The sequence below is a fragment of the Psittacula echo genome, assembly GCF_963264785.1.
Source record: "Psittacula echo genome assembly, chromosome: 3".
NCBI lineage: Eukaryota > Metazoa > Chordata > Aves > Psittaciformes > Psittacidae > Psittacula > Psittacula echo.
In genome coordinates, this window is record NC_137736.1 from 82811312 (window position 1) to 82883400 (window position 72089).

The 72089-nt window shown below is 38.6% G+C and overlaps 1 protein-coding gene across 1 annotated transcript; it reads left to right on the top strand.

Moving 5' to 3' along the window:
- Positions 1 to 4850: 4850 nt before the first annotated feature.
- EDNRB (endothelin receptor type B) lies at positions 4851 to 17926 on the top strand (the record flags this gene model as incomplete). The annotated part of the gene is made up of 7 exons (XM_080612942.1): positions 4851 to 5300; positions 13834 to 13946; positions 14106 to 14310; positions 14638 to 14787; positions 15463 to 15596; positions 16156 to 16264; positions 17795 to 17926. 7 exons carry the CDS (start codon positions 4851 to 4853, stop codon positions 17924 to 17926), a joined length of 1293 nt encoding a protein of 430 aa, XP_080469068.1.
- Positions 17927 to 72089: the final 54163 nt, after the last annotated feature.

Genomic DNA, 72089 nt, shown 5'->3' on the forward strand with positions numbered 1-72089 from the left:
AGTTTAAAGTCAGTAGGTGGTGGTGGGTTCATCCTATGCAGATGAACACTGAGGTTGTATTACATGGACACACTTGCAGAAAAGCATGGATAAGTGCATGAATGCACCTCTTTTTAAGGTCAGACATTTTGTCTGGAAATGAATTTAATCCAGACTTGAAAGGCTCAGCTGTAGCGATTTTTGTGCAAGAACATAGACAATGTATGGTCAATTATCACCCCCTTTGTAAAAGTGCAGACATTTTCCAGCAGCTGAAAAAGGTCCTATTTTTTTAAACAACTGATCTTATGTAGGCTTCCTGGGAGGTTCTGACCCAAACTCCTACTGCAACTGGAATTTGAAAATAAACTGGGTCACCTTATTCTATTGGGGTGGCATAGAAAAACATGTCTCTAATTTCTGTGAAATTCAGAAATGCTGCTCTTTCAAAACTGCAGCTACATTCCCAAACCCATTTTGGTAGCTTTTCCCTTAATGGATAGCAATTCAGTGTATTTTATGCCTCAAGTTAATTACATGCTGCTATATTATTTTTTAGAACTTAAATTTACCTTGTGATTTCCTTTGCTGATGCTGAATAGGAAGGTTGAGAGGACTAAGTTTTACTAACTGGCATATTATTTTAAATCTTCAAGTTAGATGGAAAAATAAAATTTCAGTTAGCAACCAGCCTGATGTGAAGACTTGAACTTCATTCTGTATAAAAACCTTGAACTCATATTAATGAGTATAAGAAACAGACAAATTTCTTCTTAGTACAAATTTGATTGCCTTTCATTGTTTCCCATCTTGCTGTTTTAAGATAAAGTATGAAATAATTTACAATGTAACCTACATTAAAACAAGTATCTGCACACAAACTTCATGTTTCATTTGTGATATCTACTGTTATTGTTTTATTTTAACCTTTAATGATAAAATACTTGTTCCACTATTTCAAGAATTAGGTATAAGGTAAATATGTTGCAGTTGACAGCCGACACTACAATTTATAGAAGTTGCTTAGCTTTGTAGAAGAAGACACAAGGCACAGATACACATCACACTAAAAAGAATTTAATATTTTTTGCATAAATTTAGACTAAGGGGAAAAAAATGAGGCCGATAATGTCACTCTTCTGTACCATCTGCCCAATACATAAACACATGCAGTTACAAAACTGCAATATCCTAATTTCTTGATTTCTCAAAGTACATTTACTCCTTTAAAATTGCCATTGTTAATGTTTCTGTGTTAGCTTCTAAAACGCAGAAAACTATTTTCTGACTTTAATTGAGCTGTTGCGTCTAGTGTGTGGCTTACACTGAGAGAGCTATTCTTTCTATTCATCCCAGACTTGCCCCAGTTAGTAGGCAAATTTCCACCAGACTCAATAAAAGGAAAAGCAGGTCTGATGGGGCAGATTTCCAAGGCTACTTAATTACTGAACAACATAAACAGAAAGTGAATGAAATTTGCAAAAGTACCTGCAAGCTCATGACAAAATTCCCATGGATTCAATGAGTACAACATGACTTAAAATATACAGTCCTGTGGTGTGTTTCATAAGCTTGTTAATGAAAGGGTTTTCTGGTGCTGTAATGGCGACCACTTACCATGATTTATACTACATGTAACAGAATAATCTTTAAAGTCTTCCTGTGGTTAAAGATCATTCTGGTGGTGATTGCAAGTTATTCAGTCTATTTGCTTTACTCTCCCAATTGAAAAAAAATAAAATAAAATAAAAAAGAGCATTAGCAAGCATTGATGGAAATGTTGCATCTGACTTAGAATTAAAATAATGACTGCCTGTAATTCATATAATTGTCAATAGCCTGTGGAATGGAATGCACTGAAAGTGCAGAATATAATAAAATGAGTGTCAGACAGTCTGGAGGATCTTTTAGATGGTGGCCCAGCTTTCTCTCTTTTGTACAAAAGTCAAATTTCCATAGGACAAGGGGTATTTCTGCGTTCTAGAAAAAAATATAGACTAGCAGCAGTTTGCATAATCTTATATAATGAATTCCATACAGTTCAGTAAGGAATTTATTTCATAGCATAACTAGCAGAGGTCACTTAAGGGGCACCGGTCTATTATATTTACAGATTATTTTTTCTTGTTGCAACCTAGATTAACCCTGTTAGTTGCTTCTTCATTTCAGCTACAGTTAAGTTGCCAAGATGTCCACTGCGGTCTCAGTGTTTAATATGATATTATCTTCATCCTTACATAAATTTCTGTAAAACTGTGCTTGCCTTTACTTTTTCATTAATTAAAGCAGACTTGGATCACTGCATATGCTCTTTCGAATTTCTCAAATATTTTAATCTCTGAAAAAAACCAGAGTAGAAACAAAAAGAGTGGTAAACTTAGTTAGTTACAGCCAGAAACAGCTTCAGTGCTTTGTCACACAGACCTATTTTGTGCAGTATTACAGAGTAATGTGCTACAGGTAGCAGCAGCTGCCTTGAGTTCTGTATACATTATTACTAAAAATTTCTGAAACTAAGTTGCTATTACTAAAACTTCTGAAGCTGAAGCAAGTGGCAGCAATGGCGGTGCTACCAAACAGTAGCAAACATATTTCATGGAGCTGTGCTAACAAAAATGTTAGCAAATAAATCATTGTGGTTGAAATCTATTTCTTGTTGGTCAAGAGCAGCACAGAAGCCTTTGAGGCTTAACAAGAACCTTGTAAGTAAAAAGCATGTTATGTAAAATGCTATGTTAATGTTGAAAGTTATTGCAAAGATTCTCTAATAAAAGTCAATATTGCATTTAGCAAAACATTGTTCACTTATGGATGACTGAATCTGAAATTGAGAAATGCAGAAGTGAAAACTGAACAGACTTTGGTTAAGTTCCCAGGGCTCAGAATATAATAGAGTTTATTCGATGTTCACACTTCTGTCACTGGGAGAGGAACCAGCCCCAGTGCTGCAAAAGGAATCCTGCTGCAAAGCACAGTTTGAAAAAGCCTGAACCTGAAAAGATCAGTATTCCAGCTGGAGTGCAGTCAACCTCCAGCTACCCTCACACAGTTTAGAAGTGACTCTAGTGCCTTTATTTCACAAATACTGTAATATAAAATGTGGAAGAAAAATGAGTGTGCCAGCTTAATTAGGAAAAAGATCAAGAATTTAAAATTAAAAATTAAAAAATTTTTAAAAAATAAAAAAAAAATAAAAAAATAAATTTGAAAGGGGCTTGATACGGCACTTTTAAATGAAGATGAAGATGTGAAAAGGAAGCTAACTGAGGATGAGAAGAGGCTGTCTGCTACATTAGCTCAAGAAGGTGCTAGTAGGAGATGCTGTAAAGATGAGAGACCAGCAGTTTTTGAAAGAAACATTTGGTTCTCTGTGTTTTCCTCTACAAGTATGATAATAGTTTAGGTGACTTCTGTATCGAAGCATTTATACATTCATGTTCTGAATATGATTTAGCTTCCAGCATGATTTAAAGAAAAATAATAATAATAAAAAAAAAACCACAAAGTTATGTAGGGATGCTGGAAACCAGCCTTAAATTCAGCTCTTTCTAGTTAGACATGCAATTGTTTCCAACCTTCAAAGGCTGTTCGTAGTCTCCACAAAATCCTGTACTAATCTCTTCACTCTTACGCTTCACTGAAGGGTGCAAGAACTGGAATGAGCTCGCGGAGATCAGATGCTTTGCCATGCCTGTCCGAAGTGCAGCCAGATAACCAAGCAGGATGACTGCAGCTTCAGAACAGACAAAATACTGTTACTGACATAAGAAGAATATAAAAGTACCCCAGTTTGTGGAGCGCTTTAAAGCGTTAAACACGTAGGAGTTGCACAAGCAGCATGTGTGCCACTGTGGATGTGTGAGTGCAGGTTGTTTGCAGAGCGGAATAAAAGGCGAGTGTGAACTCCTTATCCAGCTACTGGGAATGAGTGCTCGAGAGGACAACGGGGAAAAGCCCTCTTCCTCCCCCCAGCCGTCCTCTAACGATGCCAAAACCCCTTCTAACAGCCCTTTCTGATTTAAAACACTCTTTCGAAACCCGCAAAATTACTTCATTAGGTTGTCACAGCTAACTTCGTACAAGACGAGGCGGGCGGGCTGCAAAAGGTCGCAGTGCACATGGCCCGACAGGTACCGAGGCAGTGATCACTTCAGCCGAGGGGCTCCCGGCAGCGCAGAGGGGTGAGGCGGCGGGGGCCGGCAGGCGGGCGGAGGGGCTGGGCTGGGCTCCGGGGGGCGGGGGGACGGCGAGGGCGGAGGCTGCGGGTGGGGTCTGGCCGTGACTGATGGGCCAGATGCTGTTGAATGTTTTAGAAAAGAGGGGGGGCCCTGCCCCGCTGGCGCGACTTTAGCCACGGGAGTTGGTGTGAGGGTGACGGCCGCCGGGTCTTGCCACAAGCGCTCTGTCCTTCCCGGCTCCGTGTCCCGGGGTGCCTGCCCATCGCCGGAGAGCGGCGTCAGCCGGCCTCGGTGACACGAAGAGGAGCAGCCAGCCGGAGCCTGGGGCAAGGCAGCCGGCGGGGCGCGTCTCCTACGCTCAGCAGGCAGAGCCCCGGAGACGGCGGGCGGGCAGGATCGGTTCCGCTCCGCTCAGCGAGGTGAGGGGGAGAGGAGCGGGTGTCAGAGCGCGGCGGCGCCAAGCAGGTCTCCTGCTGGAGGGGACTTCTCGCCCCAGCGCTGCTCTACTGGCTGCACCGCCAGCCCCGCCGCCAGTCCCCGCCCGGTGGCAGGCAGCGCCCCGGCTCCGTCCCTGGGTGTCGGCGCCCTGCTGGGCGCGCTGTGCCCGCGGCTGACGCCTGGTGTCCTCTCTCCGCGCAGGTCGGCGCTGACGGCAGCGGTCGCCCGGCGGGGAATCAGCCGTGCCGCAGCGCCATGCCCTCTACCCGGCCGTGGCGGCTGCCCGCCCTCCTCTTACTCCTGCTCCTCGGCTGTCGCGCCGCCGCCGAGGGCGACGGGTCCGTGCGCTCGCCAGGCCCGGGCAGGCAGAACCCGACGTCCGGGACCCCTGCGGTGCGGGGCGCCGAGCCTAATGCCTCCCGCTCGGCCGCGCTGCCCAGGGGCGGGGGGCCGGCTGGCGGGCGGCCGCGTTCGGCCTCGCCCCCCATGTGCACCGGTCAGACGGAGATTAAGGAGACTTTCAAGTACATCAACACGGTGGTGTCCTGCCTTGTCTTCGTACTGGGCATCATCGGCAATTCCACGCTGCTGCGGATCATCTACAAGAACAAGTGCATGAGGAACGGCCCCAACATCCTCATCGCCAGCCTGGCTCTGGGCGACCTACTCCACATCATCATTGACATTCCTATTAACGTCTACAAGGTGAGGGGGAGCCGGGGGTGGGTCCGGGCCTGTTCTTGGTGCTTCCCGGCAGATACCGGGCACCGCAGCGGGTGCCGAGGGCAGGCGCGCCCCTTCTCTGGCTGGGAAACCTTCGGGACTTCACCTCCTGCCAAAAAGCTGATGACGGAGGGTGACAAAAAGCTGACGGAGGGTGGTGGTGTGGTCAGATGTTGTCCCAAATGGCACCCTGTCCTCTGCCCTAGTCCCAGCCCTCCCAGCGATCCGAGCTGGGAATGTGGCAGAGGTGACTTGCAGAGGGCCAGGCTCTGGAAGTCACCTGGAGACAGGTGCTGTCCCGGGGATAAAGGTGATGAATGCAATAGGTAAATGCGAGATGGATTCGTTGCTTCCCTCGTTTCTCCCGAAGAATGGAGGGGAGGGCACAGAAGACTCTTTCAGTACCGCTCAGTCCCTGCTGCTCAGCTGGGGCAGGCTTAGTCGTAATACTTCACTTGGGTCCCTACAGTCGCTGTTGGCATGGGGCCTTTATTCAGGAGCTACAAAGATCATTCAACAGAGCGATTTGCATTAGTTCTACACATCCCGCAGTTGTGAAGCGTGATGCTCTCCTGAGCTGTGAGCTCTTTCCCCCGTTCGCCAGTGATGCAGCATGGACAGCTGAGAGGGAGTGAGCCGCAACAACTGTCCTTGCACCTTCGTTACTCTGACCTTTGGCGTGGTGAGACTTGCCACAGAAGAACAACCTGTCTTGTCTACCCAGCTTGTGCAGTCCATGTTTCCTTAAGAACAGTTGAATCCAGCCTCTGGTTAGGATCAGCCCTCTTAGGAGGGATGCTGCAAATAACGAGGCACCTTCTGTCTTGAAAGTTTACAGTCTGAGTCCCCGTCAGTTACTGTTTGAAGTGAACATGAGAAGCTTCACCTGTCATCTTCTCACTTCATATGCATGTGTTTAAACTCGGGGGGTTGTTACTTTTAGCTCTGGAAAAACTATGTCGAAGGGACTGGGTTTCAATTTAGTCTTCTCTATCCCTAGTGGTTACTCTCAGAAGCTGCTGAAATGATAGAATCCTGTATCCTTATCCTTTTAAAGCATTGGAGTATTACAAAGCAGGGAACATCATAACTGTTAAATTTGCCAGCCATATAATTTGGATTACACGACAGTTTCTTCAGTTTAGAATTTCAGTATTTTCTATGCTATATATTTATCATAGTCCTTTGTGAGAAGTGTGGACTCATCTGAGAGTGGAATTTATGAAACAAAATACTTTAAACTGTTTTTAAAAAAGGTATTTTTGTAAAAAAAGGTATTGAACAAAAAGATTTTTTCATCCGTTCTTAGGAAAGTCCAACTGATTGATTCAATGACAATTGCTCAGTACAAGACTTTGCAATTTCTGTGACACTATTTCAAAATTAAATTAATCATAGCATGCAATGATATATCACCGTGATTATCTTGATTTAATGTCATCAAGTGTATCATTCTGAGTAGGTAGGTTTGAGGGGGAGGAATAAATCATCAGATTGCAAACTGATAAATATGCTACCAGTTGCAAGTCCAGGATATTTATTGTGCTATTGATAATGCTAAGAGCTAAGCAATAGCTCTCAGATGCTAAATCTGCCACGCAGGTACTCATCTTAAATAAAGATCCCATATTAAATTTGTATTATCCCTTACAATAGTGAGTGAAATATTTATTTTTTTAAAATAAGGCTTTTGAATAGATTTGAATTAGAAATAAACCAAACACCTCCCACCTTCCCCAACATTAGACATTGTGTTTATTTAATCAAAAATAAGAGTTTGCGTGTGGTTTGAGTTGATAACTTTTTATCCACTCTACATCCCATTTAATTCCACCCGCAGAGCACCGTTGTGAAAGAGAATACAGTAGTGCAATGTAAAGCTGGCTATGATCACCCAGCAGCAGGGGAAGAATAAAGGTTTGTAAATCAAGTATACTAAACAGTTGTAACTTGCAATTTCAAACATTTTAAAACTGGATGAAACAAATCTTCAAAATAGCTACCAGATCCTGAGATAGCAGCTGTGTGAAAGAGAGTGAGAGAATTCCTTATGTTAGTAAAATGCCAGCAGTTTACTCAACAACACTTGTAGAAAGTGTGAAAGTGTCTGTGAATGCTTTCCAGACAGATACACATGACAGAACACAGAATTCTCACTTGGAGCAGCATTTTGTCAGCTGTTTAAAGTGATAACTGCAAAAGATGTCCCTGTGACTATTTAAGTGAATGTGTGAGTAGCTGAAAAAAAATAACAAATGAAAATTTACATCTCTTATATTGTGGAGGTCTAAGGAAAAGCAGGTGTTAGCCAGATTGTGAGTCACATGCAATCCAATATATGATGCTAAGAAAAGTCTTGAGACAATCATTATGCAGTACAGAATGCTGTGGCAGTGTGGAGGCTTTGCAAAATTGCTACTAATTGGATGTGAAGGTGGTCCTACGCCTAGTCAACTGCTTCACTGAACAGACTTAACTAAGCATGTTTTTGTTAATTTGAGACAGTAATTAAAGGTGTGGACGTAAGTATCAGAAGGGTAGAGTAGGTGGTTGGTGAACTTTTTATGTCCTTCTCTGCACTTAGTCTTTGGAAAACAAGACAGTGGCAGCTTGTATACTTGACAGTACAGATCTCCCTTCTGGAAGGCTTATGCTCTTTTTCCCAGATCAGTAAAGTTGGTAACTCCTGCCTGTGAAACACAAAAATAACATAAGGATTGGAAATTCCAAACTTACATTAGCTCTGCATCTCATGCGTGTATGTGTAATGAGATAAGAATATAGACTTTAAAAAGCTGTAATCAAATAATATTATAACATGCTTTTTCTTCTGATATGTAGACTACATCTCTCTCACTTTGTAATATTTATCTCTATATTAAGTCCAATTTATTGTCATGTCCCAGTGGATTTTTAACAGGGGAACAATCTGTCCTTTGTACACTTTTGTGTGGCTTTCTGAACTCTATCAATTGGCTATGACACAGATGACTGAGGAAGCATATCTGCCTGGAAATACTGTCACAGCTTCCTTTATCTCAGAGCATAGTGCAGGAGCAGAGAAAAAAAAAAGAACCAGGAAAGGAACAAAACCTTGTCTTTATCCAAGCCAATGAGCAAAGGCCAAAGTAAACGGCCTTGATTTTTTCTTTTTTTCTTTTTGGTTGTTTTGTGTGTGTGTGTGTGTGTGTGTGTGTGTGTGTGTTTTGTTGTTGTTGTTGTTTTTTGATCAAGGCAATGTTTTATTTTTTTTTTCCCAGTAATGTATTTTAGGGATTACATAAAAAATACTGTTAACATAAAGCATTATTAAGCACTGGAAATACAAGAAACACTAGATCAGGGACTACATATTCCACAAAGGTGCAAACAGATCCCTTTGTTAATCCAGCTGTGCTCTAAGAAGGGCGAGATTCATATGGAAGTGTCTTTGTGATGATTTTACTAACTTGTAATTCAAGTACCTATAGGGCATGCATCATGATAAAGCCAGTCTTTGCATAAATTTCCAAGAAAGTCAAGGTGCTTATCTTCAGAAAACATTGTTACTACTCCATATGACAACTCGTGGCCACTGGTTCTTCTGATGTTAAAGGTAACAGCCATTTTATGGGGAGAAATGTATTATTTCCTTTCTGCCAACATCTGAACCATTTGAGGTCTTGCAAAGTTCATCTCAGAATTTCTTACATAAAATTTATTGATCTCTGACCATGTTAAACTAGAAGTCTGTTTTGCTTAGGATCCTTTTATGGTCAACAAGTGCAGCGTGCAGGCACTTAAGAAAGAAAGAATTGTCCGGAGGAGGAATCTGTGTAGACTTCACAGGCAATGGGGGGTAACTTTGTTCTGTAGTTAGATGGGAACAATCTATTCTGAAGTCCAATCGATGAAGTAGTGGAAATGTCAATATGTTGTTAAAAGTACACATATATAGTTTTCATGATGGATCTCCAAACTAAAACATGTCATTTGATGTCAGTGCAGATTTGTCAATCTATTTTTTTTCATTACATGTACATTTGCTGTGTATGCATTCAGTGGAAAGATGCATGTGACAAATTTCAAAACAAGTTTTCACCTTATTTGGGTTGTTCTGGTGGTTTTTTCTGTCCTGTGTTTATGCTTCCCAGTCTGTCAGCAGTATGGCTTTGTTAATGCTTATTTTTGTTGCAGTCCTATAACCGTGATTGTGAAATCACAGAATTATTGTACTTCAGCAGCACATTATGAGGTTTCAGTAATTTTCAATATGTCTGTATGGTATTGCTTTATCTTAATTAAGCACTTAAAAAAATCATAGAATCATAGAATAGTTAAGGTTGGAAAGGACCTTAAGATCATCTAGTTCCAACCCCCCTGCCATGGGCAGGGACACACCACACTAAACCATGCCACCCAAGGCCTCATCCAAAATGTTCGAAATGGAAGTTACTAATTAAAAATGCGGGTTTACGCTTCTATTGTAAACATGTAAAACATTCTCAGCTTAACTAGGAAATCTATTTTCTTGTCTAGAGTGAAGATCCCCACCCTGACATAATTATTGTTAAATATTAATAAGTTTTGTAAAGTCTGACTTATCCCTGACTATAAGCTTAATTTCCTGGGCAGATTTCCTGTTTTGAAAAATGCTTGCTCCTATGAATTACTAAAAAATATCTATCTGCATGACCTCCCCATCTCAAAAAGTATCAGGTGAAAATCTGCCAGTCATTTCACAGATACATGGAAAAAATGTTGCTTGTGTATTGGGTGTACAGTTGCACCTCTGATTTCCTGTGGAACACTGCATTCATGAAGATTGAGTCTTCTTACCCTGTGGACTAGGCTTGCTGTGAACACACAGCTAGGAGGAAATATGAATTCCTGCTCTGTTTCACATGCATTCATTGCTCCGCACTAGGACACTGATGTAAGTGCACACTTTACTACTTCTTCATGTCTGACTGCTGCAAGTCAACAGTTGTAGAATGGAGCCATGGCATCAGCCTTGTGGCTGGTGGCCACAGCAGCTGAACTATTGAAAGCAGCGTATTGTGCTCCTATGTTGGCATGTTGTGGCGGCAGATTATGAATATCTTTTTGTTCTTGCACAACCAAGAGGAAGCAGGGCAGGAATTGTAATTCACAGGTGTGTCTCTGAGTCACACCATCTCTTGGGGCTGCTTTCATAGCTGTGCAGCTTTCACATCAGTTTAGGCTTAGATCTGTGTCTGATCTGAGAAAAGTGTTGGCTATAGGAGTGCATCAGAGGTATTGCTTCTTCTAAGCATGATTTCACTTCATTCTGCGGTGTATTCCCTTTGTTCTATTTCATTTCATCTTCAGCACATCTCTGTGGCTTAGGAGTTAAAACTTCACCCACATAAAATAAATGACTATAAAACATTGGAAAAGGTCACTCGGAATACAGCCAGTGGTAAACTTCTCTTGGCATTTTACTAATGAAAATGCAACATTATTTTTCTCTTTGCTGCCACTTGGCAGTATCTCATGGCTCTAAGTCATTTGTAAAGTGGCACTCTTTGTACAGATACCCTATTATGAATTATAAGAATACCGTTTTACCCATGCAAAATTGTATTAGGCTGCATCTGTACTTCACTAGGAATAATCATGGCTCTTGCCCACAAATATGATGCTCCTGAAATACAGTGGATTTTCACAGTACTTTAAGGCAGTGTTTTAAGGAGATGGCAATACACAGAACAAACAGAAACAACAAAGAAGCATAGTTCAGCAATTAAAACATTCTGGTTTTTACCCTTTTACTTTCTTAACATTTTCAAGCTTTTGCTGCAAAGCATATCATTAGCTGCTTGCAATACCATGGTAGAGAGACTTGTGACTCATGCATTAAAATGCTCAAGTATCACAATACATCAGCTGCAAGAGATAATGGAGATGTTTTTTCCAATCCAACGCAGACAGCTGTGTGTCCATTCTGTTCCTGATTTAAGCTAGCTGAATGCAAGTAATACTTTGATGTTATGCTAAACCCAAGCTAATGCACCCTTTCTCTCAGTTGACCACATTCACTTGTGCACAGCCCTATGCTAATCCAGCCATATGGCTTCCAAACTGGAGCTGGCTCAAATCCAGTCAGCTTGGAGCACAGGTGTGACTGTCTGCACCTGAGAGATAAACATTAGTTCAGGGAAATCTCCCAACGTGTGGCTTAACTGTTGTGATTTTAGGGAAGAGAGACAAGGGAGTGTGTTGGCATGTACACCAGCTAGCTGTAGCTGAAAGTCTTCAACAGAACGTACCAAAGAAATTTGACCAAATGTCTGAATTTCAGTTCAATGAAGAAAAAAATACATTTTGATTCTGAAGTGCTTTTTTAATGAGTCATCTCTCGTTTAATATGTATACATGTACAATATACAATAGGTTCTATAAACAAGTATAAAATGTACTTGCTACCAAGTCCTTGATTTCTATAACAATTACGTGTGGTAGGCTGGAGGCTCACTTCTTGATTGATATAAATTAAATGAGTCCAGGTGTCATAAGATTATGTAAAGTGTACATTTAGAACATCTGTAATGATTCATGTAGCAATTTTAATAGTAGCTTGTTGCTATCACCCCCTTACAGCAATTCAGAAGAAGTCTTAGGGAGAGGCTTTACTGAAAATACTTTAGTTACAGATTGAGTTATTTTTCCCACATCACATAAATAAAAAGATATTGTATGGTTATTACAACCTCATCCCTTCTTCCTCTGCTTTATTACTTTCCATAAATTTCTCAAGAAACATAAATCCCTAGAATTTTTATTTCTGCTTCATTTCTGCAGAAGCATTATACTCTTTGTCTTACTTGAGTAGATCATTGAAGAAATAGAAGGTCCCATTTTGGCATAGGACTAAAGCAGATTTTGAAAGGTATTCCGGTATCTAAAAATACTGGTGGACATTTTATTGGGATTTCCAAAAGCACATTGTCATGAAGTGTACTTATGGTTCTTCGTGTTAAAATAAAATTATATATAAATTATTATCAGGGCTTTTCAAAAACTGTTGACTATGTAGTTGTTTATTTTGGGATGCATGTGTATGTGTGCTAAAGGAATTTGCTGAACAAAGTCAATGTGAGCAGGCAACTCTGTGGCTATCAATCTTCACTCATTTTGGTCCCCAGCAGAATCTCTGCAGTATGATAACCTATTTCTTCTCATAGTACATCTATATTAAATGAGATATCTGAGGAGACCCGAGCGAAGGGTAAAATTTGCAATCTCTTTTTGGGTAGTTACCATTCTTCTTTCTTCTTTTCCATATTTTAGCCTTCTAAGATGTCTGAGGAGACCTGAGCCAGGAGAAAGATTTTGCAATCATCTTTTGGATAGTTATTGTTCTTTCCTCTCCTTTTCCATTTTGTAGCCCACAATCTGCAACAGATCCAAAAGACCTCATTTGAACAAAATTGTGAAAAACAGAAATGGCCTTAGATAGTGTAAACTAATTACAGAAACTCAGAAAGTTTACTTTTATATACAATGATTGCGACTATTTCTTGGCATAACCTCTGTTCTAAAGAGTCTTCTTTTTCTGAGGAACTGGAATATTTGGCTGCTGCTGTGATGTATTTGAGCCATTATATTGAGCTCACAGCAGAGTACAAAGATTAAATGTTTCTGAAGTGAAGCTAACAGGCAAACAGTTTATAGCATCAGCTGCTAGGAACGTGCTTTCTGTGTCCAGTAAGTCATCCCCTAAATCAGCTAAAACGTATTGCTAAAATGTAAAAATGGGATGTGACAGATTTCCATTCAAGTGTATAACCTAAAGTGCAATTGAACCAATCTGAAATCATTGAGCTCTTTTATTCTGTAGCAGTTACAAGTATGCTTAATGCGCAGATAGTCCTTTCAGTATTATAATAAAGAATCATTGAAAAAACTGGTCAGTGAAGATCCTCAGTGAGTGATTAATCTGATCTATCGTTACCTTCTGCTAAATATTAATATCAAACTAGCTGTTTAGCCTTCCTTAGTATCCAGTAGGTCTCTTCCTTCGTTATGAGATGGTCAGCTAAGAACTATGGGATTCATTTCTCTCCAGCGTTGTCTGACTCCTTAGCTGATGGAGCCTAGACACCAAGCTTCAAATAAACCCCACTCCAGATGTGCAGTTGTTGGTATTGCCCCATTCTGCTCAGCCTTAAGTAATTTTCTGTATTTCTAGTAAATGGAGAGTTACTTGAACACATGAGAAAAGCACATAAACACTGGAGTGGTGAAGTTGGAAGCAAAATAAGTGGAGTTCATGGGGCTTAAGAAGTGAGGACTAAGCCTTTATGCATATCCTTACCCAACCAGGGAGTGACTGTACAGCTACTGCCTAGTTTTTAGGACACACATGTTGGAGACTCCCTTGTGAAAAGGCACTTCTTGACTAAGTTTTACATGGCAGAAAAAAAAAAACCAGTCAAGACAAAGGTCTGTGTTTCAGCTTTGGGAATTATTTTTTAAACCCAGCTTATTTCTAATTGTTTTCTTTTCACAGCTGCTTGCAGAGGACTGGCCCTTCGGTGTTGAAATGTGCAAATTAGTACCCTTCATTCAAAAGGCATCAGTGGGCATCACAGTGCTGAGTTTGTGTGCCCTCAGTATAGATAGGTGAGACCCATTTTTTCATCAAACTCTCTTAATTGCTTTTCAATATGGGCTCAAATTTGCCTTTCTACTGTGCTGATACAACATGAATAATAAGCGGGGTTGCCAGTTAAACCAGGTGGGTTTTCTCATATTTTTTGCAAATGTGTGCTGTTGCTTCAGGTACCGAGCAGTTGCTTCTTGGAGTCGCATTAAGGGAATTGGAGTGCCAAAGTGGACTGCTGTTGAAATTGTACTGATCTGGGTTTTGTCGGTGATACTGGCTGTTCCAGAAGCTATTGCATTTGACATGATTACGATGGAGTACAGAGGAAAGGATCTTAGAATCTGCCTGCTTCACCCCACACAGAAAACGTCCTTTATGATGGTAAGACACTGACATTTACAAAATCTCCAGAAGAGTTCCTTCCATCTTCTTAGCGTTGCGTGGACTGTAATTTGTGCAAGTGTAGGTGAATATAATGTTCAAATGAAATACTGACAGATTCCTGAAGTATATCGATTAAAAGAAGAGCACTCAGAAACTTTTTCTTTTTGTGGGCTTTGGGCATAGTACTTGTTCTGTTTTCTTATCTGTAACCTACACCTCATAGAGATGCTTTTCTGGACAAACTGACCAGCTAGTTACAGCATACTTTCCAAAATGCTTAGCATTCAACTCCTAACAATAGCTTTGCTTTTGTTTTCTTTGTAGTTTTACAAGCAAGCTAAAGACTGGTGGCTGTTCAGCTTTTACTTCTGTTTGCCACTGGCAATCACAGCATTTTTCTATACTCTTATGACCTGTGAGATGTTACGAAAGAAAAGTGGGATGCAAATTGCGTTAAACGACCACTTAAAACAGGTAAAAAGTTATCCCTGACAATTCTGCTGTCTGTAGAGAGGTTAACAATAATACCTTTAATGACTTTACTTTCACATCATTATTCTGTTCCTGCATGATGACTTCAAGATTATTAGTAAGAAGTTGCTTAGTAGTGGTGTTGCTCTTAGATATGTATATATATATCAGAGCCCTCAGAAACCTAAGATTTTAACTTTCAGTCACAAAACTGGTGGTTTGTGAGGTTTTTTCATGTTTGATGTTAATCCTTCAGGTTTTATAGTTTTTATTTCTTCACAATAGTGAGAGCTGGATATTTTGTAATGAAAACTGAAGCCATCCTCTAAACCTGTTAACTATTTTGAAACAATTTCATGCTGAACTATAGTGAGGTTAGCAGTATACATTAGCAGGAAAAAACCACATGCCAAAGTACAGTCCAGGTTAGTAGTGCACCAGACACAAACATATTATTACTCATACTTTTTAAAATTGGAGATACAGAGAATAAGCGCAAGACATCTAAAACAATAGAAAAGATTGAGTACACATTCCAAGAAAATAAGGTACTTGATGTTCTCCGAACTCCTGTGTTTTGATAGGGTTTTTATTTTGTTTATTGAACATTGGATATTAAAAGACAACAGCAATCAAGAAACAGAAACTATAACTATTCTGTCCAATTTTCTTTTTCAGAGACGTGAGGTGGCCAAAACTGTGTTCTGTCTGGTACTTGTTTTTGCCTTGTGTTGGCTCCCACTGCACTTAAGCAGAATATTGAAACTCACTATTTATGATCAGAAAGACCCCAACAGATGTGAACTTTTAAGGTAAGATTGCAGAAATAAAACGCCTGTGCACTGATGACATTTTACATAAGATTTTTTGGATTTCCTAATTAACTAGGTTACTCTGTGTGTCTGAAGTTTTCCCTGCTACTTCATCCAGACACTCTGGTTTTGATCCAGTAGCAAAGTCAGAAAACTATGAGGAATCCCCCTGTTTGCCCTGTCTTCCTCCTGATCCCTTTTGGGGCTGTCCTACTGTCTTGTGGCATTAAGAGGGTGGAGGGGGAATTTCTATCCCTATTTGCCTTTCAACAGAACAGCTAGGATTAATTCTGTGAAGAAAACCTTGTGAATATTTCCTCCCACAAGCTACGGTGGTTGGATCTTCTGAAATTACTTTCATGAAAATGATCTTACTGGTTAAACTTATTTATTGAGCACAACTGTTACCTCCATGAGTTAATCCTGTTGATATAAACCCCTTTACTATTACTTTAGCTAGTCTTGGTTGAGTGAAGCCAAGTCAAATTTTCATAGTTGTAAACCTCTATTAAGCCTTTTCAGAGAAAATGAGAAGTGTCTCACTTTAATTTCCACACAGCTTTTTTCTCGTGATGGACTACATTGGTATTAACATGGCTTCACTGAATTCCTGCATTAATCCAATAGCTCTGTATTTGGTGAGCAAAAGATTCCAAAACTGCTTTAAGGTAAGAAGCTGCTGAGAGCTGCTCCTCTGGTTAAAAGTGATGTCAGCAGTAAAACTCACTCCTTAGCATGCAAAAGTGTTTTAAGTGATCATTAAATTTGACTTTAAATTTTAACTGGGTTATTGTAGGTGTTCTCTCCCTGTTGAAGCTACATAGAAAGGAATTAAGGATTCATAGAGACAAAAGAGAAAGCAAAAGAGTGGAGTGTATAATAAACCCTTTTGGCACCATGCTAATCAGTGGTGCATCACTTCCTGACACCCAGCTGGCACCCAGCCACTTGTAGAGCACTGACAAAGCAGACTCAGACTGTGCTGCAGAGATTCATTTAGCCATATCCTCTGCAACCCAAAAGGGGTTTGACCTGCTGACCCCAGGTTCTCCCCATCCTGATGGAGTGCTTAAATCAGTAGGCAGTTAGGTGAGGCAGAGGGTGCAAGTATCCACCTGTCCCTTTCCAATGCCAACATTTTGAGACAGAGTTGTTTGTAGTTTTCCGTTGGTTTGCATGAACAGTCCTGGGCCCTAATTCTCCACACAAGATTTAAGGCTTTGGATCACATGTGGATTGCAGCCCATCTGTCTTTCCACCTTCGTATCCAGATTTTTTATTTTTGTGGCCCCTGATGTCTTCATACACTGTATCAGAGTTGTTAATGCTGTCTACCACAAATTCTTAGATTTTTCTTTTTGTGCCAGGCATTTAACTGTTGGCCACTGCTAGGCTTATTGCCTGGCTGTGTTGAATTCCTTACTGACTTTCCATCAGAAACCAATCAGCTCTACCTCTAGTAGCATTAGCGTATTTCCCAAATAAGTGTGACAGCACATGTTGCAGAGGCTTTATTGTCAGTCTTGTCTTCCCTGTCTACATTGCTGGCCCCCTGAAAGAGTCACTGGAGCTGGGAGCATGTAAGAGATCTCTAGCTTCCTGAGCATGGAAAGAAGTGGGTATGCCAGATCCCAGATGGACTTGCAGCACCCAAAGGCCAGTCAGTGGCATCAGCAAAAGGTCTGCAGTATATCTAGTAAATGTATAAACTGTGTGCAGGTTTTCACCATTCTCCTATTTGGTGCTCTTTGTCTCCCCTCAAAAAAAAAGAAAAAAAAAAGAAAAAAAAATCAAATAAATAGCAGCATCTTGCCTAGAAATTGTAGATTACAGAGCATACATTTTTCCCAAGAAAAATTACCAGAGAAAGGATAAGGAGTCATAATTTTCTTCTCAGATGCATTTAAGAATGCAAACTAGACTTGAAGTGGCCTGTTTGTGGCTATTATTAATATATGTAACTCAATATAACTCTTCCTGCCCTTCAGCACTCAGGTTGCTAATGGGGCATCACAATAGTGACCATTTGAGCAATGTAGAGCTTAACCTTGTTTGTTTGCTCACGTTGTAATCTGAAAATGGCAGCTTGTGCATTTGCCATTTCCTACTGTACCACTGAAGAAGGGCAGCTTTTCAGTGCGTTTGCCACATGTGCAAAACAAAATGATGTAAAATGTTTATTCCTTTTATTTTAACAGTCATGCTTATGTTGCTGGTGCCAATCCAAAGATCTGTTGTCCCTGGAGGAAAGGCAGTCCTGCCTAAAGTTCAAAGCTAATGATCACGGATATGATAATTTCCGCTCCAGTAACAAGTACAGCTCTTCATAAAACAAGCATAAAAGATATATTCTCCTACATTAATGCCGGTGCCTTTATAAGTAAAAGTGGCAGTTACTTTTAATGAGATGGTAGCGTTTAGAAAAATCTAGTTTTGTGTTTGCACGGAAAAAGAACATTAAAAGAAATTGCCCAAAATTGTGTCACATTGAAAACCACAGATATTTATAAAATCGTCATGTATGGAACATGAAGAAAAAAATGTAGAAAGAACAAGTCATTGTTAGCACTTGAATACTTCTGAATCAGCACTTCCAAATGAAACCCACTTCCTGTACATTAAACGGTCATTTGTATTCACTATAACAGTTGTAGGAACTGAAGTCACAGTAATTACTGAGCAGTATAATATAATGTTAATTGGATCAAAGCCATTATTATATATAACTTAGTGTATTCTCTTTTATAAAGCAGATTAACCACCATCACTATTGTGGGATTTTTAAAATAAAACATGAAATACATTGTAATAGAAGTTGAATGTAAAAAAAGTAGAATTTTGTCAGGGATATTTTAGAGATAGCTAATGAAAATATTAAAGGACGCAGTTAAATCACAAGTGCATTTCACTCTGATTATTGTTTTTACCTATTAGTATTAGAAGGAACCTTCTATGGCCTCTATAAATACCATTCTGTAACCACTGTGCATGTTCATTGCATTTGGCAGCACTCTGGGTATGGTCCATATCACTGTCTCCATGTTATTTGTATTTAAAGACAGTGGAGGAAAGACAAATATACCAAAAGTAAAAATTAATACTACTAGAACCATACAGATGATGGCTAGTATTGGAAATCAGCTATTTTGAACTGAAAACAAATTGATTGTATCCTGTGTAAACAGTGGGCATTCACGAGCATCATGGTTCTTTACTTGAGATACTTTTGCAACAATTTACAACTGTTTTTACAATACAAATACTGTCTTGGGGCAAAATCTTCTGAAAATAGGGGGTGTAAAAAAATGTACCCAAGGAAAACAGGGAGAATTTGAACTTCTATTTTCATTTAGATTTAAATCTTCATAAAGAAAATTATTCACAAACTGTACTTGTAGAGAGCAGTACTATGTAGTGCAGTCGTCTCTGTAGTTCTGTGTTTATGGGCTTAAGAAGATGTGTGATTAGTTTCTGCTTCTGTAAATAGTTTAGTGAAGCATAAATAATTGTAAAGTATTAAAATATGGGCAGGACCCTGCAAGAAAACAGAAAGGTAAAGATGCCTGTAGTAAACATGATGTGTGTTGCCAGGAGCAATGCATGTTTTGTACATACATGACAGGGCATTCTTTGGCTTTTCATTTCCTATTAATTTGTTACAGATGTCCCCAAAGACTTATTAACATATTTCGTGCACTGAAGCGTGAGTTTTTCAAGAAAAAATGTCATATAACATGCTTTTATAAAAGACATGTTTTCAATAGTCATGGTATTTTATTGTAATAAAAATATTTATCAAGACTCAGGAATTATTTTTTTTTTTAATTTCCAAATTTCACATGTAAGGATTTTTACTTTTTTTTTTCCCAGTCTTTATTAACTTCAGATTTTTTAATAAAGTGCCTTAAATATGCTCAGGGCGAAACCAGTTTTCATTAAAATGTTCAGTTGATGTTAACCTTAGATAGGTGTCATCTCATCTGACTTTACGTAGCTACATCTACCTTGCAGACAGCTAAAAAACAGGAGAGGTGAACCCCATTCCTGGTATTTCCCCCATCAAAAGCTAGTAAGGGTATGCTTCTATAATCATGCTGAGGACCAATGCACATGCATTTGAGCATGGGCACATATGTGTTTGTGTGTGTGAGTGTGTAGCAAGTGTATATGTTGTCTACCATTAGGTTGCTCTTGACATCTTTCTGCAACACATGCACCCTGCTATAATGCTGAACTTTTATAAATATAAATCTATTTAAAGTTTCGTTCTTTACATTTTTACCCGAACTTTCATGATAACTTACTCATGGTAAGCCATGAATATCACTTCACCTTGCCTGCATCTATTCCTGTGAAATGCATTTCATCTGTTAAGGATGGATAATCAATTAAATACTAAGTTTGATATTGATCAGTATTATTTTCATCAAGTTATAGCATTACAATATTGTACATGTATATTATTGTTATTTTTATTTAAAATATAGCTGTTGTATTGGCAACTGTGTAACATATTTTTCATTTTTTTTCCTGGACTAGTTCTTTAAGACAAGTCCTCTCAGTCAGACATTTAGGTTTTGCAAATACACTGTCCACTTTTTGGAGTTAATATATACACTTAAGTAGACTTTTGTATTTTCTGCTCTTACACAGTTCTAGCTAAGATTAAATCTCAGTACTGAACATAGGCATTTTCTAAAGTCTTCAGTACAGCTCTATTCTTCCATTCACTGAAATCGATGGATGTTTAACTATTCGATTCAGTTGGAACAGTATTAGGGCACAGCAATAGTGTTCTTTCAAACACCTAGCTGATGTGCTACCTTGGACAAGGAGTTGTTTAGAAAAGTTAGGAAAGAAAGGTAAAATCATCTCGCTGGGGTAAACCAGGCAGTCTAAGGCCCTTTAAGCCTTAAACAGGGGATCACAGGTAGCAGAACAACTGCGGAGAGGCACATGCATCTTTATAGGAATTCGATATGCTTGCCCAGAGTGGTGTGACAGAGTAAGAAGAATCATCTGTGCCAATGGCCTGAAGAGTTGACACAGCATGGCTTAAGATGAAAAAACAAACTTGTAAGTAACTATGTCACATCTCTGTGTTTTGGCCTTTATACAGCAGTTAGATTTTACTTCCCCAGCTGCTCTGTATTTTGCCTGCACACAGCTCTCTTGGACTTAAGAGAGGGTGTTTTGAACTGAGTGGACTGAACTGATACACTGGTACTGCACCTCAGAGGATCAAATGCAAAATATGATGGTCATGGAACATCTGCTATGAGCTGTGGCATTTAAGTGTCCCAGACAGCTCTTAATCAACATGTGATTGGCTTAGCAAAAGAATGTTGTATGTGCTGAAATAATGTTAAAAGGATTTTTTTTTCAATTGTTCTGTATAGCTGTGTAAAATAATTCTATATTTCATTTTCTGTGGTCATTTAAAATAGCAACATTTTGGCTCAGACAATGTAAACATACTAAAATATTTGTAAACATACCAATAAAATATTTGTAATTTTAATTCATTGCAAAAAGAAGTCTCACCTTTTTTCTTCTAGGGGGTCCTTTAATTCTTAAGCAGTGACAATGCTGTAAAAAAAAAGTAAGCAATTCAGAACTAAAAGCTTTTGGGTGAGCTGGTTTTAGATAGCTAGTTGAAACTTGGAGAGCTTTCAGACTTGCGTGCGCGTTGTAAGATTGCCTGATGTTTGTTGGAACAATCAGCCATGCCTGTCTTTGCTCTGTTTGTTTTTGCTCAAAATGTCAGTTGCAATCTCTTGTCTACACACCCATATATAGTCACAAATCTTCCTGTCTTAGGGACATCACAAATAAAAGGCACTAAACTTTTAGCTCGTTAATTTGGGATTGCATGCACTTGATGCTAGAATATGCCACATGAAAACTATTACCTCTTTGTATGCTGACAGTGTAATTTTGTGCCTACTTCAATTAACCTTTCTTAAAGCAGTGGAAAACAGTATCAGACTAAATATGCTGATTCTGGTTAAATCTTTATATGCTTGCATTATCTGTACACCCCAAAATGTGTTTGCTGCAACTGCTGTCCTATTCCAAATAGTTATGTTCCCTTTTGTTTAATTGGTGGCCTGCTGCATCCAGGTAGATTTGTCTTTTTTCATGGCCTGAGGACTGTTAGCACATTGTTTCAAGTTGCCTGCTCCTGGAACAGAAGCACCTGTAGAAATGAGGTCCCTTGTAAGTAATGTTCTAGTTATATCTCTTATGGCCTCTTCAGTTCCTTTTTCTTCATCTTATGCTATGGTCCAGAGTCTTCACCAACCACTCATGAAGAATTTTTTTTTATATATGTATATTTCTTTTAAGATCCTACAGCTCTCTACAGGTAAGCCATAGTCTTCACAGCCCAGCTAACTTCTTTGCGGCAATTTGCTTTTCTAACTGTTGGTCTCATCCACAGTTTTATCTACTGCAGTCTTGGCTCTTGCATTGAGGGGATTAGCTGCAGCTTGTTGTCTGTTTTCTAAACACATTAGAACTTACATAGCAACATGGATATACGTGTAGCTTAGGTTCTTCAAACACTGACTCACTCTAACGACTCTTGAGAAGGGTGGATTTGGCATTGGTGTTGGTGGAGCAGGATGGTCCAACTGGCAACCTGTGGTTGTGTCTGGTCTATAGAGTGGTTCACTTTTTACTGCAACTTCCTGCACCCTGCTGCTCAGACCATGGTCTTCCTGTAGTCTGCTCAAGAAGGCCCAAGAGTTCTCCACGTACTTGCTGTGCACTTCTGTTCAGATTTTAATCCAAGTTGCTGAACTGGTATCCACATCAGAAAATAAAGGGAGACAAAAGGACTCGGCATTAGTCTTCTGTGTTCTGCTGGTCATCTTTCTTCTCAGTCAGCAGTGGTAAGATTACTGTATTACATAGCAACAGTAGTCATATGGTTTATTAGCTTGCAATTGCTAACTTTAAAATGCTATCATTAAATAAAACCCTGGCATCTACTTGGTCTTGTCTTTCCAAGTACTCAAATTTAGCTGTGAAGGAGGTCTCAAAGCTTGCTCTTACCAGTGAAAATGCACACCCCTCTCAGTCCTCTTTCCTTCTTTTGAAAAAGAAAACTCTTCACTCAGAAGATTCTATTATAACTAAAAGCAAAACCTTCAGAAATTTATGTTTTATCTTAAAGCTCCATGAAATCTCAGTGACAAGCCAAAGATGTTCTGATTGTGGGAGGTAGTAGCTGGAAGGAATTTGCCATATTAGTGTGGTAACTAGTTAGACCATACAGCTCATCATAAACCTACGTATGTTAACAGATGTGAGGATGCATCAAATTTTTCAGAATGGTAACATGGATAATACCACATTAATATTTAAATGATGCCATCACTGGATAGCTACAATTATAACTTTAGTGTTACCATACCTTCTTCACAAACCATATTCTCCAAAATTTGCTTCTACTTGTTTTGCTCTTGGGGGGGAGCATTTGTTGTCCTTTAATTTCCCAAAATTTGCACTAGTGGCTCACAGGTTTGGTTATCCTGAAGAAACAGATCAGTGGTGAAAACAAGGGGAGTGGGTAATGGCTGTCATTTGAAGGTGCCAGGAAAAAGAGTGACAAACCCGAGGATGCTTGCATCTTCACAAGAAGGATGGATTCAACACATGCTCAGCCTTTGTAGGGGTGGGAGAGAAACATGGCAAGCTAATAAAACAAAAGTGGTGGGTTTGGTAAGTTTTAGTTGGAGCTGCAAAAGAGATAGCAGAATTCATGCAAAATGGGTTTGTGTTTTTTTTTTTTTAATTAAACTAAACCAGAAAAAGCGTCATAATTGCCAATGGGTTTTCACAGGACCAGACTGGACCTTGCTAAAGGTGTAGGAAGCCTTTCCCCTGAAATGCATGTATAGCAGGTAGCACGTCCTACAAATTTGGATCCATTGGTCTTAACTTGGTAACATAGATGTAATGTAAAGTTTGAAATGCTGACTAATTATGCACTACTCACACTGAATGAAAAAATTATGAAATGAAAATATGCATAAGCATTTACTAAGTGCTATTGATAAACCTGAGGTTGCAAAGAGAAACGGTTATGAAATAAGTTTAGAATTTTGTTACTTTAACAATTGGCAATTTAATTATTCCATAACTTTGAATTTTGTAACCATTACGACCATTTTATAATAGAAAAGTTTTTTGGGTTTTTTTTCAAAAAAAAATTAGAACTTCATATTTTGATAGGAGATAGAAACGAACTGTGAAATCTGAAATGAACCATGACATCAATAGTTTGTTTCAAGCACCTCCATGGGTTGTGAAGATAATTCCTGTAGGACTATTAGAATTCTCTTGTGAAATTGATATTGTAATATTTAATATATAAGTCAAATGTATTTAAAATACTCTATAAACATATCTACACATATATATGTGTTTTTACCTGTGTGTGCACATACACACAAAAATACATAAATTACATAAGCCAAAGTGTTGGTTGCAGTAAAAGAAACAGAAAAAACTAGAGAAGACAGAGTTGGGGGTAAAAATACCAGAAATTTCTAGTATATATGATTTGCTGAGACTTCCAATATGCTTTTGCCTACTCAAGAGCTTACAGCTTTCATAGAAGTAACCAACTTTTCCACTTATTGAAGGTCTCACCATAATTACTCCAGTCTTTCCAATGAGATGTAAAACCCAGAGTGCAATTACATTTCATGGCACTCTTGCAAAAGACTGGGATTGCCAGCTGTGGGCTCTTGGCCAATTTCCAATTTAAATAATTAACAATCTACTTCCTCTGTTCTTCTCTTGTGGCTTAGAAGAGCACACTGCCCTGTTCTACAGTTTCACACTTTGCTTGGAGACATCTGCTCCGTCTCACGCTGGAGGTGACTGTCTTTCAGTGTTAGAAAATGGGAGCCTTCCAAATCCTTTGTCAGTCTGCAGAGTATTTGGGGGTGTTTCAGAATGAGAAGCAGAATTTAAATGTAAAATCAGTATCTTAACGCTCAGAGTTTCTTTCAGTATGCATCAGCTCAATGTTAAATGGGTCTAAATCACTCCTTTTTTTTACTGACTCTGTTAAGGAGTTTTATAAACATAGATTTTTAAAGGCTTTTAAATCTTTGTATATCTTTTATTTGTATAGTTAGAAAGATTTATTATGATCTGGAATCCATTAAATAGTACTAAAGTACTTTGAATAGGCATTAGGCATGTCTACAAGGTTGAATATAGAAAGCCAGGAGCTACAGAGCTCAGTATGCACCAAGCTCAGGGTAAGGTAGTTGCGGTACTTCTAGAGCAGACCAGGCTAACTTCCATTCAATTCAAATCTTGGTAGATCCTAAGTGATGTGTAATTACTTACTAAGTCAAGACTAAGTGTTTGAACCATTAGACTCTACAAGTCTAACAAGATCGTCACCAGTTATTGGCTTTATTTAAAAAATAAATAAATAATGAAATGAACTGGATTTGATTGTATTTCTTTGAAAGAATCAGTGAAGAACTGGAAATATTGGGGTTAAGGTATTTCATTACTTAAATGCATTTTTGGAGTATCTCACAAATACTCCACAGATATTGAGAGGTTGAGAGAGATTGGACTGCTTATCCTGGAGAATAGAAGGCTTAGGGAAGATCTCATGTGTATAAATACCTGATGGGAATGAGTACAGAAAGCAGAGCCAGACAGCTCTCAGTGGTGCCCAGTGAACAGACAAGAGGCAGTGAACACAAATTGAAACACAGGAAATTTTGTTTATAAGAAAAACATTCTATAGTGGAAAACTGGACCAGGTTGGAACAGGTTGCCCAAGAGAGGCTGTGGAGGCTCTATCCTTGGAGATACCTAAAGCCTGATGGGGCACAGCCCTGGAGAACCTCTTCTGTAGGTGATCCTGCTTGGAGTGTGGTGTTGGAGTGATCTCCAAAGGTCTCTGCCAACTTCAACAATTCTGTGATTCAAATGTCGTCTATTCTGTCAAATATGTAATTCCTACCTGAACCTAGAAAAGCTGCCACTGTTGGAAAATGGGCAGATGATCAGACAGGGTACTGCACTAGAAAAAAGCGGAGACCCCATTTTTGCCGTTTTCCCATTTCAGTTCTGGTTAAGTCTTTTTGTCAATCACTTTTCTTTGACTACAAAGATACTGGGAGATTATAGATGAAAAACTGATTTTTTGATATATAGAATTGAACAAGCATAGATGTACTTACAACAAGAGTCAGTGGACATTTTAGAGAACTTTTCTTACAGTGCACCAAATGCTTGGGATAGTTGGACAGCTGAAGCCAATGGAAGTTTGCCAGGCACAGATGTGTTGATATGTAAGAGAACTGACAGGACCTTCTTAGAAAAGGCCCTTCAGGGCATAATTTTTTTTAAGGGTACCATGGGAGATCTATGCTGTAGTTGGCATGTTGATTTCATGAGAGATGAACAAGTTGAATTCCACTGAGTGATTTATTTTATTTTATTTTATTTTATGCAAATGCATGTCAGGTATAGTGCTAATAATGCTAGATAGGAACATTTACCTTTTAGTTTAAAATAAATATACAAAGCCTGCATGTCTTTCTGTAGACTCTAGCATATATGGGGTTTGTCCACCCTTTTATATCCTTCAACAGGGATTAAGTTATAATTGTGTCTTCCATTGCATTAACTCATTGTATAGTAAAAATGAAGCCCTGATCTCTCAAGATTTTAACTTTCTAAATAATTCTTTCTATGGCCTGATTAAATAAAATGAACCTCATGCATCTTTTAGAGGGTAAGAAGCAAAAGACTATCTTATTTGTAAAGTGACTCTAGTGATAGTGCATACACTTTCCTCTATTTTGTCCCATTAACAGCAGTTTGCATTTAGAGTGACACTGAAGTAGTAATTCTGTTGTTCCTTTGATTTTGCTGGGCTTCTTGAAAAGCAGGAAGGAAGTTGTGAAACACACATTATATATATATATATACAGATGTCAAGTACAGTTAATGAAGATAAGCAGATGCATTCCTTAGCAGTAATTAAACAAGAGGAGGGTACACATTGTCCACTTTGATTAAGAAATTTCTCTTCAAGGCTCCCTACCTGACAAGGCATGTCAGTTCCTTCATGTCATTTATACCAATATGCTTTTTAAATTATTCCTGAAAATATACACCACACTATAAACACCACTAGACTTCAATGTAATACAGGATTACAGATTTTCAGCTGCAACTACAATGTAAGTACTAAAGATTGTGACTTATTTTGCTTTAACAGGCACACAATAGACACAAACTACTACTCAATATTTGAAAGGTATTAAAATCGGTTATCTTACACTGGAACTCTACAAAATATTTGTACATATGATTCACCTTTCAGTATGTTCTGGAATGAGGTTTTTCTCTTTTGACAGTGGTAAAAATGTTAAATAATCTTTATATATTGATCCATTACTACCTTCTGATCATTCCTGTTTGTAGCACAGACACAAGCCTTTACAAAGTTTCACACTGGTGACTGCAGACCACCTTACTCTGATTCATCAAGACAGTTTTGAATTCTATCACCTTCTAGAGTTCTTCCATATTCTGTTTCATATGCAATTTACTCAGTGTACACTATTACAATCAACCCAAGTCAATTGTAAAAGTACTGAACAAAACCATGTCTGTAAATGATCATTGTGAGGTCTTATTTGAAATAATCTACCAACTTGACAGAGATGACTCCTATTTAAGTATGATTTTAAAACTATGTATTTCCTGGGTTCACTTTAAAAGCAACCTTACAGTGATTACTTTTTAGATAAATCTTCTTCAGGGTATTCGTGAGGACACCATGTGAGACAAGGTCAGAAGTCTCGGGGAAGTCAAAGTCTAACCTCTAAGCTGGTCAGTCTATTTCTGTCTCACGTAAATCAAATATATCATTGCCCCATTCACTGCATATGCAAGGTCTCTTGCACAGACCCTTCTTTCTGTCCCTGTTCGCTCTCTTTCCAAGCGATACCGTAGTACCTTCTGCCAAAACTACCTTTCCACTCTGAGTTTGGACAGCATGGATTGTGAGACACAATAGGAGAGGAATGGGAGCTTTCTTTTAGAGAGCTTTCTTCTGGGATCTCCATTTCTGTGAAGCAGAAGACAAAGCAGGATTGGTGTCCTTGTGGTTGTTTTACTGCTTTGAGCACAGTTGACTGGAGGTCTGGGCCTGAAGACTAGGCTCCACAGTGCTGAACTGAGTAGCATTCAAAGGAGCTGTGTTCAGGGAAGGGAAAGGACCTTAGAAATCTATTCTCAGGGTTGCCATGTGGGCAGCTCACTCAGTTGCTGAAACTACAACCAGGCACTCTGTGGTAGTGTGGATTCCATAGTTTCACACACTAATATCCCCATCAGATATTGGAGAATATTTCAAATGGAGATGGATTTAGTTTCTTCCAAAACTAGTCGACTTTGAAACCACTGAAATTGCTCTAAGAGCCAAACTAAATCCCAGCAAGTGAAGAAAATCAGGGGGTTTATTTCAAAACCTGCCCTATTGCTCTGAAACAAAATGCTGTAGGCAGAGACAAAAGCTCTTACTTTAGGAAGACTGATTCATAAGGCACCTAAAATTTAGATACAATTATTCTCTTGGCCTATGTTGATTTAACCCACATATGCTTTCACTATTTATATATACATCCTTGGCCTTTTCCTTACTTTTTGTGTAATTTCTTTCTATTTTTCAGATTATTAAAGTATTTCTACACTTGCAGTTAGCAAGAGAGCTGTAATTTTAATTCTGAATTTTCATTGCATATTTATTTATTGGAGTTGTTTATTTGGGTAACGCTTTCTAAAAAGAAAGTTCAAAGTGACTATAATATCTAGGCAACCCTTTTTTAAGGCAGAATATATAATATAGACCCCAAGCCCATACAGGTATCAAGGAATCAGAAGATGTGCCTGGAATATTCCAGGAATCAGATCCAGTAATGCAAATAATTACTTGCATGTTGCAAATATTTATATGGTGTAAATAAAGAGTGAGAGAGGTTCTGGTGCAATGACTCATATACTGGCTGAGATGATAAACAATTACAAACAACTGTGAAAAGGTCTCCATTATATTTTTATAATTTCACAATTTTTCACAGAAGAGTTATCCATTTTCTTGTCGTCTATTTCCTTTCTCAGCATAAATAACGTCACAATAACCCCTCTGTTCAGTGTTTCTCATTAGATGATACAAGTAGGGACATCACACACATTAGAGCCAAAAAACATTTAAGAAAACCAGGAACAGTGTGTCATAGTGTGGCTAATATGTTAAGGGAACCAGACACCCTGTAATGTCTCGACTATCGCTGATGTCTGGATACTTTAAAACAGTTTAAAATACCACAGTGCAACTTACAGTAATGACTTTACCTTCATTAAATAGAGAAACACCTTATTGCAACCATTTTTTAGTATGTGAAAACCTACTTGCTTAGGATTTACACTGAACTGTACCTACAACAAAGAGCTGCACAACCCTGGTTTGTGTGCAGCCTGCTCCACAAAGGGAAGCAGCACAGTCGCATTACCAGAGATGATTGGCTTTTGTGCATGACATTGTTAATTAACCTGAGCTCACCACCAGAACACCACTGTACTGGCTATCAGATCTAAGGTAGCATCGTTCCTATATCATGCCATATATATACAGCCACTAGCTTTTTCACAGCACAGTGAAGAATGGAAATATCCATACAGTCAGAGATAAAGAGCAGAAGGGATCAAATATCATCATCCAGTCTGATCCCATCAATGGCAGAGTCCACAGAGTTTCACAGGGTTATTTCTACTTTCAAGTCCCCTTGAAAATGAAAATTTGTCTTTAGAAAAATGTCCAATCTAGATTTGAAAGCTGCCAGTGATGCCACACTTCCTCAGTGAATTTATCCATTCATTTAATGGATTGTCAAGAAAAAAAGGGCTTTATTTTTCCTTTGAAATTTTAAGCTTCACCTTTTTGACAAAGGAGCTTGCCAGACCTCTGACTGAACAGCTCTTTGCTATTTGTCCTGCTTTTGTGTGCCATGACCAGTTATCCTTGAGTCATCACATTGATAAGCTAAGTAGATTGAACTCCTGGAGACTTTCCAGGTCCTTAATATTCCCATGGCTTTTCTTTGACCCTTCTCCAAATTATTCTCATCCATCATGAATTCTGAACACTAGAACAGGACATGCTATTCCAGTAGCAATTGCTTCTTTGCCAAATGCAGCAATGACTTAACCTTTCACTCCTGTCCAGCGAATACACCTCAAGATAACATTTGCCATTTTTTGTCCATGTGGTCTCACTAAAGGGTTATAACATGCTTTCTCAGAATCAGTACTTCATAGGAAGGTCCTCTCTCCTGTTTTTATGGCTTACATTTTTGTTCCTACATGTTAGACCCTCTATTTGCCTGTACAGAAATTTTGTTTGTCTATTCTTGGTTATGCAGTGTCCCTGAAACTCTTTACCACTGATCCATCTCTTCTTAATTTTTTACTCCTCTTATCTGCATGTCATCACCAGATTTTGTCAGACAAAATATTATGTCTTTTTCTGCAGTCATTGGTAAGAGTGCTGAATGACATAGGGCAAAAAAGTAGTCCCTCTGACATCTCATGGAAAACATAGATAATCAAACAAGACACAGATGCACTCTTATTTACAATTATGTATGGAGATAAACAGTATTTCATCAATGTAATATGTGCTACCTTGACCTGGTTTTCCTAGTGTGTTAATGAAGATATTATACAATGCCAAGTCAAACAGCTACCAGAAGTTTCTCAGTTGTTCAAAACTGGATCTTCATTCATAATATTCAATAACTTTGCAAAGATGTAATCCTCTTAATTTCATTGATTGCAATTAATGATATTAACCTTTTATTAATCAGTGCATGTAAACTCATCCATTATTTGGCATAAGACTGTGGTCTGACTGCCAGGCCTGCATTATCCAGGTCTGGGATTTTATCCATTTTCTGTTTTAAAATAATGGCACAGTGTTAGCTTCTCTCCAGTCCTCTGGAATTTCCAAGGCTTCCTGAAAATCAACATCAGAGACTCTTTAAAGGAATTTCAATATTAATCTTGACAGGGGTTTAGTTGCAAGATTATCAGAGCTGCTAACTTAAAATCATGTGAAGTCTTGTACCTGCTAGCTATCCTTAGTAGCACTGAAGGATATTAAATCATCATCACCCAGCAGGAAGACAGCATTCATTTTTTTCCCCAGTCCACAATACTGAACTGAAACATTTATGGAAAATTCTGTGCCTTTTCTGTGTCAACTATTGCAATTCTGCTAGGGTCATCTATGCTTTATTATTGTTGGTATTGGTTTTGTTTGGATCTACTCAGAAAATACTTTATCTTTAACCCAGATGGTTACAGGCTTCCTCTTCCATTCCTTAGTCTTCTTTCATTAATTTTCTTTATGTGCTGACCTCTATGCTGTTCACTAATATCACTCATAAATGTCTTTTATTTTTTGTTCTGCACTGATTTCCCCTACATCCAGACTGCTTCTTTTTCTCAGAAACAACTCTCTGTCTTCTTTGAAGAACTGTAGCTTTTTCAACATCTAGTAAAATATTTCTAAGCAAGTCCTAGTTATCATTCATATTTCTTTTCATATTATTTCTTCTGTGTATATGTACCATGTTGAATGATAAGATACAGTACTGTGCATACAACTAAAAGATGCCGATTGAATGTCAAAGGCTGTTGCTCTCAGATAAATCAGGCATGTTTGAACACATATCTGAAAGCTACGGCTTACCTTGCTGTCTAATCCGAGGAAAAGGTTCAGTATCTTTCCATTCTTCTTCTTGGCCCCACATATGTAGGCTGCTAGCACGTATGCGACAGTAGTGTTCTTCCAGTTAGCCTTTGTATGAACTTGTTTTCTCAGCAGTGGCTGAGATTTCATACTTGAAATCTGTCAATACAATAATTTCATGTATTAAAAAAAAAATTAACAGGTTTCTGAAAAGTTATATTATATATATATGTATTTCTTTTTGTCTTCTAAGATGACTCTTGTCTACATGCTAGTACCTCCAGAAATCGCTTCCTCTGTTTTCAGGACTCATAGACACCCACTGCTTTCCCTTTATCCACATAGCCATTCATTTTATCATAGCAATCAGACTTGGTCAGTGTGATTTACCCTTAGTAAATCATAATCTTGTCCTCCATGTGCCTGGAAATGACCTCCAGGAGGATTTGCTCCATAGCTTTTCTACAGACTGATGTGAGACAGACTGGCCTGTTGTGTCCCTACATCTTTCCTGCGCTTCCTGAAGATGTACATGGCATTTGTCTTTTTCATGTCTTCAAGAAAATCCTGTGGTCTCTTCCACCCTTCAAAGATGATGCTGAGGAGCATCACAATGACATAAACCAACTCCATCAGCAATCTTTGATGTATTCTGTCCACTCCCATGTTTTTGTATATGTCCAGTTTGCTTAAGCGATCTCTAATTCCAACACTGTCTACCATGAGTAACATTTCTTTCTCTCAGCCTCTGCCACAGAGACTCAGGAAGCCTAAAAGCAGACCTGGCCAGTAAGAACCAAAGGAAAACAGACACTGAGTTAATCTGTCTTTTCTGCATCCTTCATCACCAAGTCATCTACCCAATTCAGCTGCAGATCTGCATTTTCGTTGGTTTTCCTTTTGCTCTCAATGTACTCAGAAGTTTTTCTTGTTGCCTTTCCTATTGCTCATCAGTTTAAAGTCCAGCCAGGCTTCGGCTTTCCTAATTTCATCCCTTCAAGCTCAAGCAATGTTTTCCATACTCCTCCTTAGTCCATCCGCACTTCTACTTTCTGTGTATTTCTATTTTGTGTTTGAGCTCAGTTAGGAATTCCCAGTTTGGCCAAGCTGGCTGCCTGCCACATCTGCTGTTTCCTGCACATCCTCTTGTGCTTTGAGGAGTTGTCGCAGATCACTGCCCTGCCCTGCCCTGCGCCTTTGACTGAGGGCTTGCTACAGAAGGCACTGCCAAAGATTTTAGTGTTTCTACAGTTCTCCTAGAAGAACAATTTATATTAGTGTTTCCTAATCCACTTCAGACAAAGCAAACCAGGTGAACTGCTTAAACTAATGAAATCAGTCCAAGTAATTTTTCCTGGGTTAGGGTGTACTCAGAAACTACTTTACTGGCTGAATATAGTGCAGTAAATGGCATAAAGGTGGTACCAAACAGTGAATGGGAACAGGCCACTGAAACTCAAGGCTTGTCTTCAGCCTAAGCTCAAATTGGCAAAACTTAGAGCAAAATTAGGAAAGGATGATCTGGCACCAACCAAAGTGAACATTTTTCAAGTTATGTCCCAGACTCCCCCTGAAACACACAAATTTGTACACAAATATATATACATATGGGCAACAGTTGAACAAATAATTTTAAATCCATTTTGTTATTTTAAATACGCTACGTGCCTCTAGATACTTGGAGTATTCTGATAATGTTTCTTCTTGACGTTAGTTCATTTTCTATTAAATACTTTGAAACTAATTCACCTGGAAGAATGAATGATTATGAGATTAATGTCAAACACAGATTTCAGGCCAGATCAGTGGCAGGAGTTGAGTTTATCTCAGACAAGAGTAATACCATGATCTGGATTATGGGATAAGCCTTCAACTTTCAGAAGAAAAGTAGAATCACTTTTTTGCTTTCTTTTTCTGTGGACAAAGCCCTGAAAACATCTGCAAACTAAAAATTACTCTTATAGTTACTAGCTCGTCTTGAGAACTAATTGTGTCTGCTCCTTGTGGTCCTGCTGGATATCCACATTGCTGGATCTAAGTGCACGACTGCTCCAGCAGTGATTGTGGTGACTTCTGGTTGTCCTCAACAGCAGTCTTAGAAAGTTTCTAGAATAGTAGAGCTGGAAGAAACTCCTTGCAGTTACAGGTGGGCCTTATCATTGTTCAAAATCACAGTTCTTGGCCTTTAACATGCCGTTGCCCTGTTGCTAAAAATGCGTTCACTAAGTGGTGTGTTTTATTGACCATCACTGCCAATTCTGTGGTTCAGATCCACGTGGGAAACTGCTTCTCCCATACCCTTGACCAGACATGATGTGGAGTATTTTTCAAACCCTTGGTGGTGCACCTTCTCTACGAGTGGTCTGGGTCTCAGTTTATAAGGACTATGATGCCTGTTATGTTAGGCAAAGGTTGGGAGGGTTCACTGGTTCCCCTGGGTTTGGTTCTATGATACACCAGAGGGCACTCATCAGAGGGCACTCACCAGATGGCACATCGGCCCTGTGGGATACCTCTGCCAAAATCTCATGAGGTGGCCAGAGTCCTGATCTATCTGTTACCAACTAAACCACAACCAACCAAATTTCGTATTTGCAAATAGAAGTTAAATTTCCAGTCAATTTCAATCACACTTCTACCAAACAACCAAACTGATGGGGGAAAATATTATTCTGTTCAAGCATTATATTTATTATAACAGCTTTTATAAAACTCAACCACAAATATTTTATAAACATTAGGGCTTCAGAAAACAGTTAAATGCAGCAATTTCCCACTTTATTTCAAATACAAACTTTTTTTTTTAATTATTATTATTATTATTTCCTGGCTAAAAATTCTAATGTTCTCTCCACTGTTTGTTTTTTCATGATGATTTTGCAATTAAGTAACTTTCCCTTCACTGGAAATAACGTTTCATTTTTCCCTCTCTTCAAACATCCTAGTCTGCAGATGAGCAGGATACAGAAAAAGACACACCTACTTACTGAATCTAAACATGCCTGAGTTATCGTGACATCTTCAAAGTGCTCCTTTTCCTTCCACTCTACCCCCCACCCTTGCTGCCACATACATATTACAATTGCTTTTGATGTCAATGTGTCTGGATTCCTGGTTCTAATGTCAACCATCATCTAGAATACTTAAAAGAAAAATTGAAAGAGGAAGAACAAGTCAGATGAGGCCTATGTTTTGTTGTAGGAAGCCTTGAGAACATGAATAATTTGTTTTAAGAAACTGTGAAAATACCTTACAAGATCAAGGACTAAGAGCCAAATCTAGATCCATGGTTTCATATACATAGCATAAATTGATACTTTGAGCTACTCTAGAAATCAGGAACAAAACAGATACATTAATGGGTATTCTAATCAGGTACCAGCCATGCTAAAGCCCATTTGGTGGTCTTCAGTTGCCTAAACTGAGGTGACTAGAATAATTTGAGATGTCCTACACTCTGCCTGCTCTCCCCAGTGTCTCTCTCTGTGCCATAGTTATGTGCTCAGTGTGATGAGTGATGAGAAACCTTCCTGAGGTCTCTGGGTCATCTCCCGCAGATCTCTCATCACCGTTTATTGACACAGGAAGATCACATTCATAGTGACATTTTGGATACAGTCCCGCACCTGCACCCATGAATTTCCTGCAATAGTCTGCCTCTAAGCATGCGAAAGATTGCTACCATTTTGGCACAGCTGAGCAGCTCAGCATGTATCTCATGCTTATATATAAGCAGGATTTTAAATTAAGACTATTTTCTAAGAAGCCCAGTCTGGCAGGTAGACTATGCACACATAACGCACTTCTAAGGCATAAACTCCATGAAGAATGCATCAGTCATGATCATCTTCATTCTAAAATTCAAACCCAGGATATCTGCTATGCAAAAAAGGCTATTCACTATGCAAAATAAAAGGTTATTCACTGTCTTATTCCCTTAGAGCCTTCTATAGAGTAATTCAATAGACACAGTACTTTCTAAAAAGTGGGGATACACACACACTGTTTTCAAATGTCAGTTTTCATTTTCCCACCAGACATCAGGCCACAAGATGTTGGTGTCAAGAAGCAAAGATTATCCATCCCTGCTGTTCATCTATGCCACTATACAGAAATCGAAACTGCAGTCAAAATTGATTAGTCTGGAGAACAAGCAGAAAACTGATTACTCTTCTTCAGCAATTAGGACAGTCACTCACAAATGTGGGATTCTCATTCCTATGCCAAAGTCTGCATTTGACATAAAGCAGTCATCAGCTAGCATTAGCACAATTTCCCTTTCTTGCTAAATTATGCAAAGCCCCGAATATAAAGAAAAAAACCCTATGAAATCTATCTCTCTTCACTAGAAAGAGAATGCCCCATCAACACATCACAAATGTCATCACTAAAAAGCTGGGCTTGCTTTCTGTTACTAAATAATATCTATTCAAGTCTTTATTTAGAACAAGGAGGTTAAGGTCATTGTAAATCAATTGTCAGAAGTACCTAACTCAAAAATCAAATTATTTTGGATTGTTACTTGTATTTCTCGTTACATGTGAAAATGAGCAGAAATCCACTAAGCTGCAACTTGTGAGACAGGCTAGGAATTAGTTCAAAAATCAGATTTTTAATATGGCATATATAGCAAAGACACATCAGTGTAATCACTGGCACACATACCCACAGATCTCAGATTGTTGTTGGACAAAGTCTTTTACTTTTCTTCAGACAAACTGTGAATAAGACTGACTTTACCTGAATATCATGTGAGAGACTGCCTTGCAACTCTGGGATTTCTGTCATTGTACTCATGCCTATTTGCTGTTCTGCATGTAGATGATTTTTTTAAATTCGTCTGTGGGTTTTAATATCTTGAACCTGTACAAAAACACTTAAATTCAATTTAATTTCCAGTACTATATATGATGTTTTTCCAGCTCTAAATAAAAATAAACAATAAAGCACATCTTAAATTTCAAACCTAGAATTGCACATGTGGGTTCTTTAAGTAAACTTATATAATATTTTAAATTTTAGCAAGAACTGTGGAGAACATTATGCCTTCTTGGTATGCAGATTATTTGAACTGTTTTAAATAGAATAATTAGTTTAATCTGATATGATGTATTGGCTATTTTCAGTCTCAAATCCCAAATGTAGTCAATATATATATTGCGTGAGAACACTTTGTGGAACCTCTGTGAAAACCTAGCCCCTGCAACCAAGAGGAGCTATACTCTTATACAAGGCTGGTAAAACCAGCAATGCACTACCTATACTGACATTTGGTCTCTCAATAAAGTCACAGAGCAGTCCTCAAGCAAGCAGACAGCATTCCTACTCCAAGGCAGAGGATCATTACTTTCCAGACTATACATTGCACACAGCTTTTGCCTGGTCCAGGCAGCCAATAGAGAAGTATGCTGGATTTTTACTGTTCCTCAGAATTCCTGAAAATACACATAGTTGTCACTGGCCATGTTGCTTCCATATAGCTTCATTTTCTGCCTGGAAACTTAATTATTGGAAATTTAAGAGAATTTTGAATAACTCAAGATTATTCGTCCAAGATTCCATGTGGAGATCCTCAATGATATCCTGATATCCCATCTACATAAACTGGATTTGATTGCAGTATTATTTAAGATCAACTGCATAGGAGGTTCACTGAGAACATAAGCTGTATACAACACATTTTGTGTTTATACTCACATAAATGAAATAAATAACACACACTCTCAAAAAAAAAAAAAAAAATAGGAGGTATTCATTGTCTCCTCCAAGCACTGGACTAAAACCCATACAGTACTTAGTAGGCATAAATTTGTAAATTATTAGTAGGTCCCCATCAGAGGTTTGGCCTGTGCAAATCAGGCTTTTTCCAAGCACTCACTAGATTTTAGAGTGGGCCAGGGACCAATTCCTGTAGACATAGTGCAGCCACACTGATCGAGGGCTAAGGGAATTCCGTTCTATGGATGTAGACCACTCCATTCTAACGAATGCTTACAGGCATGTTTAGTTTATGTGCCTAATTGTAGCATACGGCTACTACTAAGTAGAAACAGAGAGTGAGGTCAAACACTAGACCCCTTCATTATAGACTTTTATTAGTGGCTATTAATTAGATTTCCTGGACATGTTTTGGGTTGCTCGTACTAGCTCTCTTCAAGACAAATTTCTAGAGATAAGCTAACCCTAAGCAGCTTGGATGTTGGACTATCTCTGCCACTAGAGATCTAGGAAATAGCCTGTGGTTCAATCTGACTAAGGTATAACCTTAATTGGTGAGGGACACCAGCATCTTACAGGTATGATGGAGACACTGATTATACCTCATAGCACACTACAAATCAATCCCAGACAAGTTAGTGAGGTACTCTTCACATGCAGCATAACGCAGGAAGAGAATGTGAAGTATTTTAGCCTGAGAGAACAGGGACAAAATGAGCGATCCCCCACTTCCCAATAGAACATAACACAGGCAAAGAAGATCATGCTTTTTGCTCTCCATGTTGAAACTGGACCACTGTGCAGAAAGGACCGCAAGATTCATGCAGCCAGAGACAGCATGGGAAAGAAAACACCTTGTTCAGTAGATCAGGGATGCAAGAGCTCCCCAAGGGAGTTTGTATTGTGGTTCATGAATCAAGCACTGGTGTAATCCCATAGTTTATTAACAAAAAGTGGTTGAGCAGTCACAGCAGAACAGAGCTGAACTGAATATAATGAACTGAACCTCATGTTTTCCATACGCTCAGTGGAGCATAGGCACCTAGAAAATTCCGTTTGGGTTTCTCTTCTTTTCATGCAGGTATCTAAGGACTTTCCAGAAATATAGGTGCTTACAGTCCACAGGAGTCACTTCAAGTATCACATCTGGTAGGCTTAATAAAGATGGTTGAGGTTGGAAGGGACACTGGAGGTCTCCAATGTTTTCATTGGCCTGTAAATTGATCAAAGAATGGACCGATAGAAGACAGACATTCCTTAACAGCATCAGACAGCAAAAAGTACTTTATAAAATAGATTGTTAGTGGTATCTAGTAAACACATCGTGTCTTACACACTATCATACTTTATTGGAATGTAACAAAGATTAGAACACATGAAGACAACTAGCAATTCTATTAATAATTTTGTTTATTGCTTACTGAGTTACTTTAGTCATCCTGAATGAGACTGAAGGACCAGTTTGGCAAGTCTCTCTGAAGAATGGGTACTTTACATTTAACAGAAGCATTATTAGTTTGCCCTTTAATACCCCCTGTACTTCAAACCTGACAGCAGTTCAGCATTCAGACTCCTCTGCACTCAATCTAAATCCCATTAAAGTCAATGCAAGCCTCTCCCATTTTAATGGGATTTAAATCAAGTCTTTAATCCTCAGTGTCTGTGTCACTCACAGACAGAAAATTATGAATGTGGGTTTGTGATGTAGATACTGTTGCAATGGGAGGTGAATGGTTGCAATCAGTGCGAGTTACTATGAAAAAATATATCTTTGTGTATCTTCCTTATTGATAAGAGCATAAGATATCCTTTAAGGAAAGTTAAAGCAAAGTAAATAAGATGTAAAATCTTGAAGCCCTTCACTCTGCCAGATTGACACTTCTGAACAGATTCATCTGCTTTAAAGAACTTGCCTAAAAGTTGGAAGCTAATCCTTCAAGTTCACTTCACAGTAAAAGAAAGAGTCACCTCCAGAGACAATTCATCTGATCAGTCTTAGATTTGTATTTTCAACTGAGATGAACAGCCTTCTTTTGATATTTATTTCTCACCATTGATCATACTGGGAAGCTTGAATGGATAACTCAGACTTGGGTATCTAATTTTTAGACATCTATAATTAAGGCAGATATATCTCACCCCTTACTGATTTTTTTTAAAACTGTAAGAGGTACCATTTTAGCCTGGAAAGTAGGCAGTTCACTTCTACTGTGCTGGTGTTCAGTTCCATTTCTAAGGCTAGATGCAAGGAGCATAACACGTCATTTTGACTTGTGTAAGAAGGTTGCTTGCGTTTGGGGTTTTTTTAAACTAGAATATATATTTTAGGTTAAAACCCCCTGTCTTATAGGAATATATATAGGTGTATATGTATGTATATACATATATACACATCTATATGTCACCCCCATCTACAAGAAGGGTGTAAAGGAGGGTCCAGGAAATTATACACCTAACAGTCCTACTTTAGTGTCCAGGAAACTTATGGAACAAATCCTCCTGCGTGCTATCAGAAGTCAAATGAAGCATGTGGGAAAAGCCAGCATGGGTTCACCAAGGGCAAATCATGCTTGACAAACCTGATCACCGTTTATGAAAAAGTAATCTGCATGGCTGATGTGGCACAAGCCATGGACATTAGCTACCTGGATTTCTCCAAGGCTTTTGGTACAGTTTCCCACAGCCTCCTCCTAGAGAAGCTGACTTGCTATGGAAAAATATATTTAAGATTCAGCTGGACGAGGTAGATCATCTTGTCTAGACTGTGCTTTTGCCAAAAAAATTTGGAGCAGATAATCCTTGAGGTCTCTTCCAACCTGGTAGTCTATGACATACTTTGAATTACTGAGCTATTATCACACCTCTCGTTAGGCTCTTGCTATGATTAATCATCCTTACTACTAAACGTATTATCTTAGCTCTGGTAGAACTTCAACATTTCTTTAGTGTTTGATGTAACCCTTTCTTAGTCTGTAGTTCACAGTTCATAAGTTCAAGACTTATATTAGTCCTTTTAATTACAGCAGTATGTGAGGAGCTCATAGATAATTTGCCATTCACTGAAACTCCTTAGTGCTTTTAGGCATGTTGCTTTTCAAGGCACATATCCTTGAATAGTAATACAGTCTATATTCACTTTTGCTACAGTGAATGCTCCATAGCTGCATTATGAACTTGTTTCTCTCCACTGAAGAAACTGTGAATTTACTTTGCTGGCAGAGCTATTTTAGCAAAACAAGATACTAAAGAAGTTTCTCCACCAGTGTATCTACCACACCTACTTTAATGACACTAGATAAGCTAGTGCCATTAGAGCTGCATTTTGTGTGAACATATATATATGAGTTTAAGGCATGTGATTTGTTGTTCTCTAGTTCAGCTGAGATCTCAAACTGACAGAAAAACTTTCTGTCATAGACCAGATCCATACTGAAAATTTTGCCCACAGAGCCTTTCAAATAAGTTAGGTTGGGGAAAAAAAACCCAATCAACCAAAACATAAATCCCATTGTACACAGAGCTTTCAACAAGAAGTATTTTTTGGTGTACAACTTGGTAAGCTCCACTAGTAAACACACTTATTTCCCTGTTACATGTTTAAACACTTCTATACGCTCCTAAGGCCTTTGTTGTGCCATCCCAAAAAGTCATTCTCTTGTTGCTATCACAGGATTGAAAAAAAGTATATAACATCAGTTGGAGTCTAGCTTGCAATATGAGCTGCATGAATGATCTTTCCTCCCCAGTATTTAGTTATTAATGTTCCTGGTTATTGCCAAAATATGACTATAAAAATTATTATTATGAGAGTTCAGTTGTGGACTATGTGATGAGGTTACTTTGTTATATATGTTGCAGCTATTAAAGCATGAATCTTTAGTTCTTTTTCAGCCTCATATTTGAGAAAAAAAAAGTTAAAATTGCATAGAGGGAGGTAATTTTTTTTAGGGTGGATTTTTCTGAAAGTATAAAAAAATATGTGTCTAGGACTAAATTCCCACTTGTAAGCTATACACTGGAATACATGTTGAAACACAGGAAATAATATAAGCCGTTAAGTCACATAGAAAATATGTAGCTGGGTCTAAGCAAAAGAATTCTTCAAGCCACTATATTTTACATATAACACATATATTAACGGGTATGGTTTAAGCTGAGGAAAGAGTTATGGTGACATATAAACCCAAGGATCTTGAAAAGATGCATTACTTTATTGGTATGAGAAAGACCTCCAGGTGGATGAAAGTCTGTAAGATCTTCCTAGTAAAATCATGGTCAATTGATCTACCCTTAGGAAAAAAACAAAGAAACAGAGAAACCAAAACAAAAACCCCCAGAAATAAGTAAGAAGAGTAAAGTAAAGAAAACTCAGAATCAGGAGTCGATTTTTAATTTGCTTGTGGGACCACTGGAGTGCTTACAGCTCACAGCTCACAGCTACCCAACCAGCAGATGTAACCACAGCACTAGCATTAGTCTGCTTGTGCCTTGTCATTACAATGCGTCCTTTTGTCTGATGGCTGCAAATGTTTGACAGCCATTAGAAAGTCATCCAAGGAAATACTTCCTTTCCATGTACAAGATCCTTGTCGTGGATTTTTAACACTGAGCTTTCTCACTAATTCAGCTATCATTAGCAAAAGAATAGTTTCTTACAGCCTGCCTCTGCCCTTAAGGGTCTTTTATAAAAAGGACAGAAGTTCTTTGTTGTCAGTCCTTCACACGTTATTAACAGAGGTTTAACAGAAAGAAGAGGGGCTTGTTACATGCCCGCTGCAATTTGTCTCTTTTTTTTTCGGTTCATTTAGATCTTCATCTTGTCCAACCAGAAGATGGATTAACCGAGATCCAGGGCCACTGTTTCCATACTAAACAGAAAATGAATTTGAAAAAGGCAGACAGAATAATCTCTTCCTGCAAAGAACCGGATCAGCTAACGAGACAGTGAATATTCCTGCATGACAAACAACATTTTTATAAAACAAACTGCTGTTCAACAAATTAAAGTAAACCTCAATAACATGCAGACATATTATCTTGATAATTTCGCTTAGTTGATGTCTTTTTGTCTCTGCTGCCTAATTCTTTCCGTGCTACCTAAGCACATCCGTCTCTGAGTGCCCAGTTGTCCTGCACAAAGCAGTAACTTGCAGTGATTGCTTCTAATCCTATTGCATTTGGGTTTGCAACCTTATATCTGCGATGAGGCTGTCAGCTGGTGTAAAATGGGATTGTTCTGCTGATGACAGCAAAGTCAGGCTGACTCGACAGTAGCTGAGCCCCACTTCCTCAGTTCTGCCTTTGGCAGGGTCCATGCACCAACAATAACTTGCCATTTTTTACAGTTCTAGCAATACTTTTGATGAATTTGGGACCACGCCCAGCATGAATCCCAGGCAACTATCCAGCAGCGCTGCTCGGGGCAGGAAGCTGTGGATATTTCCATGACGGCCCAATGAGTCACTTAGCTTTCTGTGAAAATTTCTGGTTGATCAGAATCTCATACAGGGTTGATTAAGAAACCCAAAGAGACACATACAAAAAAAGGGGAGTTCTCAACATGGGAGCAGGTGCCGCATGTAATGCTGATGTACCAAAATCCTTGCTGACTTCTTGAAAGTCATGAGCCTTCAGCCAAAGAAATTTTGAGTGTCTGAATGCTGAAGCCTAAAGTTAACATTGTTTAAGAGCAGTTTATCCAGGAAATGGCCTCTAACCTGTCTTTTTCTTAGAGTACTAATTACATGTTCCATTTGATAACAAAATTAATTCCTGAAAAGTCCCATCCCCTACCAGTTCCCACTCCCTGTTATAGTTTTTTGCCCCACCCTGTGTTCAGGAATCATCACAGGGATGTGCCAGGTCTCTACAGTGACCTAAGATGAAAAAAATGAGGGGGAAAAAAAGTGCCCTAGCTGTACACCTTGCCAAACATAGCTATTGTGACTTTGGAAATAGTTGAATTAAGAGACCAAGCAGCTGTGGGTGGACAAGAACCTCTCAAGACAATTTCAGCACTGAAAAAAGAAATCTGTAATGTGTAAGTATGATTAAAACCAAAACAAAACATATGGGTGTGTGGGAAGCATCTAAATCTTCTCTATCACGATCACTGACTGCAGTGCAGGTCTACTGGTCTAGCTCACAGGAAACAAGAAGTTAGGGGATGCTCTCTCCCTGTAGGTGAAGTTATTGCAACTATCTTATCAATTTGAGCAACCTCCTCAATTTAAGGAGGGTAACAGGCTGGAGACAGAGTTTGACTCGTTCAGCTTGGAGAAGGGAAGGGACACCTTCTACTAGACCAGGCTGTTCAAAGCCCCATCCAGCTTGGCCTTGAACACTGCCAAGGATGGAGGAGCCACAGCTTCTCTGGGCAACATGTGCCAATGTTTCACCACCCTTACAGGATATTGTTTCTTCTTAATGTCTAGTCTAAATCTACCCTCTTTCAGTTAAAGACATCACCGCTTTTCCTATCACTACATGCCCTTGTAAAAAGTCCCTCTCCAGATTTCTTGTAAGCCCCTTTAGGTATTGGAAGCTGCTCTAAGGTCTTCCTAGAGCCTTCTCTTCCCCAGGCTGAACAAGCCAAACTCTCTCAGCCTGTCTTTATAGGAGAAGTGCTCCAGCCCTCTGACCATCTTTGTGGCCTCCCTATGGACTCACTCGAGCAGGTCCACATCCCTTTTGTGCTCAGGGTCCCAGGGCTGAACACGGTACGGCAGGTGGCGCCTCACATGAGACAGAAATTATATCACCTCAAGCATAAACATGAAAAGTATAAATATGAGATAACCTCAAGTATAAACTACAATCAGTCTGAACAACTTGACATGACACCTATAGAGATATGAAGAACTCTTCTGCACATGAAACCAATGACATAAAATGCAATAACTGCTCAGTACTGTGATCAGGGTTAAAGTATGTCTAAAATACAGCTTTTGTGTCTGTGACCAAGCCATGAAAGGTAGAGACAAAGATTATGGTTGTCTAAAGCAGTTCTCTAACTGGGTTATAAAACAACTTAAGTCTGCTGCACAAACAGAGCTTTTGATGACATTCTCCCATGCCCAGTTAAAGCCCACCCCAGCTTTCCCACAGCATACAATGGCATATAATGCCTGCAGTGCACCACCAATGCTGGAAAGCTCACAAGCAAATTTATTTGAATGATCAACTATTAATGGTTGAAATCCCATAAAAAGCTGATTATTTCATCTTTGTATCAGCAATTTTACTACATGGGAAAGTACAAGCAATTCAAATGATGTATTTCTGCTGCTGAAAATAAAATGTCACTTTCAGATCTCTGAAAATATCACAGACTTCAGTAACATCAACAGTACCCTATTGTTTTTAACAGTTGCAAGTAACACATAACCCATTCACTTGACTGCTCGAACACTAAGGGACATATTCTCTCCCTCATTCTGTTTCCCCCCCAACTCAGCTGCTAAAATGACAAAAGTAGGCCAGCTGAACGCTACAGGCATTTTTATTGAATATAAAGCTAATGTCTTCATATGTTCTTAGCAAAACAGTAGTGTATGCACACTCAGCTGCTTCAGACCAATGGAGCAACATGGAGATACAAGTTGGACTAAGAAAGATCAGCATCAAGTCCCATCAGCACTGTGTCTATGCTGGTTCCTGACCATGAAAACAAATGGAACTGAAGACCAAGATGCTGACAACCTCTTCCTCGATTACTTTGTTTAGATTAGGGCTCACAAGCAGTTAGTCACCCCTAGTGCTGATATTTAGGGTGTCAGCTGGGAAACACATATTCAAAGTTAAGGACCCTGATCAAGGCAGTGATGAGTTCTGGTGGAAGAATATTTAACTGACGATCAGCAGCAGGGAGAACAGTTTTTCTAAAATGGGACCTGTATTTCTAAAACGGGACTGTAAATTATTTAGTTCAGAAACAAGGACTGTACATAGTATAATGACTGTGGCAGTAACCATAAAATACCCTTAGGTATACATATATAAAAAAAAATAAATGTCCATCTGTTAATGGAAAGCAATATCCATAGCACAATAGATGTCAGAAATAAAACATCTTATCCAGAATAACAGTAGAAGAGATAAGGAGAGTTACCTGTGTAGCATCATTTACTATCTAGGGATCTTAGACAACCTGAGACACTGAGTGTGTAGCAAATAAGAAAGCCATGGTGTTTGTTCATCCCTGCACTGGTGTCTAACCTAGGATTGCATAGTGAAGGGAGGAGAAGCTTTCTGAAGCACAAGAAGCTGGCAGTAGTGCCAGGAACAGGAGACTCAAACCCCAGGACCACTTCAGCCTCCAAAAGTCTTTAGGCAGTGCTACCACCTTCTGCCTTGTGTGTTTTCAAGTGAAATTAATGCTCTCCATATGTGTTAACCAATCTGATCACTGTAAGTCAGCCCTGATTAGAGCAAATTTCTGGAATCTGGGTTCCCACAGGTCTAGAGTGGGAAACTTCAAGAGGACATGTGGGATCTTGCATTTTCAGTGCTCAAGGAACTTCGCACTGCAAGTCTAATAAGATTAAATATTTTCAAGGGCTGTCAGCTACGTATTGTAGACATCCTTAGCCTCCATTTTGAATGTCGGTATAAAAACTCAACTAAATCTAGCTGAATACACCTAAATCCCAGTATGAACATTCTAATTTGACATTGACAGTGTCTTTTTGATCCTGAGTATAATCCCAAATTATATTGGCTCTCAAAATGCATTAAGCAAAATTGCACAAATACATTGCTATTGTAAAGAAGCTGGTACATGCAAAAACTTCAGGCATGCTTTGCTAGTGCATCCCAGGATGACAGAGTATAGAGAAACTCTCCCTTAAATTATGTGATTTGCCTAGATGCCTGAATCTATGTGATATAAATCTGGAGTATATGGCCTGGACAAAAGGCTGTTCACAGTGAAAAATATCTAGCTGAGACTCCATTTAAACATCATAATGAACTCAACTGGGTAATTACAAAGTGAAGCAGTATTCATATACAATATGTATGTGAAAAGCTGAAACATTCTTTCTACAGAAGAAGTATCTCGTTAAAAATCCTGCTGCACTTTCTCTAAAACCAGAAGCAGATCATCATACCAGGCAGAGTGTTCAAATTTGAACTTAGAAGGGAAAGCAGAAAAAAGAAGGGAAAACAGCAGCAGTGACCTCCCTCTTATACTTTAGGAAATGTTTGTTTGGAAGAGTTACATGAGAACATACAGACTTTAATGGTTTTGGTTTCTTATCAGGCTGGACCAAGCTCAAACCAATAGCCTCAAGGTTAAAAACCCTACATGTCTTTTCCACATTTCTAAACATTCCAACCCTTCCTACTAATAAAATGTCTTATTCATAAGTCCACACCACTGAATTACATATACCTTGTAAAAACAATTAAGTCTAGACAAGGAAGTAGTGAGGTTATACATGAAGAAAATTGGAAGGGCCAAAGCCTCATTAGAACTTAATCTGGCTATTGCCATAAAAGACAATAAAAAATGTTTGTATAAATATATTAGTGACAAAAAAGGAGGGCTAAGGAGAATCTCAACACCCAAATCTGAACTTTTATGGTAATTTGCTATAAATTCAATAAAGTTAAATTCAGACGGGCAACATCGTTTTGCCTGCAACAGGACAGGAGAAACTGTCTTCAGTTGAGGTTCTGGAAGGGAACCAAGAAGATGACAGCACTTCCACAAGAGCTTTATGCCCTATGCATTAGGAAGGAGAAGTCTTTGTTTCTGATCCTATCCATGATGCCTGTGTGGGCCTTTCCATAGGCCAGCAGTGAAGTGAAAGCAAATCTTAACCAGATAATGTCATTGTGCCTTCTTCCTTCAACTCTCCACTTATACAGGAAACATACTCAGTTTTTTTTTTTTTTTTTGGAAGAAAAACAGAAAGAAGATGGTGGAAAGGCTGTAGAGAAAGAACTGGCATTGTAGCATGAAAAGGAAATCAAGTGCTGGCAAAAGCACTTGTTTCTAGAAAGGCTTATATTCAGATCATTTCACGTCACAAAGCTGATGTTCCTGTCTCTGCAATGAAAGAACTCTCCAACAGATCAGAAGTTTGACAGAAAGGATGTTTCTCTCTTTATCTCCACCTGAGGCTGTTATTTTATTTCTGAGCAGGATACACAACAAGTATTTTGGTTTTTTTTTCCCTTTTCTTTCTCCTAGAGGTCAGCAATTGTGTGAGAAAGAAGGGCAAAATAGCTGAAACAGAAAAAACATGGCATAGAGCCTGGATGCATACTTCTGTTCGCACGTCTTCCTTTGCGTTTGTTTTAAATTTCTGATCACCCAGCATTTCTAGCCTTAAAAAAGATTAAAAAAAAAAAAAAAAAGAAAGAAAGAAAAAGAAAGGGGCAGGGGGCTGTTAGCAGAAATCTGCTCTGGGGCAGTTGGTGGTATTTCATTAAAGTTCTAAGCATGATCCAGATAGAAAAAAAACCAGTAGTTGTAGTTTAAACAGAAAGTGTAAAGAGCAAAGCTACTATCGTCCACAGTAACCCACAGATCCAGCTCAGTCTGGATGGGTCTAAAAGACTCAACTTCATTGTGGCATGAAAAAGTACATCAAAGAATACCTACAACTTGTAACCATGTAAGCATTTCAGAGATAGGCACTTTTAAAAGGTTAAAAGAGAAATTATCTTTTTATTACTCTTTTCCATGTAGCCATACAAAGAAGTCAGACAATTTTGTTACGTCAATTAGCTTCACAGCTTTACTGAGCTTAAACCATGACACTGAGTAAATGGTGAAACAAATCTTCTTTGCTCTACTTGCTGCATTCTTGAATTCACTGCATAATAGGATCACTTATTAATGCATATACTGCATCTGAAAATGTCAGTATTTCCAGTTCAGTGAAATTTTTGTTTTACTAATTCAGTTCTCTGTGTTTAGCTGAAAACACTGCATATATTAATACTGAATATAGTCTAGATCAAAATGTTGTTTAATTACCTAAAATGTTCCTTTATTACAAAGAAAAGTAGTTCAATATATAGGAAAATAAATGTGTAATTGTTAACGTTACAATGACGAATGAGTTGAGTGAATTGCTTTAATATTATAGGGACATATTCCAAGAGACATTAGTTGAAAGACCTTTATGTCATTAACTTTAATGGGAGCCCTTCCAAAAGACTCAAGTTGAAAGAACTCATGCCATTAAAATTATTGGGAGTTATTAAAAAAAGCCCAAACAGTAGTCGAAAGAGCTTGCTGTAGGAGGATTTATTTGTTGGTTTAAGCAGATAAGTTAATCTTTTTGTTATTGAATGCTGGATTTAAATGCTGGATTAAAATTCATTGTACTAATGGCTCTTAAGGGAGCTGGGGTATCCTGGACTAATACACACTACATGTTAACCACTTGAAATCATGAAACTGCTTTTCTGTCTTCTCCAAGCCCCTTTACATAACTTTCTATGTTCCTTTTTCATGGTATAAACACAAACATTTATTTTCTTGGTCCTTCACAGCTTGGTTCTTCTTTATTTCTTCCATCTTGTGTTTATCATTGACATTACTTTTGGAAATGCTTGTTTGGAAGAGTTGCATGAGAACATACAGACTTTAATGTTTTCAGTTTCTTATTTGGCTGGACCAAGCTCATACCAATAACTTCAAGTTTAAAAACCCTACATGTCTTTTCCACATTCCTAAACAAATAGTAAAAATGTTACTATTATTTTTGAAATGCTCTTTTCTTCCAGGGCAGATTATGCTCCTGCAGACAAGTTCCCAAAAGATTCAATTTTTTGTCCAGTGCTTTTGGACAGTAGCTTGAAATGCTTACTTGTCTTCTTCCAAAAATGTCTCGGCATGATACATAATGCTCTCTGTGTACTCCTCTGTGAATCCAATGTTTCGAAGTTTTCTTCCGTCTCTTACTTGATGAGGGAGATGGTAGCTTGCATGTTTGTTATGCTGGATAATACTGTGTCGTAGTCCTGTTCTGTTTCCACATCTTTTCATACCCTTCTCTCAGCTCTTGTCTCAGATAATTCTGGGACAGGACCTGTGTTTTCTGTGTTTGCTAGAAGAACACCAAATATAGAGAAGTCCTAGCCATTGCAGAATTCCAAATAATGTCTTATCTATATTGTCATGTTGCTGTGTACCATGTTTCACACTCAGGTCTTAGTCCTTTGATCTTCATGGCTACATACATTTTATTTATCACCCGAGATCGCATTGTGGGGTGGTGTTGGAAGGGCAGGAGCCTAATCAGATCTCTTGTTGGGAAAAAAAGAATTATAAAAAAATTGCAAGCATGAACTGGAAAAGAATACATGCCATGGTTTCATTCCTATATAAAACATAAAAATAAATCCTGGCAGATTTGGCTTCTTCATCCTGCAGGCTTCATGGCCTTGTGTGCCCTTCTGATTCTCATGCTATAGACCAAAACAACATGCCTTAGCCTAGGCAACATGCTACAAAACATTCCTATATTAGACTGGGAGGCGGCCATCTCATTTGTGTCCATTGCTGAATAGAATGGTGCTAAAGAGCATTTAGAGAAGTGCCAACTGGGGTCAAGAGGAGATCAGTGCTTCTGGTTTCCCCAGTTTAAATTCGGAAAACATCATCTGAGGCCAAAGAAAGAAGCTGGAATTTGAGGGAAGTTTCAGCATTTCCAAAATATGCACAGCTTGGATGGAGAAGTAACTATCAAACGTCCCTTCGGTGTCTTACATGCACTTACTGCTTCAGAGAGGCCAAGAGCACAGAAATTCATGGACAGTTGGCAGAAGGGTCTTCTTACCTTTCCTTTGAATTATCTGTCAGAGAACTTTCTCTCTCCGAACTGGCTTGGGGTGAACAGGTGCCAGAGCAACTTCCTTCCCATGGCAGAAAAGCACTGATAGTGATACGTCTTGCTGCTGTAGGGCAGGGATGAGCTCCCTACAAAGAACTTTGTGTTCCCATACCTACCTTAAAGTTTTGGAGGTACTTTGAGTATCCCAAGTCTAAAATATCATGCCGCCATCCTAGAGTGCTCCCTAGTCAAAAACTGCTGTTAAACAACAAAGACTGTGGCTGCCTTCCTGACAAAGCGAGATAAAGGGTAATGTCCCAGTCCAAACAGCTTTGTCTGTCCACAGACAAGCCACTGTCTACTCCTCCTGTGCTAGACATCATTGCTCCAACACACAAGGTGTGAATAAACCTGAAATATTCTTCCCAGCCAAAGACATAACACTGCCACTAACAACATCAGCAGCCACAGCAATGGACAGATTATGTAGCAAGTTCAAATAAGATGTTAAGTGCCTGTGTCTGTATCATGTAGAGAACTGGAGACATTTAAAATTCAGCTGAGAAACCCGATCTAAGTTGATCCTGCTTCAAGCAGAGAGTTGTACCAAAGCACATCAAGAGGTCTCTTCCAACTCAAATTACTCCTTGATTCAGTATTTCTAACACTTATCTATGCTAGAATACCACCACAATCGACTGTAGGAGAAAAAAAATCCCAAACACTTAATTTAAAAGACCCATTGTAGTCTAAATTAAATCATTGTTAGTGACTGTGATGGTACAATGTAAAGCTTGAAAGTTCTTCAAACAACATCCTTGTTACCTACTTTCTTTCTTTCTGTCTTTCCATCTTCATTATATATACGTGATAAACAGAACATACACAACAGAGAGCACGGACTAACTTTCAAATTATTCTAGGTGCCGTAATTTTCCATGTGGTTAATCATTCACTATACATAACACATTGTGACAAATAATGTATGTAGCATGAGACTACACTATTTTAATGAAAGTCTACATCTTCCACTAATTTTCAAAGGAGGAAACATATATCTATAGACTTAAACATGAAATCCTGCCCTGTAGTCTGTACTTCAGGGTCAAAGTATATTTGTGGCTTCTATTCAAATAGAAGATGTGTTAGTAATAGTCTTAAGTGTAACTGTGTGTATCCAAACACAAGAACCTGTGTCAAAGAAGCAACTTTCTGATGTCCACCACATAGCAAAGTACTGCTTCCTTCTTGTTATCACCTTCTCTGACTCTTTTGTTTCTACCTTGAAGTCTGATGCTGAAATGCATATATATGGTATGCATATAGTATGCAGACCTAATAGAAGCTCAAACTGTGCCCTAAGAACCATTAAGAAACATGGAATTAACTTTAATTGTATAAATACACAGTCAGAGAATGTCTCAGGACCACAGAAGTCAGAAAATGCATACACAAGACATGCAAGGGAAGGAAGAACATACGAGCACAGCAAACATTAGCTCTGTTAGCGTTGTTATTATTGGCTTTATTTGTTGCTTAAATCCTTTCAAAGGAGTTCTAGAAGGAATTAGGCAGATGGAAAAACAAATATGATAGGAGTAGATCTGTGAGAGCAAATGGTAAATCTGTATGGGCAACAGGTTATAGAGAGTTAAGGCAGCAGAAATAAGCTTTTAAAGTCATCACTGTTTTAATGCTTCCAGCTTCCACAGTTTCTGCAGTGGCTTTGTCATCTTTACTCTTTGACTGGCTCAGATCTGCTACTTCTTTTGTAGGTTTTAAAATTTGCATGGCAAAAGAAGACATCAAAGATCTGTCCAATTTACCATCTGGATGGGCAAGGTTGTACTCCCAAATGTCCATATCACAATGTGTTTAAGAACAGTAACTCTTGTTCAGCTCTCATTCCTAGTTTTCATTTCAATGTAAACTGAGAAAGCTCACTTCAGTCCTAGATGCACTGACTTCTAGCCCTAGTGTCATCTAGACATAGCCCTAGTGATTCCTAGCCCATACTTGTTGGTTTGGAAAGTTATACATCTTTGCAAGGATCTTTAAGCATCAATTGCCTATGCAGAGTATGAACAAAAAGGATACGACTTTTAAAAAGTAACAAAAGTAATTAGCAGAGGGTGGCCCCACCAGCCAGTTCAAGAGTGACTTTCAGACCCAGATGGAATTTTGGTTTAAGGACAGAAAAGAGGTCATTATTGCACTCTTGCTGTTATAAACCAGACCATACAGGTCATTTAAGGATTAAAAAGCCTAAGAGCTTTATATTGGCTCAGCTGAGCAGAGGTATTGAGGAAACGTTCAAGATGTGTTGCATATGCCAGAAGAGCAAGCCAAGTCAAGCAAAAGAGCTTTGGTGGCACAGGAAAAATTGTTCCCTGGAGCAACATAGGCTTTGATTTGTTTAGATTGGCCAAGAACATAAATATACTTTTTTCTGGATTAAGTTTACTAAGGAGCAGTATTTTGTGAAGTTTGAATACGGAAAAATTACTGCTAGTGCGCCCTTAGTCATAATCCATCAGTGACTTTGAAAAATTTACTGCAATTAAATTACAGGGTATAACAATCAAAACCAGGTTGCCACCTGTAGACATTTGTTTTAAAAGACAGGGAGAATTATAATGCTTTTACTGACGGTAAAGGTCTATGTCAGAGTTTTGTGAAAGTATAAATACAGCTATATGCCGTATGATCTGATGGGCATGGAGTTCTCAACAATCCCTTGACTTGTAGCACCATAAATGAACATGATGGAAATAATGATCAGAAAACAAAGAAGATGGAGGAATCACAAAGTCAAATTAAAAGTGTCTCATGTCATGCACTCTAATCATATAAAAATTTACCAAATTTCCACAACTTCCCACCTTTTTCTGTTTATACTGTTGCTAGACCCAGCCATCTAAACCTCTGATGGACTTTGATACAGTTGTCCCACATGCTCATGAGGCTGGCATCAACAGACAAATACCAATATCTCAGTTTTCAGGAGAGGAAGTGTCATTCAGCTTGACTTGTTTTTTTTTCTTTGCAATAGTCATTATTAGGCAGTGTTACAACAGATACAACAGCTAGATCCCAGGTCCTTAATACTGCAGCTCCAGTAAAATATGTCCTAATCCTTCATCCTAAACTGGGAGATATAACAGAAGCAAGTAACCAGAGCACTAAAACTCTTTTTGGAAGAGAAATGGCAAGTGTGTACTTCAGCGAAGGAGCTGTACATTGCTTCTGCTTGTTTGCTTCCCATCCCTTCCTTTCTCCTTCTCTCCTTCCCACAAAGCAGTGTTTAAATAATCTGTTCATTTGATGGGTTGATCACATGCGTCTGCAGAAGTATTTGTCCACATAAACTAGGTTCATTTTCCCAGGTTTCCAGGTGGATGTTCAATTTTTTTTTTAGTAGAGAGACTTCTAGAAGCCTTTCATTGCTGTCAGTAAGGCCTGACAAAAAGATTAACGTTTTTGCATTTTATCTGGGAAAATAAGATGTGGTGTATGAAATCTCACCTTTAAGATATTTGTCTTGGGAAGTGTGTCACTGATACGAATGTGATCACATTCACTGATGTTACATCTAAACTGCTCAACAAAATGTGCCACTTTGGTTAGCCTGAAGGCCCGGTGGCACCAGCCTTCTTACCTGAAGCTGGCTTAGGACTAATCTCCTAGAGATTTGTCTCAGAAGCAGCTAGTTGAAGCAGTCCAGAACAAAGCCAGCAAATGAACTAGGAATTAAGCAAAATAGATCATCTTGGGTATAGTGCCTGAGCTCTTTCCCTACGCATCTTCTGCTCAGCAGTGGTGACTGAGCCCTATCCTCACCTTTCAATACCTACCATGGAAGTGAGGTGGCACAAACATACAACTCATGAGTGTCTGCACCCTTTTAGAGGAGGTTTAGGAACAGCTTGGTACTAGGTCTTGCTATCTGCCAGGGGATGGGACAGTATTTGAGTTATATGGTTAAATTTAGTGCTGCAGAACAGAAAACCAGAAAGCAAAAGTAGCACAGCTAAGTGTTGCACCTGACACCACAGCAAATTTTCAAAGAGAGATCAGTCTCTCCAAGCATTATGGAAAAGTTGATTCTGAGCTCATACCATTTTCAGGCATCAATGACAGTTGCAAAGAGCTGTAGTAATGCTGCTCAAGAAAGCAGATGAAGTCACTCAGAAAAATGGTAGCTCTGCTAGCTGGTTTGGATTGATCCTCAGAAAGCTTTTGTATTTCCAAGCTATTACCTGTATGGAGATCCTAGTACATGGCTTTTAACTAAGGTTGTCAGACTGTAGCCTTGCGCCATAGTTTACTTCTCTGTATGCAGTGTGCTGCATCATTCACAGGACATACAGCAAAGTTCCAGGGAGTTCTTCTGCAAGTAGCTCTGCAGAAACTGGCACTGACACAGAAGTTCCTGAGTCTAACTGTTAGCAGGAAAGGTGTTGACAGCTCTCTGGAAAGGTCTTATGATTAGGAATCTCAGGACTGTCAGCCACTCTGCCCAGAGCTGGCTTGGAATGATTCCATTGCATTAGACTTTCCAGGTTGCCTTTTAACAGATTATTTGTTTACCCAGATAATCTCTCTTTGAGAGTAACTGTTTTGTCAAAGCAAGAAAGCGATTGAGTTGTCACCTCAAAGCCTGTGCTGTACTTGCATTCTTTTGGTTTAATGCAGATTTAAAAACATCCAGGCACTGTAGAGCATCCAGAGGACTTCTACCCACGACAGAACACATTTCTGGACCAAAAGCTGCTAGAGGTATTATGTTACATGAACAGTCAGCTGTAAGTTGTATCCTGTGGTATTATCTTTTGGATATGTGAACATTGCCATTTAAAAAATAAAACCTGAAACCCTCTACTATGTTGGTCACACTTCTTACAGGTGTTATTAATTGTCCCCTGTGACATATAAATATTCTTCCTCCTCCAAAATCTCTTACAAACATGTTCTGGAGATTTTTTTTCAATGGTACATTTATCACACTTTCAGGCACTACCTTTCTGCAACATTTAAGCAAGTACAGTGTATACTGTCATGTCACAGAATACCATTGGACCAGCAGTGAACATAAACTGATGCACAGAGTACCTCTGTCCTGCAGAGCTGCTTGAGGCACTACTTAGCTTAATATAAACATCCTAAAATATATACACATGTACTGATTAAAACATATCACTTAAAATTCAAAAAAATGACAATAAAGTGTGCATGAAAAAAAAGGGGGGGGTGCATGGGTTGCTTGTGAGCTAGATAAACCCAAAGTCACAGTTGTTCAGAATGAACATATTCAAGTTCATCTAACTGGTGCTGGATCAATTACTTTAATGCAAAGCACGGGTCTGTCCTCTGTACACAGGTTGGAAGAGTTTTCTTAATAAGTAAGTCCACTGCTCTCAGATGAGACTAATCCCTAAAACACTCCTCCATATGCTTGAAAATAGAAGAATCTGGTGTTCGCAAGTCAGGTCAAAAACCACTATAATCATCAATCTTGAAAAAGTTCTGTTAAGTTACATCCTAGCTCTCCAGACACCACTGACAGTAGTAATTAAATGTGCTTTGATTAGAACAGGAGCTTAGACATGCTGTTCATTTGAAAGCATTACATTCAGGCAGTTACAGTCTGGTATTAAATCTTATTCCTAAATGGCTTAAGTGGTGAAATTTTGAGAATTTAAGACTCCATTCAACAGTTTAAATACAACAGGGGACCATACTGGGCCTCCTGCCTTCCATTAGAGAAGAACACAGGCCTCCCAGAAGTCCTCTGCTTTATCTTCCAGTCTCATGTGGATGGCTCAAGACACTTTATGGCAGCAGGTAATTGTGTTTAGACAACTGAATATTGTTTCCTATATGTCAACCTTTAGATGAGATGACCAATATCATGGAAGTGCCTGCTTCTCTCTACTGACTGTAGAGAAAGAATAAGATGGCAGCTCAGGTATCAAAAGTGATCAGAATTCCACTGCAGATGATTTGTGTAAGGGTATTGGTGACTCAACAGCAGCTGGAGGATTAACTTTTCTCATTTGAAATATCCTAAAGTAGAGCTAATTAAGTAAAGTTCATCTAAGTCTTTGTTTGCATCCAGAGACAGATATCCTGTCATGAAGGTGCATCAAGTGTATCTCCTTGAAATGATGACAAGGAAAGCACCTATGTTGTTTTCTATAAAATCATAGAATAGTTTGTTGGAAGGGACCTTCAAAGGCCATCTAATCCAACCCCCCTGCAATGAATAGGGACACCTTCTACTAGATCACTACCTGTGGCTCTTGTCCTGGAGAGAGAGAACTGTTCTTAATGCTAACCTTATGCTTTCCAGCTACATTTCAGTGTTTCTGCGTGCCTGTAGCCGTGCATTACCTACTAATGCAAAAGCTCCCATACTGCTGTTGTCCTTCATGTTTTCCTTGGCCTTACAGATTGACTGGTGCAGGTACTCTCCAGGTATAACATCACCCCAAGGAACTTGGTCTTGGACAGGGGAGACTGCAGCTGCCAAACCTCAAGTCTAACAACAAAAAGCATGCATTTGAGAAGAGCTCTGGGGAATAAATGTTAAAATATATTAAAAATAAAAACTCCAAACCACCAAACAGCAAGAAATTACATTAGCCATAGGGAATTTCAAAATAGAAATGTAGCAAAGAACTCATACAGCCATGTAACTCGCTCTTAATAAGATGGGTTTTGTGGTGTGTTAAATCAGAAAGAAGTTGTTAACAAGGATGGGGAAATCATTTATGTTTGTATACACTGAAAGTAGTTAGAAGGTTCATCACCTTCATGGAAAAGCATGAAAACCAAGATAAGGGGGCTGGAAAAAAATGGTTGTCACAGTAAAATCCAGAGTTTAAAAAAATCACTTCAAAATTAACTCTTTCATCTGATAATTAACACCTTTTGTTAATCCCCAGGAAAGCTGGTGCTGGACCTTGGTTTTATATCTTCACATCTTTTTCAGATTAGGTTTTTTGAATTTGCTTTAACCTAAGTGCCAAGAGTTTCCATTTTCTGTAGTCATTTTTCCTGAGACGAGTTTGAATTCCAGCACTGTCTTTTCTCTAAAAATCACCTTTTCTCTAAAACCCCCATTCTCTCCTACCATGCTGGAGTATCTATTGGTTTTCATTACTCCAAGCAAGATCTCAAGGGCCATCCTCCCACCCTGGAGCTATTTTGTGGTGGAGAATTACCTTAATTTTGTTTCATTGCTTCCTAAAAATGATTCTGTTTTCTCAGAGTCTTTTAACTAATGGCTTTTTCATTTGTAGCATTATGGATAATGCAATATATTTCTGCAAGTTCTCTCTCAAGTCCTATCTCCTGTTGCTTGCTTTGGATTTGCAAGTTTTCAAAGTATATGATAGCTGCTGCACTTTCCATTTTCTCATCTGGAAGTGTTTTGCCTGCATTAGATCCAGCACTTTGTCAGAACATTTCACAACATAAAATCTGAATGTATAACAGTAGAGCTGAGATTCACCACCTGTAGTTAATATCTAGGTGAGGAAACTGAGGTGGAAATGAAAAAAATTTCATGTCAATGGAGAGAAGTAAGCATTACAGAAAGACTGAATTACTTTTTTGATATATACTTCCCCATATTGACTACATAAGGAAGTGACATTCATATTGTAGATACTGTAGTTAGATGGTTGACTTTCATGGGAATACTCCAAGAAAAAAAGGATTATACTTTTAACATAAAGTAAAATGGTCAAGTTGAAGCCAGGAACCTTTTATGGATTTACCTCTGTTTATTTTGCATATATTATAGTAAAGCCAAAGCAATTGTACTGCTGTCAGGCTGAGGTAGCTAGTGTGATTAATATCAAGCCTTGAATTTCAAGGTAATATTTTAATTATTAAAAAAAAAAAAAAAAAACTCTCTTCATAAAAATCAGAAAATTAAATCTTGCATAATTTTCTAGGAATATTACTAACTTCGATACAAAAATTAGACCTCTTCATTGCCTTGTTCTCCCTCTTAGGATATAGATAATTTATATTCTTTGTGTACTGAATTCTAGTAAAAAATGAAAACTCAGTTGTCAGAAAACTTTTTTTTCTGACAAAAGACAGACAACCTCATTTTATTCTCTGGTATCTCTTAAGACAGTTCTGCTTCTTGTACATAGCTGTTACTTTGTAAAGCCACTACACATCAACTCAGATGTATCTATCTCGTTTATATCTGTTTAGAAATGCACTAAGTGTGAATGACTTTAACTACTGGGGAAACAAGTGGTTCATGTGACTCCAGGAGTCAGAAGTAAACAATTTGTGAGCAGAAACCATGGAGAAGCATACTTGTGTAATGAAGAGGAACAGCAGTAAGTCATGACAAATTGACATTTAAGGATAAAGAATCATATTTTGGCAGCGCACTGAAAAAAAAACATGATGAAATTAAAAAACTGAGGACAAATGCCCTAATGCTACTTACTTAGTATGATGGGTGCCTCCCCTGTTGCCTATCAGCACCTTATTTCTGCAGAAATTCCAGTGTTTACTTGATTAGCTACAGTCCATCATATTTGCTGTATTCCATCTAGAGTAACTTACCAATTGTGGTGCTTCAGACATGTTTATTATATGAGCAGTGTAAATATTACATGTGAGCATCTGTACAGAGGAGACAGTTTTTCTTCCAATGCCATTTAAGTCTTCCCTAAGTTGCCCATGGACATACACCAAATGACATTGAATCACTTACTTTAAATGTATAAAAGCACCTATAAAAGCACAGTTGTCACTAAGAACACTAGTGTTCAGATGAAATGTACCTTAATTTTGACAACAAAAGAGTCTTTTAACTCACTTAATATAAAAGCTAATGTTTGACTGGCAGGAATCTTGAAAGCATGGACCTTTGCAACCATCCCAGAGGCCTTAGGAAATGACAGGTATATGTTAGATTGGGGGCAGGATTCCTCTCTCTGCAAAGTCTGATCTAGTTGCCTAGGTTTTCTCTGCTTTAATGTAGAAAGAGACACTGACATCTCCACAGAGAAGCTGATGTAAAAGAGAAAAATTTCTCCAAACAGAAACTTCATTGAATTCCATATGGATCCATTGGATCCCATATGGATTCAATTCTTCATGGAAATCCCATATGACTAGCTTGGAGGAGATGATACCTAATTTTGGATGGTTAAAGTTAGCTTAAATAAATCATACCCTTAAAAATCAGGTTTTGGGAATAAATATTTTTTATATTTCAGAAATAGTGAAGAACAGATGGCAGAGAAACATCGGCACACCTATAATGACACTGAAAGAGTGTGAAAGGCAGTGAGCCCAGCAGGAATGAGCAGCATGCATGTTTGTTCTTTATCACTTGATCCACTTGCCAGATTTTCTCTCCTCTTAGATTAATAAATCAAATACCTAAACCTCCTTTCTTATTTTATTACTTGTTTGTAGTGTTTTAGGCTTTTACTGGTGCTGAACTGTGAAGACACGAAAGCAATGAAAGAGCAGACATATAGAGTAGGCAAACATTACAAATCAAACAAAAGAGAAAGGCACCTTTTATATTCAAACTATAACCCACAAGCAAAATCCATTTTAATACAGCAAGATATGCTGCTGGAAACAACTCATACTGACTAGACAGTTTGTGCCTTAGTGCAGTTAATGCTGGTGACTGCTAAAACAAGTTTGCATTTCCACCAGCAAGCTGATCATGACAGATTTAGGTCGAACCCTTGAGGCAGTGATTTACACCTGCTCCGGAAAACTGAATAGACTAAGAAATACAGATGAAATCTTGCACTGTATTTAAATTAAAGGTCTAGATTTTTCAGTGCTGTTGTGGTTTACTAACTATATTAGCAGTTGCGCACAAAAAAGCTACCTTCTCCAAGCTGGAAGGTTTTTATCTTCTGCCCTTTATGTTTAAAATATATTTGGCCAACTGCCTTTGCTGGCTTTTGAGTTTGCTTTGTATAATTTAGCCACTCGTTCATATAAAATACTCAAAAGTAATAAAAACAAATATTACTCAAGAAACCTTAGAAGACATGTAAGCAATGCCAATAAGCACTAAGTTATCTCCATCAATGAGTTTCCTATCTTCCTATGTCTGCCTCATAAATCTGAGGCTGTTCACATCCAACAGTGCTTTGCAATGTAATAGAAGACATTGCAAATTCAGAACACATTGCTTGTGTTAAACCAAAAATAGTCCATTATGGTACCACAGACCTGTAGGTCCTCGGATTGATTCATGTTTTTACCACAAGCACAGGACCCAGATCCATCAGTGAGTTCCCCTAGCCCAAATCCTGTGCTCAGAGCAGGTACAGAATTTCAAGCATTCTGAATAATGCCTACTGACAGCAGGCAGCAGGCCATCCGAAAGACACCCCAGATTCCAAAGGGCACTCTTGTAAACCACTTTCTTCTTCACCTGCAATCAAACAGCAGAGCTATGAGAGTTGTGCTTTGACCAAGTGTTAAGTCCTCCCTCACAGGTTCCCCGCTTAGCAAACCAAGAAGCCGTGTTTTGCTCTAGCTGAATTTGCCAGGTGGTCTTTGAGTGCATGCTCACTGAGAAAGCTTTCCAGTGCCACAGTCCCATAGAACAAACAAGACATTGTTCCAAAATTAAACAAACCAATAATCCCCTTGAAAACAGAATATCTCCTTTGATTTTGTGGACATCAGATTAGACGTGAGGCACCAAAGTCAGAAATATTTCCACAACAATTTACCATTGTTTTACAGTTTTAAAGGGCAAATGTGGCCAAATAAAAACCTTAGTAAGCCAGTGTAAATAATAAATTACCATTTAATTTAAAGAACCTTTTCCAACTGACAGGGTTGTCTTTCTCAATCAACAAGCAACACACCCATCCATACCTGAAGTAAGGATTGCTCCTGAATATAGACCATCTCAATCTGAAATTCAGTAGTCAGTACAGAGAAATGCTTACCAGGAAGGTATATAACAAGAAGAAGCATGAACACAAATATGTTATATGGTATATGGTATATGATTTTTAGAATTGCTTGCCACGGGTTTTGCATTAAAGTATTTAATGTTCAGGAGGGAGGTTGTGGAAAGGAGACAGTGGAAGTAGCCCCACTGCATGGGGTAGCAATGGAGCCAGAGTTCAGGAAAGAGGAGCACAGTGCCCTGACAAGGGCACAAAAGAAAGATGGGATTAAGAAGAAAAGTGAGATTAAGAAGAAAAGAGAAATGCATAAAACATTTTCTAAGTTAATCTCTCAAAGAAAGGGAAGAAAGCGCATTGAATGCACTAGTGAAATGTTTTGCAGTAAAGCAAAAATGGAAGGATGCAAAAGAACTTGTACCCAAACAATCCCGGAGTGACGGAAAAATAATTTGTGATAGTTAATAAATAGGAAAGATAGAGCTGGAATTAAAAAAATAGTTCCTTTTAGCGTAGTAAAGAAAATACCTTCTCAAACAATGACTTGAGAGGAGGGCAGAGAAGCTTTATTAAAGATTAAAAAAAATAATGAACCAAAGAAAAATCTATTTTCCTGTAGTTTCGATAGGAGTACTTAAACTGGAAATAAGGAACCACACACCACAGTGCTTCTGCTTTTGGGTCTTCCTTGGTGGCATTCAATATTGAGAAGCATTTGTTAGATGCCTTAAAATATGTGTATACTTTGGCTATTGCTGCTCAGGACTAAACCACTTGGGTATATATTATTTTTGATATAATATAGTTAATTCTTCTCAGATGTATGACAAGCTACTCCCTGACCTAAAAGAAATGTGATTTACTTCACTGAATATGAAAGGTCTGCAGACAAATTGGGACAAATTTAATGATTTTCAGAACCATAGATGTTGGGGGAATACCACAACCCTACAAACCAAATAAATACAAATAAAAGCTTTTATTTTCCCTACACTAGGCATTTACTTATCCAAAGAGGAAGGAGATACGTATTTTAAGTGTTAGGTGGCAAAGTATCCTATTATCTCAGAATCAAAACTTTCAAACTCGTGAATGTTTACTCTCCCTCCCATCCTCTGGGCTATCAAAATCCAGCAGTTTACCAGTGCTCTGGGGAGTATGTGTCATGCACAAAGCTCTGAAAGTTCCTGTTTATTCTGAGTGGGGATTTGAGATCCTGGGATACGGATCATAAAACTAGGCCTTTTTCTTTTATATTTTGCCAACAACAGACTGCTCACTCTTCTATGGTAGCATACATACATATATATAACAGCTTTTGAATCATTTGAAAGACCACATAAATGTAAGTTATAAGGAAGGTAATGAAATTTGAGAGTCATGTATAGCTTGTCTGACTGTAAAAGATGACAGCCGCCTACTTAAAGAGTAAGATACTAAAGATCTCTTATGAGCAAAAATACTCCAATTAAAGCACCCACAGACAGCTGCTTATATTTTTTAAAAAGACCCCACAATTATCCCGTGCAGCACTAGTAGTCCTAGTGCTAAGAAAAAAAACCTAAATCAACAAAGCTTTGCAATATTACTGAGTCTCATGTTAGTGTGACAACTCCTGTTTATCTTAACTTTCTGCAGCTTTAAACATGAAATCTAAGAGGGAGGAAGCAGGAAGACAATTTAGTGGTCAAGAATAGCTGGTGTGAAAGGAAGGGAGGGAGCTTTCCCCTTGAGCTGTTAAAAGATAACTTGCAAGAGTCTTGCTCTTTCTTTCAAAATGCACTAAAAATCAGGGATGGTGATTTACCAAATACCCAGGTTCTGGTATGCAAAAGAAGTAAGTTATGCCAACAAGACTTTTTTTCTTTCAAAAACCAATACTCTGCTTTGGCCCAAAAGATTTTTTTAGAAACATATTTCATAAAATGAACAAGAAGATTGTAGGTGACCTGTGCATGTATTCTGAGTATATAAATCTTATCTCATGGTATATTTTCTATAATGATTTTGAAAGTCAGTTTCTATAGCTCACAATAGCATACATAAAAAAACCCCAAAAAACAAAACCCAAAAAAAGTTCAAGCAGGTTCTTGGCATTCAAGTAAAAAAGGGTTTAGTTTTCAGGTCTGTGTTTTAAAATGGTTTTAGAACTTACCTTTTTATGTATTTATATTTCTTTCAGGGAAGGAAGAAGATATTCCAGTATTTTAGATAACTGTGCAAAAGTCCCATTTAGGCTTTTTTTGTGTTCAGTAAGAGTAATGAGGAACAAAACAGACCCAGCTGTGCTGGGCTGTACATGCACTGTGATGCATTTTCTCTCCACGCTTAACTAGCAACATATAGTATACAAAGCAGAGCTAACATGAGAAAAAACAAATCTAGAGGTTCTACAGCCCTTCTCATCTCTGCATGATTATGAGGACCTAGCCTGTATAAGTCTGCAATCTTGCCACTAAATGGAATGAAGATTTAAAGCCATGTGCATTCACATACACAGAAGCCACAGGAGTGGCCCATGGCATCCTTTTTTCCAGTACAGTAATGAAGTTGCACACTGTTGTAGCACTTCCACTTCCAAATTCATTTTCACAGCTCAAAATGAGGCCAGCATGTGATTAAGCAGACATATATTTGCCAAAGAAAATTTGGGACTGCTAGAAAAATTCTCTACAATTATTTTTAGTGTTGAAAAAGCTGAGGGCTGGTATAGCATCCCTGCCAGAGACAATCAAACACTTCTTGAGCACTGGTTTTTGATTTATGTAGAGGCTCACAGGTAGACATCATGTGATGGATGGCAACTTCTGATGTGAATGCAGCTTTTCCAGAAGGCAGAGCACTTGGCACAAGCCTGAAAGTCATGAGACTTCCATGAGACTTGGACATTACCATCTGTACCTTTGACCTCTTCTGTAAAATGGCAAGAACTGCCACTGTTCTCCTCTGAATGGCTGCTAAAAAGCTTAACTAATCACTGTTAATAAAGTACACTGAGGCTTTCTCACAGCATGAGTATTTGGTTCTCTGAGCCAGAAACACATAGAAAAGGAGGTATCTTAATGCAGAGTCCCAATTCTATCTTAGAAAATCATATGCTTTTTAGGATTGCTAAGACACTCAGAAGAAGATCCTCAGAAAAGCAGCTGCACTGAAGTCTGCTGAAATAATTGGATGTAACTCATTAAAAACTGTCCTTTTTTATCATTTTTAAAGCATTTGAGAACTGGAAATTAATACACGAGCTCTTTGGCTCTTCAGGTTTAGAACAGGCCATCCTGAAACTGTAATTAAGTGCTTCTTAATGAAATATACATTGTAATTAATTGTAGGCATCTATTTCCATGCTTTCCTGAATAGGAGCAATACCAGCATTGTTTAAGAGCTTTCTCAGTCAGGTTCCAACTGCAGTTATTATTAAAATAATCAGACAGGTAGGGTTGTTTCTGAGGCTTCAGAACAGAACTTCACATCCCCTGTGTGTAGTGAAACAATATCTATTCAATGTTCATCTCACAGAGTACAAGCTCTGTAAACATTTTTGCAACTTTATTTTCACAGCGTTCACTTCCCTGGCATCTGCAGTGATTAAAGAGACTTGCTCATCTCCAGCAAAAGCAATAATGTTTTTGGAATATCTAAGAATGAAAGCTGAAACAGCATTCAAAATATGTCTTGAATAAATGTTCAAAAATATATCCTTAGGGTAGTTTCCTGTGTTACTGGCAAATCTAGTTTGCGTGCGTCTGATAAAATGGTTTGAACTACGGAAGTTTAAAACTGCAAAGAATGTTTGAGATGCTAGGACATGCCATATGACAAACTCAACAACTCATGATGCTCCTAGTTTACCAGTTCTTGCCACTGAGAAAATCTAGTCAAATGTATCAAGCTGGACATCCATTTACTTTGTCTTTCTAGTGACAGGCATTTACAGTCTTCTTTCCCAAGTTTTGCCTCCTACCTTTCTCGGTAAGACTGAGGACTTTTATTAAGTTGTCTTTGTTACTAACATGGGATATAGAACTCCTTGAACTATTTTTTCTAAATGATCAAGATGATGGTGGGTGCTTTTTACATTACTGAAGTGAGAAGCAAGGCATTTAACAGTGAGGAGGGCTATTAACAAAGAAAACTTTCTTAGGGAAGGTACTTTATGTCTTTCTCTCTCCTGAGCACTTCAAATCACTACTAGATGACTTCCCAGAGATTCAGTTAAACACAGAGGTCAATGGTAAGGTAAGTGGGTAAACTAAAAAACAGGAAAGATTTTAATCAGTATGGCGTCATAAAAGCAAACCAAACCAAGTCAAGCCAAGCCAAATGAACAAAGAGTACTCTTGCTTTAAATAAGCCTAAATACTTATATTGAATGCTATAATTTGAATTGGAGGACTCTTCTGGGCAGAGATGCCCTTCCACAACCACTTCAGTAATTGTCACTCCAGTGATGTTGTGTACAGTGTGTATAGTACTGCCCAGGAGGGAAGAGCTTGAGGCATTTATGAAAGGTACCCAGACACTGGAGGCTCTAGGGTAGTGGGAAATGTAGATAAAGTTTCTATTTATTTAATCCTAACAGGAATTCCCCAGAAACCAAGTAATTATATTGCACAGCATACTATTTTAAGTTGCAACATTCCATGTTCTTCTACTTGTGAAAATTCTACTTTGCAGAAAGTTTCCTGATGTCCTAGCAGTGCCTGTTGCTGGTGGCTTTGGAATCATGGAGAAGAAAAATAAAACCTTTTCACTTCCCTTATTTTTTAGGCTGTCGAAACGTTTAACTAGTATTTTGGCTGACGTGCAGTTCTGTTCAGAAGAGAGAACTGGGATTATGTTAGATGACAAACATCAACAGTTCAATTACATGTATCCCTGCCAATGGCAGGAGGGGGGTTGGACCTAGATAATCTTAAGGTCCTATCCAATCCTAACCATATTCCTATGACATTAGGCCTGATTTAGATCCAGAGGAGACTCTGCATCATTTCAGGTGGTAAAATATTCCCTGATTTCTTTCAGGATGCAGAAACTGCAGACATTTTTTCTGGAAACCATTCAAAACCAATGCACCCTGAAAGCTTCTGAAAACTGAGCACAAAACTTTGTGGAAGCACTCCACAAAAGTATTTGCAAAATATTTGTGGATGAATGTATTTGCCTTTGGCTATTACATTCCAGTTTTCATCTGCAGAGCTATAGAAAGGAAAACGTTCATTTGGCATATGGTTTTAAGTATAGCAACAAAACACTGAGGTAATTAACATAAGAGTTTAAGACTGCTAATTTTCCCTTCCATAATCTTCCCTTTCTGGTCACATTTTGAAGGAATAATTATAACTGTTGTAAGCTATGTCCAGAAAAAAAAACCCAGACAGAAACCACAGGTTCTATCTGCTGATGTTAGTAAGTAACATCTGCATTAACGTTTACTATGCTGAGTACACTTAACAGCTGCAGCTGCTTCCAGGAAAGTAGCAGTCAAAAAGGCCATTACAACAGATGCTTTTCAGATCCTCCTGCAGAACATGATCCTTTCTGTGATAATATATACAGACTACATCTACATCTTGTACACATCTTGTACCTACATTTGTCATGACTGCTTTACAGTAGCATATGTGGTAATTTTTCCAAGCTTCTTTTTTGGTTTTTGAGGGGGGTTTTTTGGGCTTTGGTTGGTTGGTTGGTTGGTTGTTTTGTTCGGGTTTTTTTTAAATAGAGCCAATAAAAGGATCTGTAGGTATTTAAACTACATGGAAATTCCTGTATAGTCCCAGGAGAAAAACAAACAAGCAAAAGAAAACCCAACACACTGTTCCTTTTCCTTAACCACTAGTATTCAAAGTTATGCAGCAACTTGTGTCCTCTCCCTGGCCCAAAGTTTTCGTTAGTCTTTTCTATCCAGTTCAATGGACACAACAGTGTTACTCTTCTGAGATATGAGCTGTGACATCCTAGAAACCAGGTCTACTGCTTCTTCAGGAAGCATTACAGCCATCAATATCTATACAGAGCATTACTGTCTTGGAGGATATCTTTTAAGATTCAAGCCCTGCCGAGTTCTCACAAGGCAAATCTTTACTGCTAAATAAGAGATCTAGGAATTTAGGCTAAGAAGCAAGCCCACAAGTCATCCACAATATTTAAATGTTAGTTCACACCCTGGCTCCCTTTCAGACTGCTTCAGGTAACTCTCTCTAAGATCAATTCTGTTCCAGAGGGAGCTACCCTTGGCTACGCAGCCATGAGCCAGTTTCTGCCAATTGGCTTTGAGGTCAGGATTTGGCTCATGGCCCCTTTTTAATTAGCAGCATAAACATAGCTTCAAAGAACATATGTGGGTGTCAAAACTCATTAGAGGATTTGTGGTTGTGAATCCCAAGTGAGCAGAGTCATCTCTGTTGCAGACTTAATTCAAGCACCTCCAGTGTAGAAAAAGGGAAGGATTTAATTAGCATTTTTTATTAGTTATCCCTAATGGGAGCACTCCTCTGAGGTGTTTCTATCTCCCTTAGCAGTTAGGATGCTTCCTTATTTTACTTAGGATTTTGGACTACCTCCTAGGGCGGCAGGAACATCAAAGGTAGTCATCACATACTGTATCATGTAAGCATCCACCTCCACAATCAGATTTGCCCCTACACTCCTTCATGGAGAGTTTTTCTTTCATGGATTTTCACCAGGCTTAGACTTAATCTCTGCTCATGCAGTCTCTGCTGATGCAAATTTAGACAAAGAACAGAAGCTTCCTGGTTGGAAGGTCTTAGAAGTGGTTAAGAGCCCAGGCAGGATAGAAGCTCACACGCTAGGAAAAAAAGCACATCACAAGACTTTAAAACATCAATTAACAGCATCATATTCCTTTTCCTTTTCTGTTTTTTAAGTCATCATAGATGCTATAATTCTTGCTCTTTCTTCCCCTTTTAAGGGGTCAACACCAGCTGACAGATGACCACAGTTGTGTGGTTACTGACTCAGAGTCCTTGATTTCAGAACTATTACTTCAAGACCAGCTTCTGTGGTAAATACAAAAAAAAAGAGGATGCCAAAGAAAGTTGCCAGAGACATTTCCCTATCAAGTACATACAATCTAAAACATATCTGGAACTGCACTGTATAAAGTATGGCTTTTTTTGTTTCCTATTATGTCAGGTTTTCCTCACTTTTCAGACTCTTAAGCTCCTCAAGGCAGGGACTTGTTCTTGATTTGACCCAGTTTTACCTCCTTACCAATGCCATGTGCACAGCAGCTGTATAAGGGGTCTGATTCTGCAGGAACGCTGCACCAAACATCAGAAAACAGAACAGTAATTTTGTTTACAGTCATTGGAAGACCACACAGAAAAATACTGAAGTGTTTGGTTTGAGATGGAAAGTGCATGCATAATCAGTACCAGAACATGAAGTGTCCTAGCCCAGATGCTCTGGCTCACTACTACAATTGTGAACTACCATGATATAATATAATTAATATAATATAATATAATATAATATAATATAATATAATATATAATAATAAATACAGATGAACCACAATTCTCTCAATTTTCTACCATTCTCTCTCCTTCCCTCAGTCTTGACAGCTGGATTAGCAGCTGGCATATATAAGACTGGACATTGAAGGACACTAATTTTTCCTCATTCTAGACAAAAAATTTCTGCTACCTGAATTCTGGACATACCTATATCATCTTGTCTCTGGAACATCCCAGAAAAGTCCATTGACCTTCTAGATAAGAATCAGTATGTGTAACATAAGGATGAGATATGTAGTACCATTTATTGGACTTCAAAGGTCTCTGGAGATCTTTTAAGATAGCCCTCTCTTTACAGCACAAAGGAAATAGCACAGGGCCAATAAACTGGCTCACAGCTGTCACTTTTCTATTAGATTTTAAAATAACAAAATGAAAAAAGCTAAAAAAAATATAAATATGGCTTGTGAGGTTAAAAAAATGTCAAGTTTCGGCCTCATCCATACTGGTTCTCATTGTTCATGGAATAGCCTTTACTTTTCTCCCTGTAGAAAACTACTTTGGCAGCTCTTAAGTTGCTACAGAACATTGAAAAGCCATCTCTTCTCAGAAACAGGCACTTAAGCCAACAACATAAAACATAAACAGCTTGGAAAGGTGATAGAACAAGCAGAGGGGTTACTTTAAACACCCTTTCTTGTGCTGGGATTTGAAGCTAGTGAGGAAAACACAGGCTGTTGGTGCACATCATGGATCAGTACCTGCCTCTTTGCCCTCAAACACAGTACTATTCCCATCAATTAGCTACATTTCTGATTCTCTTTCTCCCCTTTCCTTCCGCTTGGGTCTGTCCTATTTTATTCCATGACATGAAGATGCAAAATCTTCATCAGCCTACAGAATAAAGAACAAAACTTGCAACAGAGCATTTGCTCATTAACTAAATGCATCGATAGCACAAAATAATCCAGTCTCCACAATATATATCTGCACAGGTTTGTTTTTTTTTTCAAATGTGAATTAGAAAGTTCTATTATTTCACTGCTTTTCTTTATTGCCAAATGGTTGCCTGCGTTCAATAGCATCAGAGATTATTATTTGCTTCACTGTAGTTCCCATAAAACCTAAACAATAACTATATTATACTAGGCTTTATACGTACATGGTAAATTTGTTAAAGCAAGGACCATTTAAGAAGAAGCTTGGTAAGGAAAGAACATAAAAATGATCAGCCCTACCGAAAATGTTTGGGGAAGGCAAGTGAGGTTTTCTGATTTCCAGTTTACTGTCCTGGCAATTTGCTCCTCTCTCAGAATTGGTTCTGCAATCCTCTTGCAGCTGAGAGAATTATTCTTACGCTGAGAGCGTTATTCTTACAACAAGGTACACAAACAGAGCTCGGGCAATGCTCTCACCTAGGCTGCAGCTGCTTCGGACAAGGCTTTTTGGTTTCATTGTGTAGAGCCCAACTTTCTCCCAGCCCCCAGACACTACCACAGCACAAACATTTAATCCCGTTATGCAAGTGTGGGCATGTCAAGCTTGCTTTGTGGTAGTATGGAGGTTTTTAGAAAATATGTTCATTTTCACTGCTTTGTGATTTTGTCAGCCGGCTGACACATGCCAGGAGACAGTTTTTCCTGTATCTTTTCTCTCCCACAGGAAAGTAGACAAAAAAAAGAAAAAGCAGCTATTTCACAACAAATTTATCTGCTCTGTGGAACTAAGGAAAAGTTTCAAAACGGAGGGCAAAACTGTGGTTCAGTGCTTCACAAAGGATTAAAGGAATATACAGGAGATGCACTTTATAAGTTCTCTTCAAGGAGACGGCCTTCTTTTATGTAAACTGCCTTTCATCTTATCATATATTGTTCACAGTGAGGATATAAAGTAGACAGGATATTGAGTGAGGTTACAAAATGATGCAGAAGGAAACAAAGCTCTTTTCAGCAGTTTATGCTCTGAAACACTGCTGAAACGCTCCAAGATTTCCACATCTCCATTTCTTTCTTGGAAGTATACTGTGCTTACATAACCCCGCCAAGCACCTGTGATTTATATTTTGGAATAAGACATGAATTTCTTGAGCAAACTCTTGGCTTAGTCTATATGGAGGCCATAAGCCTACTCTTGCTACTCTTGGGAATACTGTTAAGACTTATCACGATAGAGTCCTCTATAATGTAAATGCCCCTTGGATGTAGTTTTTGCTGTGCTGTTTTATGTAGTTAACATGGATTATATGAATACCTGAGACTTTTTAATCAATATTGGCATTTACAACACTCAATTCTCTATAAAGCAATTGGGTGCCAGGGAAAACTATATTTCCAATTGTCTGGAATAGCTTGTCAAGTAAATAGCACTTTTCTTCCTGTTTCCTTTGGAAAATGTATCGTCGACAATGCAAAACAAACTAAACCATTATTTTGAACAGAATGTTCTGTACACCAAGTTTGAAATTCCACAAAAATACAGAATATCCATATCCAGATAGTAAATTTCATTCCAAACCATTTTCACTCAATGGCATTGTATACACTGCTTTCAGAAATAGGCTCTAAGACGTCGTCCTGTGAAAATACAATAATGAAACCTCAGTTTAAATGAGACTTTACTAAAAGAATATCAGGAAGATAAAATTTGCCCAGTGTGTAATTTCAAAGATGCTAGTTTTACCACCTGAGCTAGACACAATTCTTTTCTGTGGGAGTGGTGAGACACTGGTAGAAGTTGCCCAGAGAAGTTGTGAATGCCCCATCCCTGGAAGTGTTCAAGGCCAGGTTGGATGGGGCTTGGAGTAACCTGGTCTAGTGGAAGATGGCCCTGCCTGTGGCAGGGAGGTTGGAACTAGATGATCTTAAGGTCCTTTCCAACCTAAACCATTCTATGATTCCAATGGTAGCTGCAAGTACTCAGTGCTCCAGAAAAACATGCTCATAACGTAAGACTGCATAAATACATCTGGCTTTTCATCAAAGAGCATCACTCGGCAGTGTGCTTACAAACCATAGGGCTGCATAACAAAGCCACAGATGTGGTATGAGCTATGAGCTACCAGACTGATAGTACTGAACTAGGTAAGGCAGGTGCATGATCTCCTTCTACCCAACTGCAGATCTCCATCTGCGTGAGACGGTAGCCAAAGTAATAAGATATCTTAAGAAGAAAGATAAGCTCCACTAACACTTAGCACAGCTTCTGAATCAGACTTCACCTACATCAATCAGATGAGAGCACACTTATAAGGAGTCAGGCCCATTGGCACGCAACCAAGCAGCTGTATCTATAAATTCGAATGGGTCCCATTTTATAACATTGATGCTGTTTTGCATCAATTGAAAATATCAGGAAGATATTGCCTGAACTCAGGAAAAAAAAAAGAGAATCTATCTCCTGTGGAAGAAGGGACTGTCACCTCATGAAAAGTACAAGGATGCTGTTAGGTTATGTAGAAAGTCAGAAACGTGAAAGCAAAGATGAAACTAAATCTAGCCACTGCCATAAAAGATGATAAAAAGTACTTTTACAAATATATTAGCAATAATAGGAGGGCCAAGGAGAACCTCCATCCTCTACTGGATACTAGAGGAAACATAGTGACTGAGGATGAGGAAAAGGCTGAGTTACTTAATGCTGCATTTGCCTCAGTCTTTAATAGTCACACCAGCCATCCTTAGGGTACTTGGTTTCCTTAGTTGAATGGTAGAGGTGGGGAAGTGATTGAAGCCCCCATAATTCAGGAAGAAATGGTT